The sequence below is a fragment of the Phalacrocorax aristotelis genome, unplaced genomic scaffold (genome assembly GCF_949628215.1).
Source record: "Phalacrocorax aristotelis unplaced genomic scaffold, bGulAri2.1 scaffold_88, whole genome shotgun sequence".
NCBI lineage: Eukaryota > Metazoa > Chordata > Aves > Suliformes > Phalacrocoracidae > Phalacrocorax > Phalacrocorax aristotelis.
The window spans coordinates 263,391-330,142 of record NW_027441295.1 but is presented as its reverse complement, the minus strand read 5'-3'; the positions used below and the strand labels follow the sequence as shown (position 1 = coordinate 330,142).

The 66,752-nt window shown below is 57.3% G+C and overlaps 4 protein-coding genes and 1 long non-coding RNA gene across 5 annotated transcripts; 1 reads left to right on the top strand and 4 right to left on the bottom strand.

Annotated features, from left to right (window-relative positions):
• Positions 1-2,897: 2,897 nt before the first annotated feature.
• On the bottom strand, positions 2,898-6,116 carry LOC142051298 (protein maestro-like). The gene is made up of 7 exons (XM_075080439.1): positions 5,974-6,116; positions 5,033-5,215; positions 4,304-4,456; positions 3,951-4,073; positions 3,575-3,677; positions 3,137-3,207; positions 2,898-2,997 (listed from the first exon to the last, which is right to left on the bottom strand). The coding sequence occupies exons 1-6, from the start codon at positions 6,100-6,102 to the stop codon at positions 3,152-3,154; spliced, it is 747 nt and encodes a 248-aa protein (XP_074936540.1). The 5' UTR covers positions 6,103-6,116; the 3' UTR covers positions 2,898-2,997; positions 3,137-3,151.
• Positions 6,117-6,252: 136 nt separating this feature from the next.
• Positions 6,253-8,829, bottom strand: LOC142051305 (maestro heat-like repeat-containing protein family member 2B). The gene is made up of 5 exons (XM_075080447.1): positions 8,521-8,829; positions 8,095-8,257; positions 7,651-7,844; positions 6,637-6,774; positions 6,253-6,439 (listed from the first exon to the last, which is right to left on the bottom strand). The coding sequence occupies exons 1-5, from the start codon at positions 8,748-8,750 to the stop codon at positions 6,253-6,255; spliced, it is 912 nt and encodes a 303-aa protein (XP_074936548.1). The 5' UTR covers positions 8,751-8,829.
• An 18,577-nt stretch (positions 8,830-27,406) lies between these two features.
• LOC142051309 (uncharacterized) lies at positions 27,407-28,585 on the bottom strand. Its single transcript, XR_012658407.1, has 4 exons — positions 28,463-28,585; positions 28,087-28,189; positions 27,649-27,719; positions 27,407-27,509 (listed from the first exon to the last, which is right to left on the bottom strand). It is a non-coding gene; the product is annotated as an uncharacterized LOC142051309 (long non-coding RNA).
• A 185-nt stretch (positions 28,586-28,770) lies between these two features.
• On the bottom strand, positions 28,771-33,519 carry LOC142051304 (maestro heat-like repeat-containing protein family member 2B). Its single transcript, XM_075080446.1, has 8 exons — positions 33,038-33,519; positions 32,612-32,774; positions 32,168-32,361; positions 31,150-31,287; positions 30,841-30,952; positions 30,486-30,632; positions 29,545-29,727; positions 28,771-29,043 (listed from the first exon to the last, which is right to left on the bottom strand). The coding sequence occupies exons 1-8, from the start codon at positions 33,265-33,267 to the stop codon at positions 28,771-28,773; spliced, it is 1,440 nt and encodes a 479-aa protein (XP_074936547.1). The 5' UTR covers positions 33,268-33,519.
• Positions 33,520-39,453: 5,934 nt separating this feature from the next.
• LOC142051303 (adenylate cyclase type 10-like) lies at positions 39,454-55,580 on the top strand. Its single transcript, XM_075080445.1, has 26 exons — positions 39,454-39,605; positions 39,813-39,970; positions 40,273-40,377; positions 41,534-41,572; positions 42,219-42,362; positions 43,124-43,329; positions 43,766-43,859; positions 44,183-44,271; positions 44,672-44,866; positions 44,983-45,104; positions 45,738-45,814; positions 46,122-46,311; positions 47,243-47,295; positions 47,869-48,022; positions 48,739-48,931; positions 49,142-49,228; positions 49,543-49,826; positions 50,444-50,580; positions 51,224-51,319; positions 51,966-52,220; positions 52,923-53,258; positions 53,497-53,551; positions 53,970-54,192; positions 54,591-54,698; positions 54,859-55,037; positions 55,364-55,580. Exons 1-26 carry the CDS (start codon positions 39,454-39,456, stop codon positions 55,557-55,559), a joined length of 3,927 nt encoding a protein of 1,308 aa, XP_074936546.1. The 3' UTR covers positions 55,560-55,580.
• The last annotated feature ends 11,172 nt before the right edge of the window (positions 55,581-66,752 follow it).

Genomic DNA, 66,752 nt, shown 5'->3' with positions numbered 1-66,752 from the left:
ACCTCCTGCCATGGCTTCTGCCTGAGCAATGGTGAGCCCCAGGGCAGCTATTCCCATCTCTCTGCTTTAGGGGCTTTCTGTTCTCTCTAGGCAAGGTTTCAAGGCTGACCATCCTGGTTCTTTCAACCCTTCGATCTCACTTATGATTTTTCGGTGTCTTATTTCCTGAGGTTTGGGGTCTTTGTCTCTCTCTAGACCTCGGAGTGTCGTAGGGTGCAGCCGGGTGTCCGTCACGTCCCTGGCTTCCCTAGGAGAGACGCTTGCAAGTGAGGGTATGGGCAGAGTGATGAGCTGCTACTGCTTCATTAACAGTAAGGCGATGAAAAGGGAAACCGCGGGCCTGCTGCCGAATCGAGCAGATGAAATAGGAAGAGGAGGTGCAGGTAGGTCAGAGCTGCATCCTCAGAAATCTTCCTTTCCTCAGTCTCCACGAGAAGGGTCTCCCAGGCCTGTGTGCATCAAGGCAGGGTGTGAGGAGAAGAAGCAGAAGCAGCAGTGGGCAAGGAGCAATTCAGGGGTGGTTTATTTAACGGAAGCTCTTAGAGTCTGGGGGACTAGAGGGGCTGCAGCCAAAGGGGCTAAGAGAGCAGGCCAAAGTCATAGTGGGGCTGCTCCGTATCATCTCTGAAAGGTCATGGAGAGGAAGTGAAAAGGCATCTTTGACTTTGACTTCAGCAAGCCTTTCAATAGCATCCCCAACAATAGCCGTGCATCCAGGTGAGCAAGTTCTGGTCACCATGCCTGGGTAACCAGTTGGGTCAAATGCCAGAGGGGCGGTTGGGCTCAGAGGCTTGTGACTAAGTGGTTCATACTCTAACTAGAAAGCAGTACCGACAGGAGCATTTCATGCATCCATCTGGAGACCTGTCCTGTATAACTTCTTTATCAGTGACCTTGAAGAGGTGATGGAAGGCACGCTCGTCAAGTTTGCAGATGATAGCCTTCTGGGGGAAAGCGGCCAGCCCCGGGGAGCTCAACCGGCGAGAGGCATGGGCTGGCATGAACCTTAGGAATTTCAGCAGGGAGAAAAGCAAAGCCCTGCCCCTGCAGCAGCCTAACAAATCACAGCCACAGAGGCTGGGCACTGCCTGGCTCTGGAGCTGCTCTGTGGAAGCAGCCCTGGGGACCTGGTGGACGGTGAATGGCACATGGGCCACCAGCACGCCCTGGAGTCAAAGGTGGCCAAGGCCATCCTGGGCTGTGTGAACGGAAGCAGAGCCAGGAGACCGAGGGAAAGGCTTAGCCCCTTTGAGGCAATCCTTGCTAGTGCAGTTCTAGAAGACTGCCTCCAGGCTGGGTTTGTAAAGCGTGGGTATTGCACCGCCTAGAGGGACCCCACGGCAGCCTACCCGTTCCTATGGGGGGTTCTTTAGACGATGGTCCCAGGCTCTTTGCTGTTGTGCGTCACACGAGGATGGGAGACAAGAAGGAGAATTTGATACAAAAGAGGCTCAGGTGGGAGATCCAAAGAAACTTTGCCCCTAATTTTGGTGTAGGTAAATGACTCGCTCCCTCTGTATGCAGAACTGTTTGTATTTGATTCGAGCAGTGTAAAACCTTTTCTTCTAAAGAGGCAATTACTTTGCCAGAACAAGTCGTTCACGGCCAGGGCTTCCCCAGCTCTGTTACGCCTGGCTGTTGTGGTGGCTGCTCCTTCGGCTCCTATGTGACTGACCAAAACAAACCCCACACTGGAGAAGCTAGGCAAGGATGATGGGCTCACGCAGCTCAGAAAATAATGTTAGGAGGTGACTATGGCTGTTGTAAAGCAAGCAGAACTTGCCTCAACACCAAGGGGACTGGATGGCGCCTTTTGTTGTCGATTCATGGACGTATCAATTGAGTGGGTAAAGTAATGGTCTTGCCTAAAATAATCATTAGAAAGTATTATTGCCCTGAGCCAGCTACACCAGCATGGGAGAAGTGTATATGTGGTGGTAGGTGGCCCAAGCCAGCATAGAGTGTAAAAGTCAAAAAGCCGGCAAAATATACTTGGAAGAGAGAAATGGGCTTCAGCTGCCTTAAACCCATGTACTCCTTCCTGGCGACTGGGGACACCCAGCATCCTGACAGTGAGCATATGGAGATAGGTAATGGGAATCCTATTTGCCATCTGATTCCGCTGTAGAGTGCAATTGCTCTCTTCTGCTTCTGTTGGGATTTCACTATCATGTGATTTCGGTATATTCAGTAGAGAGCGCTTCTCTTAGTAAAAATCCCCTACAACACCAAATATCCTCAAATAAGTAAACTTGATATTAAAACCTTAAACCCTCCTCATGTGGAGTCTCCCAACGACCCTAGTCAGGGGGTTTAGCACTGTGGCACCCTGTCACCTGCCAACTAGCTGAGAGCGTGCTCTGCCACGGTGTCTTCATCACTTGTGAGGAGTGGACGTTGCATCAGCACCGCTGCCCAAACTTGGCACACCGCTAGTGAGCGATCCTCTCACGGGGTTTTGTGCCACAAATTGCAGCCCTCTGGGCATCCACGGGAACGTTTTCAGTCTCCCTCCACAGCCTCTTATCGGACTCGACCTTTGCCACCTCCTCAGTGAGGGTGTTATGGGAGATGGTGTCACAACACTACCTAAACCCAAAGTGAACAAACCCCTGTGGTCCCCCATGTCCCAAAGGACTGAAGTGAGGCCAACCAGCTTGTGCCACCCTGGATCTTCTTTCTGGCCCTTCCTGAAGACAGGAGCCACATTTGCTTTCTCCCAGTCCTCAGGAACCTTCCCCAGTTGCTGCAACATTTCAAGGGTCACTGAGAGCAGCCTTGTGGTCACATCAGCCAGCTCCCTCAGCACCTGTGGGTGCATCCCCTCAGGCCTTGGCGCAGCCCTGGCACGGCCCCCCTGCCTCTAGGAAAGAAAGATCACTCTCCATCGGCGTGGCGGTCAAAGGAGGTTTATTGCCATAAGTACCCCCGGCTCGCAGTGGTCACTGTCACAGTCGCAGAAGATCTTGTCTGCCTCTGGCCGCGGGCAATAGGAAGCTGCAGTGACACGGGAGGGGCGATGAGGAGCTGCCCTTGCTGGGTGCTCCTCTCCTGCTCCGAGCCAGGCCTTTTGCTGCCAGGCCTCCAAGCTCCTCCCTGACCAGCAGAGCCAGAGCTCGGCTCTGCTCAAACCTACCTGAGAATAGGAGCCTCACTCCTGCTGCCGGCAAGAGCCGCTAAGGCCTCTTGCTTTTTCCAGGATGTCTCCTAAGGCATGGGACAAAGAGGTGAGTGTCAAGGCACTGCCCCACAGCCCTGGCTTGTGGCCCTCCCCTACACCTGGAACGTGCTTGGGGAGCTGGAGGGGAAGGCTAGAAAGATCAGAACTTTACAGTCGCGACATAGCAGCCGCCAGAGCTGAGCGTCGCCTCGTGCGGGGTCCAGCCTCCCCACCGGCACCCGCTCTGCAGCCCTTCTCCTACGCTCGCACTGAGCCCTCGGCAAACCCCTCTGTGGCAGCCCTCCTAAGGCCGGCCCCAGCCCTGGCCTCCCTGGGCAGATGGGGAAAGCGCAGGCCACCGTGGCCATCTTGGCAGGGAGGAGCACAGCATCGGGCCCCAGCCCTGACTCTCACCTAGGACTGCAATGGTGGCAGAGTGCAGCGCCTGCCCGTTCTCGAGGTGGCGGCTCCTGGCGATGCTGCGGAGCCTCTCCAGCACAGCAGGGGCATCTCTGACCTAGGGGCAAGCAGAGAGGCACAATTTCTTCTCTGGCCAAAAAGACCCCTCTGCTGACCCACGGCCGGTTGGCTGGGTGGGCCACAAGGGGAAAGGGAGAGAAAAGAGGGAGCGAGAGAGAGAGCGCAGGTGTCCAGAAGGGGTGGCCGTGCCTCTGCACCAGCTACCCGGCTCGCACCCTGCCCACCCGTGGCATGTCACCTCATGCTCCCCTCTCGGTTCTGGGGAAGGGCCCTGCGGCCGCAACCTCTCCCCAGGGCACAGCTCACTCACCAGGCAATGGCAAACCTCGTACTGCAGCTCGGCTGCGCTCAGACCGATGGAGGTGATGATGGTCTCCTGCACCCGCTCTGGCCCCAAAAACGGAGCGCAGAGATAGAGAGCGGTCCTGCACACCTGAAAAAGAGAGTCGAGCCACGTCGTTCCTCCCCTGTGGGAGCGGGTGGGGTCCTTGCCAGGAAGCTCGTCCAGCTGAGCTCTGCTCAGCTCACCCCCCCAGCAGAGGGGGCTGCCCCAGACGCAGTCTCCGGGCAGGGAGGGCACTGGCTGCAGCAGTTCGCCAGGCAGCTTTCTATGCCTTTCTACGGCTTGCTACGGCTTTGCAAATGAGATGTGGGGGCTCTTACATTGGAGACTTCAGGGTCAGGATCCCGGAGGTGCAAGAGAAGGCTGACCCAGGTTTCCGCCACTTCCCTGGCGAAGAATGATCTCTTCCCTGAGGCGGAGGAGGCCAGGGCGGCGTAGAGGCTGAAGGCCGAGGAGCGAAGGACCTCTGGCTCCTGCAACTCACAGACCCCATCTGTCAGCTGGGTAATGAGGGCACCTCCTACCAACGCCACTTCAACAATCGCGCGCTGCCCGTGGAGAAGAGCAGCCCAAGAAACAGCTCTCGTCCACTCATTTCCACCCTCAAGAAACCAGTACGTAAACAACCAGAACAAGAATCAGGGATCGGTAAATCAGTGTGCTTGAATACAGTGCTTTGGAAAACAATGGTTTGGAAAGAAGGTCACCTCATCCAGATTCCTTCCCTGCCACCTAGGTCGTGAGTCCCGGAGTGACTCCCAATACACAGGGAGCCTCCGGGCACCTAAGCAGCCTTTCTGGCAGGGGAGCCATGTAATGCCTGGGAAACCACAGGAGCGCACGAGAAACCCTGCCGTCCTGGGGCAGACACAGGCACTTGACAGCACAGCCCACCCTACCCGCAGAAGAGTGGGGGGAAAGGGTCCAAGCAGATGTTCAGCCAGCAGAGAGCCTCCACGCAGCACGGGGAGGCCCTGGGCACACACCGTCCCGCCTCCCTCCCCGCCCCCACCTCTCAGACAAGCAGAAGAAAGAGTTGGTTCACTCACAGCCTCAAAGAACATCTTGGTGGACCTGGCGACGTCTTTGAAGGCAGACCCCAAGCCCTCTGCCTTCAGCTTCCTCACCACCTCAGCCAGCGCCAGCATGCTCTCAGCAGCCACCTCGGGACAGGTGGTGTCCCTCAGGCCCCTCTGCAGCGCCTCCAGAATGGCCTCCTTGTGCCTTCGCACCTGCAAAGCCAAAGACCCCACAAGCTTCTCACGAGTCCTGGCCCAAACAGCGCCTCTTTACCATTGCTCATGTTTTGCACCAGGAGGCGCTGGCCTGTTCTGATCCCCTCAGGAAAGGGGCTCGAGACTCTCTAAGATCTCTTCTGACATGCTCTTTGTCAGAGCCAGCACTTCAGAGAAAGAGAGGCTAATAAAGGCAGTCCCTTCAGGTGCTGGGAGCCCTGACTCGTGCAGCCCTGCCTGCGCCTCTGATCCCCACGCAGGGTGCTGTGCAGACCCCACCCGTGGGAAGGGTTAGGCCGGTTTGGCCATTTGAGCTCTTACGGGATTGTCCTACAAGGCCTCAAGCCCTGGTACATGGGGGAGCTGCCTGCAGGCTCCTTGGTCGCAGTGAGCCGGCCAAGCTCCTCCTGAGGCCAAGGGAGATGCACAGGGCAGCACAGGCTTGGGCCCCCTCGGGGGAACTGTTAGGGGGCTCTAACTCCTTGACGGGCAAGAGTGTTTGGTCAGGAACCCTTCATCTGCCAGGGGCTGAAGTTGCTAGAAACCGGCTCAGAGGGGATCTCAGCCCAGGAAGCCTTGTTTGGCGCCAGGTCCCCCTTTGCCACCCTGCGGACATCAGAGAAAGGAGCGTGGCCTTAGGAAAGAGCCCCGTTTGCCTTTGCTAGCCTGGCCAAGCTCTCAAAGCCCCGTGCAGCTCTCCACCAGGTTCCTGCCAGTGAGTGGCTGCAGTCAGAGAAGGGAAAAGCTGGTCTCACCTCCTCGGGTGCTCTCCTGACTGCATTGCCCAGGCCTCTCGCTGCCATGTGCCGCACAGCGCTGATTCCGTGCTGTGATCTCTCCACCAAGACGCCTAGGACACTCTCCAGGAACTTCTTCTCCATCATCGGGGGGTCCTTCATCAGCTACAATAAAGCAACATGCCCGTGAGTGCCAGGGTGCCAGCCAAGCCCAGGCACAGCACGCGAATGGGCTTCAAAGAAATGAGGATCCATTGGATCCACTGGACGGTGACTCTCTCCTGGCACCTTCTTCCCTCAGAAGAGACATCCCAAGCAGCACTTTCCTAAGAGAAGCCCTCTGAAGCCTTCCTCCCCGCCCTGTTGCCTCACCTCAGCAAAGAAAGCCGTTGCCGTGAGCTGCAGGTTATCCGAGCGGGAGTTCAGCCACTGGGAAAGGGCCCATATCACTCCCCTTGAGACGAGCTGGTTGCGAAGCAGGACGCTGCACATAGAGCACAAGAAGGCGACACACAGTCATGCGGCAAGAGCACAGGCCACGACCCAAAACTTCCCCTGCTCCGACGCGGGCGCTGTTCAGCCCTGCAAGGCAGCTCCCTGGGCACACGGGAATGGTCCTGGCAGCCATTTCCCTGGGCACAGCCGCCCACAGGACGGTGAGGCGCAGCCCCGGGGTCTCACCTCGTCAGGAGGCACACACCATCGGCATGAGCCCGCGGGTTTTCGAGAAATGCCCACGCTCCCTGCCTCAGTAGCAGCAGCAGCCACCTCTTCTCCATGCATCTGCTCAGCACCAGCTCTAGAGCCTCACGGTAAGGGCTGGCAAAAAGAAAGCCCAAAGACATCGCAAATCGCAGCACTTCTGGGGAAGATTTGTTGTGGTGGAGCTAAAAAGCTCTGCCGCCGTGGGAGGTGTTGCTCCGCTCATCCCACACGGCCCCGTGCTGGAGGCCAGGTACCCCTGAAATGACGCTTGGTAGCATTCAAGTCCATAAAGCTCTCAGAAAATGGACATTTTCATCCTTTGCCATGCCTCAAGCCACTGGCAGCGCAGGGTCCCTGGGCTCACTCGATGCCAGATGCCCAAGGTGCTCCCTGAGGGCTCGTCTCGCCAGCATTTTATGCAGCAGGACTTGCAGGTCACAGATAGCTCCAATTTCCCCCAGCTCTTGAGGACCAGGAGCGGGGGCAGAGTCCAGTGCTGTGAGGAGGTGACCCAATGGGTCCGCCCACCGACAGATTTTACAGGCAGGATCTCTGCTGCTGCAGCCAAGCCCGCTGGTCATGCCCTGCCAGGCCGCAGATTAGACGAGCTGAGTCTCTAGGACACCAGACCACAGATGGCCATGGCCGGAGCTGGGCCGCCGCCCCCGGGCCAGGAGGGGTCTCCCCGTCTGTGGGCTGGGCCAACCCCACGCAGGGTCTCTGCCCGGTCAGCGGAGGGAGAAGAAGGACACGCTGCCGTCAAGGCTGCACAGGAGGCAGGATGAGAGCAGTTGGTGGTGCCAACCCCACAACCCCTTCCTCTCTGGGAACAGGTGGTTCTCCAGGAAAGAAGAGAAGCCAAGACAGCCCTGAACCGGCCGCCACGCCAAGGAAACAGGGCAGGCCAAAGTGCTCCCTCAGCACCACAGACGAACACGCCTGGGTGGGGAAGTAAAGCTCCCCAACTTCCCTGCCCCTCCTGCTCCTTACCTGCACGGCTTGTCCTCACTTCTCGGTACATTGAGGAAGAGTCCCCTCCGGCATCTCAAAGGGGGGAGCAGCATCTCCTCCCCCAGCACCTTGCTGACCTCACCCAGGAGGCCTGGAAGGAGGCGGGGAAGCAGGCGCCGGACCCTTTCCTCGGTTGGCAGCACGAACACCACCTCGGAGATGGCACGGGGGAGCTACAGGGAAATCCAGCCAAGAACCACCTGTTAAACAAGGGCTTTGCCCACCAGCGCAGTCTCTCTGCCTCCCCTGGGGGCTCTTGCTGCCTGCAGGTCTCATGCCAGGGACAGCAGCGAAGCACCCCGGCCCCTCTACAGCGGCACCGCTGAGACGCCCTGGCACGTCGCCCCTGTGCAGTCCCCCCAGGCACTTGCTAGTTAGACAGCGGATGCAAAGCTGCGGGGATGCCTCTGCCTTCGAACATACCGTGAGGGACTCCAGAGCAGCCTGGCTGTGGTCCGGTTGGTGAGCGGAGGAGTGGGGCCCAGGGTTGTTCTCTCCCGCTGCCTCTAACTTCTGTGTTAAGTACTTCAGGACCTGAACCCCCAGGACGCTTCTCCCCAAGGTCCTCCACAGCTCCATCGCGTCCCTGCAGGGGAAGAGACGTTCACCCCTGAGCTCACATCCCTGGTACCTGCGGTGCCCTCACTAGAGGCCAAACGCTCTCCTCATCAGCAGTGGGGCTTATGATGCCTGGTTCCTTCCCGAGACGGGAGCACACGGCCTTGCAGTGCTCAGACCTTTTGGGAGGCAAGCGACCTTCTTCTCCACTGGATTCCCCCTCACCCAGGACCCAGGCAAGCCACGGGGTCTGTCTTTAACCACAGTGGGGCGAGGTGGGAGTGCACAGACCTGTCCACGGGCAGCCGCTTCTGGAGGAGGCTGTCCACCACGGGCTCATGGTGAAAGCGGGCCAGGAGACGCACCGCCTGGAGCAGGAGGGGCCTGTGGGTGCTCTGTCGCATGGTCTGCATGCAGCTGTGGAGGATGTGCAGGACTTCTGGCACCTGAAAGGAAGAAGGTGGGAAAGAACGCCGCAATGCCCCTGCCGCCACCAACTTGAAATAGGAGGGCAGCAGCATTTACAAAATCTTTACATTCCTGCAGAATTTAAAAACCCTTTAACTGCAAGCCTTTGGGAAGACCCACAAGTCCCTGGTGCTCTGCTGCTGTACATTTGAACTCCCATCGCTCCCAGGGACTGCCCCTTGGAAAATCTGCAGAGCGAAGAGCCGGCGAGGACTGATGGGAACAGCCCCATGGGATGTCCTCTAGGAGATCACAGCTGCTGCAAGGCTGAACTATTGAAATGAAGGGTTGAAATATTCCCCTTTGGAGGGGAACAGAATGTGCCATCGCTCAAAGGGCTCAATTCTTCTCAGGCTGCTGCCTTCTCCAGCTCGCTGAACTGCTGCAGCCCTCAGGGGGAACTGGGAAGAACCAATACCTGCTGTTTTTCCCCACCAACTCCCCTGACCCTCTTACAGATTCCAGGCCCTGCTCTGTTCCCAGATTAGGATTGGATGCTTACAATAGTGGAGCTCCCAGGTACTCTGTGGCAACCCGAACTAACCTTGAAAGAGACAAGGGCGTAACACCAGGGCCGGCAGACTACTGCGCAGGAAGGGCAAGGCAGCCTGCCATCTGCTCCTTCGCTCCTTCTCCAGGGCCAGGGCCACCCTGAAAAAGTGCCGGGGTTCAACACTCCCGGTGAAAGGGCACTTGGAGCCTTGGAACCGGCCAGCCATGACCACGGGGCTACGGCTCATCATTTCTGTGCCAGAGCCACAGGGCAGATGAACCCGTCCTCCCTGCGAGGCCCCTTGGGGCAGCCGTACCGAGCACGGGTGGCTGGGTACGGCCTTTGCTCTATGGGGAGGTGCTTCCTGGGAGCAGGATCTCTCACAGGCACACTGGGAAAACCTCTTCAGGCCTGGATGCCGGAGAAACATCTCTGTGCTCCTCCAGATCTCACCAAAACCAGGGCTGGAGGAAGGCTGCTTTGGTGGGCCCAGGAAGAGCAGGTCACCAGGCGCCTTTGCCGTCAGGTGGGTCTCAGCGCTGCTCTGCAATCGGTAGGTCTCCACTGGGTGTCCCTGGGGACAAAGATTGAAAGGAGCAATTTGGTTTGTTTTGTCCCCAATCCCGGGGTGCCACGAGAGAGACCCGCCACCCCCAAGTCAGCTGTGTGACATGGACCCCATGTACAAGCTGCAGACATGGGTCAGGACAGCTGTGGGAAGCAGGCAAGGCATTCTGTGGTCAGAAAGCAGAGCTGGAGACAATGGGGAGGGAAGCCCAGGGCAGCCGGCAGCTGGCAGTGGGGCCCAGCAGAGTGCAGCGCCCCCAGAAATGCCCGGCTCCCTGAGCCTCGGCCCTGGGACTGCAGCACGGGGCCGGCACCAGCTGGGGCTTTGCTGGGAAAACCCAGGCAGGGTGACCCTGACACCCTGCACGTGTTCCTGGCCCCGGGATCTGACCACCTCTCTCCCTGCCCATCGCTGCCATGGGATGCAGAAAGCGGTGCTGCTGGCCCTGGTGTGGTCCTGAGCCACCTCTCGATGGAGGAGTCTTTAACCAGCAGGCCTAAAAAGAGGGGAAACTCTCCAGAATTAAGCTGTGCTTAACATTTTGCAGGCAGTATGGCTGTAGAGCTGCACCATGGTGCTGCTCCTAGGGACTGTGCTAGAAACAGGGCGGCTGCCTGTATCTGCAGGCAGGCAGTGGAGTGTTGCAGCAGGAATGATTGATGGTTTGTGCGGCTGTTGAATGGGGTCAGCCTTTAAATGTGTCTGACCTGGTACGCCTGGTTCCTTTTTCCTTGCAGGTTCTATTTAGAGCTAAAATAGTACTTTTTTTAAAAAAAAATAAAAGCAAAACCAACAAGGAAACAAACAAAAAAACCAGTCCTGGCCACTCTGCAAGGCGATGCTGGTCACCAATATTAGGACGCAGGATTGGGCCCAGGGCAGGGCTTTTACAGGCAGCACATTTCTTGAAGGCTCCCGGTAATGCAGTTCCTGGCCAGTGATTGAGAAATGGGGCAGCTGCCCAGAGTTGCTATTTTTGCTCTCTCCCCATCGCTCTCTGTCTGGCTCCCTGACCCCATTTTTCAGTTCCTCCCTCTCTATCTTTAGCCCATCACTGGTTATTTCTTTCTTTTCCTTCCTTCCTTCCTTCTTTCTTTCTCTTTCTCTTTCTTTCTCTCTGACTCCCAGCCTGTATTGTCTAACTCCGCCCTGTCTGTCCTGTAGCCTGTTACTCTGTTTTCCTTTCCCTACACCTCTCTCCCGCTCCCTGGCCTTCTCCTTTCTCTGTTGCCGTGTCCTCCCTCCTGGCTGCTGTTTTCCCCTGTGTCCTGCAGCCTGTGCCCTCTCTCCCGCCTGTATTCCCCACTCAGCTGGCCCTGCTGCTCTCGGGGCCTCCGTCCTGCTCCTGTCTGCTTTTCTTCTTCCTGCGTCTCCACCCTGGAGGCCGCGGCTGCTGTGCCCTTCTGCGCCTCCTTGTCCTGACCCACAGCCCTCTCTGCCTCAGTCTCTCGGGGTCGTTTCCCGCCCTCCCCTCGCCCTGTGTCCCGCTCTGCGCCCCGGCCTCCCCCTTTCTCTCTCCCCGCTGCCTTTTCCCTCCGCCCCTCTCCCCTCTGTCCCCCTGCCCCGCTCCCTCTGCCACGTCTCTGTCCCTGCGCTCTCCTGGTGCCTTTACCGTCTCTCTGACCCCCTGTCCCGCTCCCTCGCCCGGAGCCCCGCTGCCCCCTTGCCCTCCATCTGTTTCTCGCTCCGTCCCTCTGTCCCTCTGCCGGCTCCTTACCAGGATTTTTCCTTCCTCCACTCCCTGCCCAGCTGCGCCCTGTTCTCCTGCTCCCTCTGTGTGTCTGCCTGCTGCTGTCTCCCCCCTGCCCCCTCCCCGCCCAGCGGGTGTCCCGGAGCAGGGCCTGGGCAGCCCCGGGGAGGCGGCCGTGGGGCCTGCGGGGGGGCGGCTGGCTCGGGCTGGGGGGGCGGTGCCCGCGCAGGGTCGGGCGGCGGGAAGGCGCGCCCCGGGGCATGCTGGGAGCTGGAGCCCTGGGGCAGGGGCTGCCGGGCGGCCATGTTGCCCCGGCCCCAGCCCGTGGCCCGAGGCCTGTCCCGCGGCCCCAGGCCGCCCCCGGGCCTGTCCTGGCAGCAGCCAGCTGGGCCTGGGCCCCGCTCCGGCCTCCCTGAGCTGTGCCTCGGGGCGGCCTCCTGGGGTGCGAGCTGTGAGGCACCAATGGGCTCTCGGAGTTATACCTAAGCACGAAGGAAAGTGTGTATCTAATATAACATGCATGTTGTACTGTATCTCTCCCAGGCACTTAATCTGATGCCAAAGAGAAACTACATCTGGCAGGCAAGACAACTATCAAGCCATAACGGGGAAGTTTGGCTGTCAAAGCTTTGCACGTTTTCAAAATTGAGCTCATCTACATTTTAAAGGCAACAGCTTTGGGGACACTTCTAAAAATTTACATATACTCTTTTGAACCAATCATACCACACTTTACTGTATTTACATATTTTGCTGGCTTCAGGAGTAGATTTCGTGGGTAATGCAGCCAAAAAGTAGAAAGAGTTCTCTTTCTAGCTACTACGTTACAGGATCAACACTGAAGAGACCCTGTAGGTACACTTCATTCGAAGTCCTGCTGACAGAGCTCAAAAGAAAAACAAGAATATAAACCTGAAGATCAGAACAGAGTCAAGCTCTGTGACCGCCTTTTAAGAAAGGGAGGCAGACAGAAGCTTATGCAAGTGTGCAGTTTGGTTAAATAGAGCTATTCAAAGCCCCGTCTTCTCTCCCCACGTGCCATTGAGTTGGTGTTTAAATGAAGAACATGCTATTTGTAAAAGCTGCTTCCTCTTCAGGAAATGAATTTATACAGGCTTTTTGCAGACGAGTCTAGCTGGAACACACGACGCTGCGGTATGAAATTGTATGACTTGTTTTCAAAAAGAATGGACAAAGGCCGTGCCCAAGAAGACCCAGCAAAAGAGTCTTTTTGTTTGTTTAAGTCACCTCTGAATTTTCATGGTAAATATCACCCCTGCCAACTTCACCGATACTCGTTCAGAGAAAACGACTGTTTCCATCCTTTCACGTACGTGCACGTCTTACCTCATACATGACTTGTCCTGATGCCAAGTGTCTTCTCTCAGCGAATGCTCACTGCAACAGATGTAAACTCACAGCATCGCCTTCACTGGAAAAGGTATAAATTATGAGATTTGGTTACAAAGCTGCTTGATAGTCCTCGTTATCCCTTCCTTAGATCTAGGCTGAAGTTGCCTTAAGAGCATTGTCTCACTGAAGAGAAGAACATAAAAGGACAAGCTGAATAGAAATCACTCAAAGGTGGAGCCAGAATTAGCCCATCAGAAACAAGAAAGTAAATACAGGATAGTAAGTCTTAAACACCCAGCATTGTTTCCAATTAGATCAAGAAAAAAGAAAACAAGGAATAAAAAAAGCCCTGTACAAAAATGCGTTACTGCCTTGCGTTTACTACATTTTCTACAGTTTTTTAACTGAGTTCACTTCATCTGCAATGGTGCATTCTGTTATTACAGCTTAGCAATTGCCATTCCCTACTCTGAGAACATTAGCTCTAACAAACATAGCAAATCAGTTATGTACAAGAAACTTTATCCTATTTAAGGGCCTTAAGTAAGAGAGACAAATCTCAGCCTCGCCCTCCCACTGCTCACAGCCCGTCAGCACTGGGATACAGCCCGCGCCTTCTTTGCCAAACGGGTATTAGGGCAAATCATGGCTCTACCTCAGACGAGGCAGCGGCCGAGTTGCAGGGGAGACACACACCATTGCCACGGGAAAGGAGTATTTCTAGAAAGCGTGGAAGGGAGATAATAGCTTAGTACAGTTTGCACCAGCCCTCATTTAGAATCAAAATAGCAAGCAGGGAAAGCAAGAAAGTTTTGAATGCACACCAGCGCCTTCATGAATGAGAACACAAATTGACAAAGGCAGCCGGAAACAACAGCAAAAAGCACAGCAGCTTGTTCGGCAAAAAGCTGACTCCTGCCGAGGAGAAGCGCACGCTGCTCTGTAACACGCAAAGCCGCCTGCCAGCAGCTTTGTTACAAGGCCTTGATGAAGACAGACCTTTCAGCACCTGCAGCCCCTCCCAGCACAGCGCTGACTGCCAGAGCAGAGACACGAGCACGCCAAGACTCCTGCACTAAGCTCTGCAAGAACAGGACGCAGGCTGGCCTTTAGCCTCCTTGCAAAATGCAACACGATGACAACAGGGAGCTTTACATCAACAGCAAAGTGTTACACGACAACAAAACAGAGACGTGACCGTCACAACGTATCCTTTCCTTTATACGTTGTTTTTTCTTCTCCCAGAGGTGCGGGAAAATAAAAAAAACCCTAAGCCCCAAGGCTTCCTCCTCTCCCAGATCGAGGGCTTGCTGTGACTGCGCTGCCTGGCAAGCTGCTGCAGAATTTACCTTTCCTCTTGGCTACAAGAATTCTAATCTTAGCAGCGCCCACAGTAATCTAGACAACTGTATTTTCTTTCACGTTTCCTGGAAACCAAATTACATTTCCAACCTTCTCTGCTACTCAAAGCACTACCAAAAGCCTTTTGATTATGCGAATTCTTGCTGCTCCAAGTCTCGATGACTCTTAGGAGGAAGGTGATGAGGACCTCCCTCCTTAGGTTACGAGGACTCTTCATAACCTTTACCACACTACAACCAAATTTCCCCACCAAAGGTTCTTCATGTTCTTCACGTTCAAAAGTGAACCACTTCTTTGTGGTGTAGAAAAACTCCCTGAGGCAACGGAGAGTTACAACTACATTCGATTGCAAATCACTTTGGTAGACACAGATTCAAGGTGTGACGTGATCCTTCTGAACCTTTACTTTCCCTGTTCCCAGCTTACTTAGATTTAAGAAATAAGACTTACAAAACGATGTCATTTTTTCACAAACATAAGTAACTCACAGGCTATACGCTTACGTCAGCACACAGCTTGCCTTTCCACCTCAAACTCTGAGATTTATCAGGTTGATCGGCAAACTAACACAGTGGAGCACCAACCCAACTCGTCTCTTTAGGCATCACCACCACACAAACGCTCGCTGCCAGTAATCCCACTGCAGCACTACAGACAAGCAAATCCCCACCTGGATTCTAGCAAGTCAAACCAAATCACGTTCTGGAAAGCTGAGTAATAAGGAAGTATTTATTTGTTGCATATTCTAAGGTGATAAAAATAGAGTGAATCTTGACGTTCCATTAAGTTAAGGTGACTCTTGTCTACGCTCAGATAAGGAGCCGAGGGGACAGGACTTTGTTTGAGTTTTGGGTTAGAGACGACAGGAAAAATCAGTGACATTGCACAGTGTATCCCATCTGCACAGGCACCATATTCAATTAGCAGAGATTGAAGGACTTCAGGCTGAAAGTCAATCTGTTAACCACCTCCCAGACCACTCAGTGAAGGCTGTTTTTTCCTACCCAAAGTCCAGAGAAAAATGTGTTCTGCTCTAAAGTCACCTGCTTGCTAGTCCGAGACCGACGCCAGACTCTGCCTCCTCCCAGCGCTGCTCCACGCCAGCACAGCTCCGTCCTGCCGGCACTGGTGGCGGTTGGCTCCAACGGTCCGACCCCAACGGAAACTGGGCGGGGAGTCTCTCCAGTATGGCTCTGTGAGTCTTGCACTGGGGAGCCCAGAGCTGGACACAGCACAGGGGAAGGGTCACCTCCCTCCATCTCCTGTTGATGCCTTGCCTACTGCAGCCCAGGACTCAGTTAGCCGCCTGTGCCCCAGGAGCACTTTGCCGGCTCCAAACTGGTCAGCTGGGGGTCCACCATGTCCCCAGGAGTCTGCACAGCTGCTTTCCAGCTGGGTGTCCCCCAGCGTGTACTGGTGCAAGGGCTTGTTCCTTCCCAGGTGCGGGACTTTGCCCTTCCCCGGGGTGAGCTGCATGAGGGTCCTGTCAGCCCCTTTCTCCAGCCTCTCAGGGCCCCTCTGGTCGGCAGCACGACCCGCCGGCGCATGAGCCTCTCCTCCCACTTCTGTGCCACCTGCAAGCTGTCCGAGGGTACACTCTGCCCCATCAGCCAGATCACTGCATGTGAGCAGGGCTCACATAGTGCAGCGCAGGGCTTGCAGACGTGCACTTCGATATGGCATAACTTCTCACAGCAGGTTCAGAAATTTATTCAGTCTGTTTTTTTGTTCTATATACAGCGCTTCCCCTTTTGCTTCCTGCAGGCTACTAAAAGCTGTTCAAACTGTCCCATTTTTCATTTGAACGTCACATCTCTTCACAGCGCTGGTGTTATGTGTCACACCGGGTCAGGTTGTACTCTCACATAGATGGTTAGACAGGGGGTAGCCTAGATTTAAAACCACCCTCCTGGGCACTGTCTCGCACACACTGGGGACCCCGGCAGGCTCTCCGGGGTGCCGCCTTTCCCGCAGTGCCGACTCTTGTGGCCGCTGCCTGTCCTTCCCTGCAGTGCTGCCTGCACCCACCTGCTGCGGCTGTCCTTGGGAAGGGCGCTGGAGCTGAGAGAGGCCTTGGGAGAGGCGGAGGGGGAAGCTCTTCTCCAGAGACTTGCCAGCAACTCTGCAGAGCATCCCTTTTCCAGCCCATGAGACGCTCTGTGTGACAAGGGAAGGTGCCCGTTGGTCCAAGGGATGAGGCCCTGCAGGGCTCCCATCAGGGTCCTTTGACGTGCCCATCCTCCAGCCACCCCTCCAGGGGCTGGGGGCTCTCATCTACGTCCGCAGGCAATGTCTCAGCTGCCCAGGGATATTGAAAACAGGGAAAGACATCGGCTGTTTATGTGAATAGCATGTCCCTTCTCCCCAGGGAAGGCGGTCTGCACCTGGAGATTGTGTGTAAATATTCACGATGCTGTTAATGCTCTTTTAAATATACTCTTTTAATGCTCTTTTGAAACAGCAGTGTTGTGTTGCGCACCAGGTTTTCGAAAGCATGCCAGATTTCCCTATTTACAGTCGATGGGCATTCTCCTCAAGAGCACCAGCTCGGCTTTTGGCAGCCTGACCTCACGGTGCTCTTCAGTTTGCCAGCCAGGAACAAGTCAACCCGCTACTGAACGAGCAACGTTTTCAAGGAGTGCCATATTTCAAAGTCCTACATTCTACCTAGAAAGGCCCAAGGTTTGCACCCATGACTGGGTGAGGAGCTTGACAGCCAGCCACGGATATTGCAGGTACTTGATTTCCACGCTGTTATTGGAGGAATCTATGAACACGCTGCGCTTATGAATCTAGGGAGTGAAGGTGTGTTTATGTTTCACCAGCAAACATCCAGCCCTGCTCATCTGGAAAGGCAGAAAAGGACCGGGCTGTGTTCGTGTTTATCTAAGCAGTGGTTGCGTATACATGGGTGCTGGCAAAGGCATTGCTCCGACTGTGCCCATCTCTTTTGCCGGTCACATTAATTGTGTAAGTCTGCGCGTGTGTTGGTGTGTCTGGCCCTTTGGAAAGCAGCGCAAGTCTCTCGGACACACACACGGCAACAGCAGCGGCCACATCCATCAGGCTGGGATAGGACGAGCCTCCTGGGTGCGAGAGTCCACCTGATTGGGCTCTAGCGGACCTGGAAGGAGAAATCCCTTGTGTTCACAAGTCTGCTGCATCTGGCTGCTCCATCACAGAGTGGGGAAGGAAACGCAAAGAAACTCTGCAGCAGAGATCACAGGGGTGGACAGAGGGGCAGCGCTGGCCAGGCTGTGAAAGTCCCCCTCCCGAGGTGACAAGTGGGGTGGGGTGCTCCAGGGGAGCAGTGCTTAGGGGCGGGGTGGCACCCCATGGGCGTGGCTGGGTGGGTGGGGAGGGCGCACTGTGAGGTCACAGACCCCGCTGTGCCGTGCCATGATATATTGTGCTGTGCCGCGGGTACAGCTTGGCCAGTGCCGGCAGCAGCAGCAGTAGCAGCAGCAGCAGCGGTAGCAGCAGCAGCCGCAGCAGCAGCAGCACGGTGCAGGCACGGGGGACCATGGCCCCCACGTGCCTCCTTATTATTCTCCTATTGGTGGCCCTGCAAGCCCAGGACATCCAGGCTGCTCCATGGCAAGCATGGGGATTAGGTAGGTGGGCAGGCGAGGGCTGGCATGCAGCCCTGGGCAGCGTGGAGCAGCGCCCAGCGCACATTGGGGTGGTAGCGGGGCCGGGACCATGGTGGGGCAAGGCTGGGAGAGCAGCAGGGCTGGGCTGAGCCAGGGGAGCCATGGCCGGCTCCAGGGGCAAGTGGGAGGCAGTTGTGCTGCGGGGAGGCGCAGGGGGCCGCGGCCACTGCAGGGGGATTTTCCAGGTGAATGGTGGGGCCGGGAGCAGTGCCGTGGGGTGAGAAAGCATCCCTAGAGCTGGCCCTGTGCCACCCAGTCCCGCTGCAGCCTTCCCGCAGCCTGCACGTCGGCGCCAGCGCTGCACAGCAGAGCAAGGCAGTAGCCTTCGGGAGCGCTTCTATGCCGGGCTGGTGACAGCTGTGCCCGGGGCCGTGGCTCTGCCGCTCCCCAGCTGGGTCCAGCTTTCAGCCTCGGGGATGTCTGTCCTGGGGAGACGTCCGCTCAGGAAGACGGGAGCATTCCTGCTCTAGCCCTGCAGTGCTCTCCTTGGCAAACCCAGGTCCCCGACACACAGCCCCAGCCCTCAGCCCGGGGGAACAGATGGGGCAGCGGTGGGGCACTCCCACTGCCCAGCAGGGCCCTTCTCCACGAGATGTGCAAATGACCATTTTTTCCCTCCAGTGCTTCCATGTGGGCCTCTTTTGTGCACAGTAGAGATCTCCCAGTAAGAAATCCCTAAGGGGCCGTATGTCCATCCAGTGCTTGAGGCGTGTGGCACACGGCCTGGAAACAGTATTTTGAGAGCTTCCAGGTGCCAGCCAACAGGCCACTCAGGCCCCTCTGCGGCTTTGGAAATCTCCACCCGTGTCATTACCTGACCCCCCTCCAGTCACTGCAGGTCACTGGGAAAGAAGTCGATCACAACAGCTAATGGAAATGTGCTTGATTACAGCCGTGCCTCCAGGCCATGGTCTCCAGGCGCCTCAGGCAGATGTTCTCTGGGAGCCTCAGGATGATCCCACAGGTATGTCACTTCAAGGAATGTGCATTTAGGGTTGAAGATGCTGTTCATGTGAAATTTTACTCAACAATTTCTTGGCCAATGCTCAGACACGCAGAAGAGCAGAGAGGGCACGGCTCGGGCTCGGTGATGTGCCCTGGGATACTCTGCCTTGCGAAGGTGTCTTTGACAGCCCCTCCGAGCCTCTGCTGCTCCCAGTGGCTGCTGCAAAGCCCGTGGGCTCTCTGGGCTTGAGTTCAGAGCTGGTGTGAGCTCCAAGGAATCCTTTCTCCCGAAAGCTCCATGCATGGTGTGCATGAGGATGCGCAGGCACTTTGGGGTCGCTGAGACCGGCAGACCCTGCCGGGGCTGCAGGAATGCCTGGCAAGGATGGGAGCCTGCTCCAGCCGGCTCCGTTGTCCTCCTTGATGTCTGAGGTCTCTCGGTGACGCCTCACGGTCAGGGGCAGGTGAGAGCTGCACACCCAGCTTGAGGCCGGACAGCTAACTTGAAGGCAGCTAAAATGAGGGGCTGTGACTTCAGCCTTGGGTGGTTTAGCTGTCTGTTTCCAGCTGTGTTTTAGAAAACTTGGCTCTGGTTTTCCTCTTGTTTTGGGGGACCGTGGGCTCTTTGCTGCCACTTGTGAAAGTGCCCAGAACATGGTTGCAAGAGCTTGGGGTTCAGCCCGCTGTCTGTGTCTGTTGCCCTTACCGTGTGATGGAGTTGGCATGATGGGACGTACTTCTCCAAAGGGCTCTTTCCCCAGCGGAACTGGGTGCAGCATCTTCCTGTCCTCTCTGAACGAAGTCATTTACCATCATCTTGAAGTTTGCCAAAAACGAACTAAGTGCAAACAAGAAGATGCCATGCAATCTCCTAGGCTCTCAGTAGGTCAGCTTTTGCTGTCTACTGGTAAACTGGAAAGTGCCTAGTGCTTAAATTTTTCTCTGCGAATGACACATAGTTCGGACTAGAGACGAGGTGCACCCCCAAATGCCCAGGCTTTGTTTCTAAGTGTTATTAACGTATTTTGCCTCCTGAAAACACCACGCTCCTGATGAGGAACGGTTGCTTCTCATTAAAGTGACCCTCTTTCTAAAGAGATGGACCGTGAGACTGTGGGGAAGGAGGCGCTTCAGGAAGGAGGCGGTCACGCGGTGCCAGTCTCTGATGAAAAAACAGCAGCAATTCAATCAACAGGCATGCCAAGTACTTGCTGCCCCCCAGTCATCCAGGGTCACATATCAAAAGCGCTGGGCGTCTGCAGGCTCCTCCCCTGGTGCCGCTACTGCACATTGGGTCGGCAGCCAAACCCTTAGTACAGAGCTAGTGTTCTCAAAGAAGCCAGGAGCGGCTCTCTGAGGATGACGGTCGTCTCGGGGCTGCGGTGGTTATTGCCATCAGCGGGCCAGAGAGATGCTGGTAACCCTCTGCGGATGTGGTGAAATGCTCACCTCCCACCGCAGCCCATTCACAGGATTTTCAGACCTCTGCAATTTTGGGAGCAAGGCCACCTGAGCCACGTTCAGTAGATGATGGGAAAGACGACTCTTAATCAAATGTCCCTCCCTGAGTACCCCGAGCTTGCTGTGAGTCCCCAGAGGCCCTGGGCACAACAGAGGGGGATCCCTCCTGTGAACTGGGGTCCAAAGGGATTTGCTGCTGGGGCAGAGGGATCCTGCACCATCCTTCTGCATCCTGTGGGCCTGAGCCATGCTGAGGCTTTACCTTTCTCTCCTTCTTGGCAGTGCTGTCCAACCCCGGGGAAGCCCACCGCGCCAGGACGTATGAATTTTTTCAGAAGAGTGCAGGTACTGAGCAGTCTTGCAGGGGCCATAGGTGGGAGACAACTCCTGAGAACTGGAGGCGTGCAAGCGTGCCCACGCTGGAGAAAAGGCAAAGGGGGAGAACAAGGGTCAGGTGTCTCCTGAGAGGGCCTGACTCCATGCCCTCGGGGTGTGGGCACTGGGCTGGGGAGGGAGAGCTGGGAGTGGCGCTCCCCGATGCAGGGATGGGTTTTGTCCGTGCTGCTCAAAGGGGCGGTTGGTCAAAGAGCTGCGCTCCCCCATGTGCTCTCCATTGGCCTCATGAGTTCTGTTCCGTGGGACAGCTTGTCCCAACGGGTCAGAGAGAGTCTCCGTGCAGCGGCACCAGCAAGCCTCGGAGAGCGAGGGTGGGCGAGCGCCAAAGACATTGTGTGCAAATGGGAAGGGTAGCCAAGAAGGGGGAGCAAACCCATGGCACGGGGAAAACTGGGTTATGGCCATCCCGGAGTGTAGGCAGAGGTGAGAGGAGAAAGAGATGCTCCAGAGTGCATTGATTTGCAAGGGCTTTGGGACTTTCCTTGGTTTCTACTGAAACCAAGGAAACGTTGCAGCCCCAGGATGTTCACTGGTTCAGAGAAGCTAACAAAGTGAGGACAAACATCTCCTGGCAACGTCAGGCCTCCTGTGAGATTACCAGTAGCACGCAGGACACAGTAACGTGCAGAACTGTTCCTCCAGGTGTGGATGGCAAGAGAAGCTCGAGCGACACGGATCCTAAGGATTTCCAGAAGTTCTGCATAGAAGGTGCCGTGGCGGTCTTGGGGTCCATACTGCTTGGGATGTTTTTTTGTTGTCTGATCCACCTGTGGAGGAAGAGAAGACGGTGAGTCGTTGGGAGGTCTTTTGCCAAACTTCTGCATGAGATGGCTGCTATTTGCTGAGACTCATTTAGAGGCAGGGTATTCTGGAGAGCTGAGTTTTAACTGGCCTCTCAATTCGTGGGCATTCTTTTCTGTAACCCCTTCTTACTGAGACAAATGTGGGTTAAAAGGGACCCTGCTTGGACAAGAGCAGAGCCAGTGACCGACATAGGCAGAGGAAGGTCAGGAAGTAACAACAAGGCATGACGTTGCCGTAGAAAGAGAGAACTGCAATAGTGACATCTCCCCGCCAGTGAGCCTAGCGGCAGAAATCACCCTGCTAGGTGATGCTGTAAATCCCAGAGCTTGCCCTTGGCCAAGGTGTCCCAGCAGCTCAGGCTGTGGTGACAAACCTTCCCAGCTCTCAGCTTCTGGGAGCAGAGCCCCACCCGAGGGGTGCGGGGCGCCCCATTTTCTGCACAGAGCTCTCCGTGCCCACAGCTCCCACATGCAGCCGGGTTCCCAGACCCCGTGGGGCGCGCAGCTCTGCCCCACACCCTCCGGGCACCGCAGCCGTGGCAGGGCCTCAGCAGCCTCCTCTCTCCGCAGGCGCCTCGCCGCAGCTTCGAGAGCCCGGTCCGACACCAGCAGCTGCCCCTCACGCCCGGACAGCTGGACTGACCCCCCCAGCCCCTCCGAGAGCTGGACCCGATACCAGCAGCCATCACGTGTACCTGGGAAAGCGGCCCGCCAGCCATGGGGCACCAGGGGGGAACCAGCCCCCACTGGCCCGGACAGCCGCCCGGCCTGCCTGCCTCCGCCCCCGCCGCCTCCGCCCCTGCCCGCATGGCTGTCCAACTCGGCCAGCAAGGTGTTGCAGGAACGGCCCAGCACCCTCCAGGCCTCGCAGAAACGGAAACCACCCCGTCGCCCCCCAAGGCCATTGCTCCAGCCCTCCTGCCAGGGCCTGAGGCAGGCCCGCCAGGGTATGGATTTGGGGGGAGAGGATGAATTGGAGCGACAAATGGGGAACGACGACAAATCTGAGTTCCTTCGATGACGAGGTCACGCACCTAGCTGAACAAGGGAAGTCGGCCAATGTGATCTTTTTGGATTTCAGTAAAGCTTTCGCTACTGTCTCTCACAGTCTTCTCCTGGACAAACTGTCCAGCACAGAGCTGGATAAACACGTCATGCAGTGGGTGAGCAATGGGCTGATGGGTCGGGCTCAAAGGGTCATAGTCAATGGCTTACATCGGGCTGGCGGCCAGTCACTAGTGGGGTTGCACAGGGCTCCATCTTGGCTCTGGTACTCTTTAATCTCTTGGTAAATGCCTTGGGTGCAGGGCTTGAAGGAATACTAACTAAACTTGCTGACGACACAAAACTGGGAGGGGCTGTTGGCACTCGAGGGCAGAGAGGCCCTGTAGAGAGACCATAGAATCACAGAATCATTAGGGTTGGAAAAGACCTCTAAGATCACCAAGTCCAACCGTCAACCCGAGACTACCATATCTCCTAACACTACCATGTCTCCTGGACAGGCTGGAGAGCTGGGCAATCACCGACTGTATAAAGTTTAATGAGGGCAAGTGCCTGATTTTGCCCCTGGGGCATGGCAACCTGGGATATACAGACAGCCTGGGGAACGAGGGGCTGGGGAGCAGCTCTGCAGAGGGACCTGGGGGTTCTGGTCGACGGCAAGTTGAACACGAGCCAGCAGCGTGCCCTGGCAGCCCAGAGGCCCAGCCGTGCCCTGGGGGGCATCGAGCCCTGCATGGCAGCCAGTCGAGGGAGGGGATTGTCCCGCTCTGCTCCACGCTGGGGCGGCCTCACCTTAAGTGCTGTGGGCAATTTTGGGTGCCACAGTACATTACAGATACAAAGCTACTAGAGAATGCCCAGAGGAGGGCCACAAGTTGGTGAAGGGTTTAGAGGAGAAACCACACAAGGAGCAGCTAAAGTCACTTGGTTTCTTCAGCCTGGAGAAAAGGAGACGGTCACAATCCACTGTTGGGTTGAATAATTTGGCAGAGGTTAAACCCCCTTGCTTTCCAAGCGACCTCAGCTAATTCTGGGTGGCTGGGGGCGGCTGGGCTTAACTTCTGGTTAACTCAAACGGGTCCATACAGCTCCCAGCATGGCCTGGGGCCCCACACACACCCACAGCCACTAGAAGTGGTGCCCTGGCCTGCTGTGGGGCATGGCACTACAGCTCCCAGCATGGCCTGGGGCCCCACACACACCCACAGCCGCTGGGGTGGTGCCCTGGCCTGCTGTGGGGCATGGCACTACAGCTCCCAGCATGGCCTGGGGCCCCACACACACCCACAGCCACTAGAAGTGGTGCCCTGGCCTGGTGTGGGGCATGGCACTACAGCTCCCAGCATGGCCTGGGGCCCCACACACACCCACAGCCACTAGAAGTGGTGCCCTGGCCTGCTGTGGGGCATGGCACTACAGCTCCCAGCATGGCCTGGGGCCCCACACACACCCACAGCCACTAGAAGTGGTGCCCTGGCCTGCTGTGGGGCATGGCACTACAGCTCCCAGCATGGCCTGGGGCCCCACACACACCCACAGCCGCTGGGGTGGTGCCCTGGCCTGCTGTGGGGCATGGCACTACAGCTCCCAGCATGCCGTGTGGTGCCACACAAGCGCGCTGCCTTCGTCCGCCGCCATTTTCTCCCTTGTCGGAGCAGACCCCCAGAGGGGTGGTAGTGGCCTCCCCAGAGAACATTGTTAGTGCTTATGTTGTCCCTACATCAGGGTTCTTCCCTGGTGTGCAAAATCCAATCAACACACTGAGTCGAGAGATATTTGTCTCTCTCCCCAGTCTGCAGAGTGGGGTGCCGAGCATTTACCATCAGCCAGCAGACCGTTTAGAAACACGGGGGGGGTCTTTTATACAAAACAATAACAAGAGATGTTCCATTAAAATATCTGCTTGGTTACTTGTACAATAGTTCATAAGCACACATCTTCCTTTTAGCTGGGCTCATTATGTTAAGGTGGGCTCACATTTCCATCTCAGGTCTCCTCCTAGGGGTGTGCTTTTTAGCAGCATAATTGCCTAAGGTAACCGGAGGTCATCCCTTCATCCTGCCAGTTATCACTGAGTTAGGGTGTTACTTCACCTCCTGCCATGGCTTCTGCCTGAGCAATGGTGAGCCCCAGGGCAGCTATTCCCATCTCTCTGCTTTAGGGGCTTTCTGTTCTCTCTAGGCAAGGTTTCAAGGCTGACCATCCTGGTTCTTTCAACCCTTCGATCTCACTTATGATTTTTCGGTGTCTTATTTCCTGAGGTTTGGGGTCTTTGTCTCTCTCTAGACCTCGGAGTGTCGTAGGGTGCAGCCGGGTGTCCGTCACCCTAGGAGAGATGCTTGCAAGTGAGGGTATGGGCAGAGTGATGAGCTGCTACTGCTTCATTAACAGTAAGGCGATGAAAAGGGAAACCGCGGGCCTGCTGCCGAATCGAGCAGATGAAATAGGAAGAGGAGGTGCAGGTAGGTCAGAGCTGCATCCTCAGAAATCTTCCTTTCCTCAGTCTCCACGAGAAGGGTCTCCCAGGCCTGTGTGCATCAAGGCAGGGTGTGAGGAGAAGAAGCAGAAGCAGCAGTGGGCAAGGAGCAATTCAGGGGTGGTTTATTTAACGGAAGCTCTTAGAGTCTGGGGGACTAGAGGGGCTGCAGCCAAAGGGGCTAAGAGAGCAGGCCAAAGTCATAGTGGGGCTGCTCCGTATCATCTCTGAAAGGTCATGGAGAGGAAGTGAAAAGGCATCTTTGACTTTGACTTCAGCAAGCCTTTCAATAGCATCCCCAACAATAGCCGTGCATCCAGGTGAGCAAGTTCTGGTCACCATGCCTGGGTAACCAGTTGGGTCAAATGCCGGAGGGGCGGTTGGGCTCAGAGGCTTGTGACTAAGTGGTTCATACTCTAACTAGAAAGCAGTACCGACAGGAGCATTTCATGCGTCCATCTGGAGACCTGTCCTGTATAACTTCTTTATCAGTGACCTTGAAGAGGTGATGGAAGGCACGCTCGTCAAGTTTGCAGATGATGGCCTTCTGGGGGAAAGCGGCCAGCCCCGGGGAGCTCAACCGGCGAGAGGCATGGGCTGGCATGAACCTTAGGAATTTCAGCAGGGAGAAAAGCAAAGCCCTGCCCCTGCAGCAGCCTAACAAATCACAGCCACAGAGGCTGGGCACTGCCTGGCTCTGGAGCTGCTCTGTGGAAGCAGCCCTGGGGACCTGGTGGACAGTGAATGGCACATGGGCCACCAGCACGCCCTGGAGTCAAAGGTGGCCAAGGCCATCCTGGGCTGTGTGAACGGAAGCAGAGCCAGGAGACCGAGGGAAAGGCTTAGCCCCTTTGAGGCAATCCTTGCTAGTGCAGTTCTAGAAGACTGCCTCCAGGCTGGGTTTGTAAAGCGTGGGTATTGCACCGCCTAGAGGGACCCCACGGCAGCCTACCCGTTCCTATGGGGGGTTCTTTAGACGATGGTCCCAGGCTCTTTGCTGTTGTGCGTCACACGAGGATGGGAGACAAGAAGGAGAATTTGATACAAAAGAGGCTCAGGTGGGAGATCCAAAGAAACTTTGCCCCTAATTTTGGTGTAGGTAAATGACTCGCTCCCTCTGTATGCAGAACTGTTTGTATTTGATTCGAGCAGTGTAAAACCTTTTCTTCTAAAGAGGCAATTACTTTGCCAGAACAAGTCGTTCACGGCCAGGGCTTCCCCAGCTCTGTTACGCCTGGCTGTTGTGGTGGCTGCTCCTTCGGCTCCTATGTGACTGACCAAAACAAACCCCACACTGGAGAAGCTAGGCAAGGATGATGGGCTCACGGAGCTCAGAAAATAATGTTAGGAGGTGACTATGGCTGTTGTAAAGCAAGCAGAACTTGCCTCAACACCAAGGGGACTGGATGGCGCCTTTTGTTGTAGATTCATGGACGTATCAATTGAGTGGGTAAAGTAGTTACGTAATGGTCTTGCCTAAAATAATCATTAGAAAGTATTATTGCCCTGAGCCAGCTACACCAGCATGGGAGAAGTGTATATGTGGTGGTAGGTGGCCCAAGCCAGCATAGAGTGTAAAAGTCAAAAAGCCGGCAAAATATACTTGGAAGAGAGAAATGGGCTTCAGCTGCCTTAAACCCATGTACTGCTTCCTGGCGACTGGGGACACCCAGCATCCTGACAGTGAGCATATGGAGATAGGTAATGGGAATCCTATTTGCCATCTGATTCCGCTGTAGAGTGCAATTGCTCTCTTCTGCTTCTGTTGGGATTTCACTATCATGTGATTTCGGTATATTCAGTAGAGAGCGCTTCTCTTAGTAAAAATCCCCTACAACACCAAATATCCTCAAATAAGTAAACTTGATATTAAAACCTTAAACCCTCCTCATGTGGAGTCTCCCAACGACCCTAGTCAGGGGGTTTAGCACTGTGGCACCCTGTCACCTGCCAACTAGCTGAGAGCGTGCTCTGCCACGGTGTCTTCATCACTTGTGAGGAGTGGACGTTGCATCAGCACCGCTGCCCAAACTTGGCACACCGCTAGTGAGCGATCCTCTCACGGGGTTTTGTGCCACAAATTGCAGCCCTCTGGGCATCCACGGGAACGTTTTCAGTCTCCCTCCACAGCCTCTTATCGGACTCGACCTTTGCCACCTCCTCAGTGAGGGTGTTATGGGAGATGGTGTCACAACACTACCTAAACCCAAAGTGAACAAACCCCTGTGGTCCCCCATGTCCCAAAGGACTGAAGTGAGGCCAACCAGCTTGTGCCACCCTGGATCTTCTTTCTGGCCCTTCCTGAAGACAGGAGCCACATTTGCTTTCTCCCAGTCCTCAGGAACCTTCCCCAGTTGCTGCAACATTTCAAGGGTCACTGAGAGCAGCCTTGTGGTCACATCAGCCAGCTCCCTCAGCACCTGTGGGTGCATCCCCTCAGGCCTTGGCACGGCCCTGGCACGGCCCCCCGCCTCTAGGAAAGAAAGATCACTCTCCATCGGCGTGGCGGTCAAAGGAGGTTTATTGCCATAAGTACCCCCGGCTCGCAGTGGTCACTGTCACAGTCGCAGAAAATCTTGTCTGCCTCTGGCCGCGGGCAATAGGAAGCTGCAGTGACACGGGAGGGGCGATGAGGAGCTGCCCTTGCTGGGTGCTCCTCTCCTGCTCCGAGCCAGGCCTTTTGCTGCCAGGCCTCCAAGCTCCTCCCTGACCAGCAGAGCCAGAGCTCGGCTCTGCTCAAACCTACCTGAGAATAGGAGCCTCACTCCTGCTGCCGGCAAGAGCCGCTAAGGCCTCTTGCTTTTTCCAGGATGTCTCCTAAGGCATGGGACAAAGAGGTGAGTGTCAAGGCACTGCCCCACAGCCCTGGCTTGTGGCCCTCCCCTACACCTGGGACGTGCTTGGGGAGCTGGAGGGGAAGGCTAGAAAGATCAGAACTTTACAGTCGCGACATAGCAGCCGCCAGAGCTGAGCGTCGCCTCGTGCGGGGTCCAGCCTCCCCACCGGCACCCGCTCTGCAGCCCTTCTCCTACGCTCGCACTGAGCCCTCGGCAAACCCCTCTGTGGCAGCCCTCCTAAGGCCGGCCCCAGCCCTGGCCTCCCTGGGCAGATGGGGAAAGCGCAGGCCACCGTGGCCATCTTGGCAGGGAGGAGCACAGCATCGGGCCCCAGCCCTGACTCTCACCTAGGACTGCAATGGTGGCAGAGTGCAGCGCCTGCCCGTTCTCGAGGTGGCGGCTCCTGGCGATGCTGCGGAGCCTCTCCAGCACAGCAGGGGCATCTCTGACCTAGGGGCAAGCAGAGAGGCACAATTTCTTCTCTGGCCAAAAAGACCCCTCTGCTGACCCACGGCCGGTTGGCTGGGTGGGCCACAAGGGGAAAGGGAGAGAAAAGAGGGAGCGAGAGAGAGAGCGCAGGTGTCCAGAAGGGGTGGCCGTGCCTCTGCACCAGCTACCCGGCTCGCACCCTGCCCACCCGTGGCATGTCACCTCATGCTCCCCTCTCGGTTCTGGGGAAGGGCCCTGCGGCCGCAACCTCTCCCCAGGGCACAGCTCACTCACCAGGCAATGGCAAACCTCGTACTGCAGCTCGGCTGCGCTCAGACCGATGGAGGTGATGATGGTCTCCTGCACCCGCTCTGGCCCCAAAAACGGAGCGCAGAGATAGAGAGCAGTCCTGCACACCTGAAAAAGAGAGTCGAGCCACGTCGTTCCTCCCCTGTGGGAGCGGGTGGGGTCCTTGCCAGGAAGCTCGTCCAGCTGAGCTCTGCTCAGCTCACCCCCCCAGCAGAGGGGGCTGCCCCAGACGCAGTCTTCGGGCAGGGAGGGCACTGGCTGCAGCAGTTCGCCAGGCAGCTTTCTATGCCTTTCTACGGCTTGCTACGGCTTTGCAAATGAGATGTGGGGGCTCTTACATTGGAGACTTCAGGGTCAGGATCCCGGAGGTGCAAGAGAAGGCTGACCCAGGTTTCCGCCACTTCCCTGGCGAAGAATGATCTCTTCCCTGAGGCGGAGGAGGCCAGGGTGGCGTAGAGGCTGAAGGCCGAGGAGCGAAGGACCTCTGGCTCCTGCAACTCACAGACCCCATCTGTCAGCTGGGTAATGAGGGCACCTCCTACCAACGCCACTTCAACAATCGCGCGCTGCCCGTGGAGAAGAGCAGCCCAAGAAACAGCTCTCGTCCACTCATTTCCACCCTCAAGAAACCAGTACGTAAACAACCAGAACAAGAATCAGGGATCGCTAAATCAGTGTGCTTGAATACAGTGCTTTGGAAAACAATGGTTTGGAAAGAAGGTCACCTCATCCAGATTCCTTCCCTGCCACCTAGGTCGTGAGTCCCGGAGTGACTCCCAATACACAGGGAGCCTCCGGGCACCTAAGCAGCCTTTCTGGCAGGGGAGCCATGTAATGCCTGGGAAACCACAGGAGCGCACGAGAAACCCTGCCGTCCTGGGGCAGACACAGGCACTTGACAGCACAGCCCACCCTACCCGCAGAAGAGTGGGGGGAAAGGGTCCAAGCAGATGTTCAGCCAGCAGAGAGCCTCCACGCAGCACGGGGAGGCCCTGGGCACACACCGTCCCGCCTCCCTCCCCGCCCCCACCTCTCAGACAAGCAGAAGAAAGAGTTGGTTCACTCACAGCCTCAAAGAACATCTTGGTGGACCTGGCGACGTCTTTGAAGGCAGACCCCAAGCCCTCTGCCTTCAGCTTCCTCACCACCTCAGCCAGCACCAGCATGCTCTCAGCAGCCACCTCGGGACAGGTGGTGTCCCTCAGGCCCCTCTGCAGCGCCTCCAGAATGGCCTCCTTGTGCCTTCGCACCTGCAAAGCCAAAGACCCCACAAGCTTCTCACGAGTCCTGGCCCAAACAGCGCCTCTTTACCATTGCTTATGTTTTGCACCAGGAGGCGCTGGCCTGTTCTGATCCCCTCAGGAAAGGGGCTCGAGACTCTCTAAGATCTCTTCTGACATGCTCTTTGTCAGAGCCAGCACTTCAGAGAAAGAGAGGCTAATAAAGGCAGTCCCTTCAGGTGCTGGGAGCCCTGACTCGTGCAGCCCTGCCTGCGCCTCTGATCCCCACGCAGGGTGCTGTGCAGACCCCACCCGTGGGAAGGGTTAGGCCGGTTTGGCCATTTGAGCTCTTACGGGATTGTCCTACAAGGCCTCAAGCCCTGGTACATGGGGGAGCTGCCTGCAGGCTCCTTGGTCGCAGTGAGCCGGCCAAGCTCCTCCTGAGGCCAAGGGAGATGCACAGGGCAGCACAGGCTTGGGCCCCCTCGGGGGAACTGTTAGGGGGCTCTAACTCCTTGACGGGCAAGAGTGTTTGGTCAGGAACCCTTCATCTGCCAGGGGCTGAAGTTGCTAGAAACCGGCTCAGAGGGGATCTCAGCCCAGGAAGCCTTGTTTGGCGCCAGGTCCCCCTTTGCCACCCTGCTGACATCAGAGAAAGGAGCGTGGCCTTAGGAAAGAGCCCCGTTTGCCTTTGCTAGCCTGGCCAAGCTCTCAAAGCCCCGTGCAGCTCTCCACCAGGTTCCTGCCAGTGAGTGGCTGCAGTCAGAGAAGGGAAAAGCTGGTCTCACCTCCTCGGGTGCTCTCCTGACTGCATTGCCCAGGCCTCTCGCTGCCATCTGCCGCACAGCGCTGATTCTGTGCTGTGATCTCTCCACCAAGACGCCTAGGACACTCTCCAGGAACTTCTTCTCCATCATCGGGGGGTCCTTCATCAGCTACAATCAAGCAACATGCCCGTGAGTGCCAGGGTGCCAGCCAAGCCCAGGCACAGCACGCGAATGGGCTTCAAAGAAATGAGGATCCATTGGATCCACTGGACGGTGACTCTCTCCTGGCACCTTCTTCCCTCAGAAAGAGACATCCCAAGCAGCACTTTCCTAAGAGAAGCCCTCTGAAGCCTTCCTCCCCGCCCTGTTGCCTCACCTCAGCAAAGAAAGCCGTTGCCGTGAGCTGCAGGTTATCCGAGCGGGAGTTCAGCCACTGGGAAAGGGCCCATATCACTCCCCTTGAGACGAGCTGGTTGCGAAGCAGGACGCTGCACGTAGAGCACAAGAAGGCGACACACAGTCATGCGGCAAGGGCACAGGCCACGACCCCAAACCTCCCCTGCTCCGACGCGGGCGCTGTTCAGCCCTGCAAGGCAGCTCCCTGGGCACACGGGAATGGTCCTGGCAGCCATTTCCCTGGGCACAGCCGCCCACAGGACGGTGAGGCGCAGCCCCGGGGTCTCACCTCGTCAGGAGGCACACACCATCGGCATGAGCCCGCGGGTTTTCGAGAAACGCCCACGCTCCCTGCCTCCGTAGCAGCAGCAGCCACCTCTTCTCCATGCATCTGCTCAGCACCAGTTCTAGAGCCTCACGGTAAGGGCTGGCAAAAAGAAAGCCCAAAGACATCGCAAATCACAGCACTTCTGGGGAAGATTTGCTGTGGTGGAGCTAAAAAGCTCTGCCGCTGTGGGAGGTGTTGCTCCGGAGGCTCATCCCACACGGCCCCGTGCTGGAGGCCAGGTACCCCTGAAATGACGCTTGGTAGCATTCAAGTCCATAAAGCTCTCAGAAAATGGACATTTTCATCCTTTGCCATGCCTCAAGCCACTGGCAGCGCAGGGTCCCTGGGCTCACTCGATGCCAGATGCCCAAGGTGCTCCCTGAGGGCTCGTCTCGCCAGCATTTTATGCAGCAGGACTTGCAGGTCACAGATAGCTCCAATTTCCCCCAGCTCTTGAGGACCAGGAGCGGGGGCAGAGTCCAGTGCTGTGAGGAGGTGACCCAATGGGTCCACCCACCGACAGATTTTACAGGCAGGATCTCTGCTGCTACAGCCAAGCCCGCTGGTCATGCCCTGCCAGGCCGCAGATTAGACGAGCTGAGTCTCTAGGACACCAGACCACAGATGGCCATGGCCGGAGCTGGGCCACCGCCCCCGGGCCAGGAGGGGTCTCCCCGTCTGTGGGCTGGGCCAACCCCACGCAGGGTCTCTGCCCGGTCAGCGGAGGGAGAAGAAGGACACGCTGCCGTCAAGGCTGCACAGGAGGCAGGATGAGAGCAGTTGGTGGTGCCAACCCCACGACCCCTTCCTCTCTGGGAACAGATGGTTCTCCAGGAAAGAAGAGAAGCCAAGACAGCCCTGAACTGGCCGCCACGCCAAGGAAACAGGGCAGGCCAAAGTGCTCCCTCAGCACCACAGACGAACACGCCTGGGTGGGGAAGTAAAGCTCCCCAACTTCCCTGCCCCTCCTGCTCCTTACCTGCACGGCTTGTCCTCACTTCTCGGTACGTTGAGGAAGAGTCCCCTCCGGCATCTCAAAGGGGGGAGCAGCATCTCCTCCCCCAGCACCTTGCTGACCTCACCCAGGAGGCCTGGAAGGAGGCGGGGAAGCAGGCGCCGGACCCTTTCCTCGGTTGGCAGCACGAACACCACCTCGGAGATGGCACGGGGGAGCTACAGGGAAATCCAGCCAAGAACCACCTGTTAAACAAGGGCTTTGCCCACCAGCGCAGTCCCTCTGCCTCCCCTGGGGGCTCTTGCTGCCTGCAGGTCTCATGCCAGGGACAGCAGCGAAGCACCCCGGCCCCTCTACAGCGGCACCGCTGAGACGCCCTGGCACGTCGCCCCTGTGCAGTCCCCCCAGGCATTTGATAGTTAGACAGCGGATGCAAAGCTGCGGGGATGCCTCTGCCTTCGAACATACCGTGAGGGACTCCAGAGCAGCCTGGCTGTGGTCCGGTTGGTGAGCGGAGGAGTGGGGCCCAGGGTTGTTCTCTCCCGCTGCCTCTAATTTCTGTGTTAAGTACTTCAGGACCTGAACCCCCAGGACGCTTCTCCCCAAGGTCCTCCACAGCTCCATCGCGTCCCTGCAGGGGAAGAGACGTTCACCCCTGAGCTCACATCCCTGGTACCTGCGGTGCCCTCACTAGAGGCCAAACGCTCTCCTCATCAGCAGTGGGGCTTATGATGCCTGGTTCCTTCCCGAGACGGGAGCACACGGCCTTGCAGTGCTCAGACCTTTTGGGAGGCAAGCGACCTTCTTCTCCACTGGATTCCCCCTCACCCAGGACCCAGGCAAGCCACGGGGTCTGTCTTTAACCACAGTGGGGCGAGGTGGGAGTGCACAGACCTGTCCACGGGCAGCCGCTTCTGGAGGAGGCTGTCCACCACGGGCTCATGGTGAAAGCGGGCCAGGAGACGCACCGCCTGGAGCAGGAGGGGCCTGTGGGTGCTCTGTCGCATGGTCTGCATGCAGCTGTGGAGGATGTGCAGGACTTCTGGCACCTGAAAGGAAGAAGGTGGGAAAGAACGCCGCAATGCCCCTGCCGCCACCAACTTGAAATAGGAGGGCAGCAGCATTTACAAATCCTTTACATTCCTGCAGAATTTAAAAACCCTTTAACTGCAAGCCTTTGGGAAGACCCACAAGTCCCTGGTGCTCTGCTGCTGTACATTTGAACTCCCATCGCTCCCAGGGACTGCCCCTTGGAAAATCTGCAGAGCGAAGAGCCGGCGAGGACTGATGGGAACAGCCCCATGGGATGTCCTCTAGGAGATCACAGCTGCTGCAAGGCTGAACTATTGAAATGAAGGGTTGAAATCTTCCCCTTTGGAGGGGAACAGAATGTGCCATCGCTCAAAGGGCTCAATTCTTCTCAGGCTGCTGCCTTCTCCAGCTCGCTGAACTGCTGCAGCCCTCAGGGGGAACTGGGAAGAACCAATACCTGCCGTTTTTCCCCACCAACTCCCCTGACCCTCTTACAGATTCCAGGCCCTGCTCTGTTCCCAGATTAGGATTGGATGCTTACAATAGTGGAGCTCCCAGGTACTCTGTGGCAACCCGAACTAACCTTGAAAGAGACAAGAGCGTAACACCAGGGCCGGCAGACTACTGCGCAGGAAGGGCAAGGCAGCCTGCCATCTGCTCCTTCGCTGCTTCTCCAGGGCCAGGGCCACCCTGAAAAAGTGCCGGGGTTCAACACTCCCAGTGAAAGGGCACTTGGAGCCTTGGAACCGGCCAGCCATGACCACGGGGCTACGGCTCATCATTTCTGTGCCAGAGCCACAGGGCAGATGAACCCGTCCTCCCTGCGAGGCCCCTTGGGGCAGCCGTACCGAGCACGGGTGGCTGGGTACGGCCTTTGCTCTATGGGGAGGTGCTTCCTGGGAGCAGGATCTCTCACAGACACACTGGGAAAACCTCTTCAGGCCTGGATGCCGGAGAAACATCTCTGTGCTCCTCCAGATCTCACCAAAACCAGGGCTGGAGGAAGGCTGCTTTGGTGGGCCCAGGAAGAGCAGGTCACCAGGCGCCTTTGCCGTCAGGTGGGTCTCAGCGCTGCTCTGCAATTGGTAGGTCTCCACTGGGTGTCCCTGGGGACAAAGATTGAAAGGAGCAATTTGGTTTGTTTTGTCCCCAATCCTGGAATGCCACGAGAGAGACCCACCACCCCCAAGTCAGCTGTGTGACATGGACCCCATGTACAAGCTGCAGACATGGGTCAGGACGGCTGTGGGAAGCAGGCAAGGCATTCTGTGGTCAGAAAGCAGAGCTGGAGACAATGGGGAGGGAAGCCCAGGGCAGCCCGCAGCTGGCAGTGGGGCCCAGCAGAGTGCAGCGCCCCCAGAAATGCCCGGCTCCCTGAGCCTCGGCCCTGGGACTGCAGCACAGGGCCGGCACCAGCTGGGGCTTTGCTGGGAAAACCCAGGCAGGGGTGACCCTGACACCCTGCACGTGTTCCTGGCCCCGGGATCTGACAACCTCTCTCCCTGCCCATCGCTGCCATGGGATGCAGAAAGCCGCGCTGCTGGCCCTGGTGTGGTCCTGAGCCACCTCTCGATGGAGGAGTCTTTAACCAGCAGGCCTAAAAAGAGGGGAAACTCTCCAGAATTAAGCTGTGCTTAACATTTTGCAGGCAGTATGGCTGTAGAGCTGCACAACGGTGCTGCTCCTAGGGACTGTGCTAGAAACAGGGTGGCTGCCTGTATCTGCAGGCAGGCAGTGGAGTGTTGCAGCCGGAATGATTGATGGTTTGTGCGGCTGTTGAATGGGGTCAGCCTTTAAACGTGTCTGACCTGGTACGCCTGGTTCCTTTTTCCTTGCAGGTTCTATTTAGAGCTAAAATAGTACTTTTAAAAAAAAATAAAAGCAAAACCATCAAGGAAACAAACAAAAAAACCAGTCCTGGCCACTCTGCAAGGCGATGCTGGTCACCAATATTAGGACGCAGGATTGGGCCCAGGGCAGGGCTTTTACAGGCAGCACATTTCTTGAAGGCTCCCGGTAATGCAGTTCCTGGCCAGTGATCGAGAAATGGGGCAGCTGCCCAGAGTTGCTATTTTTGCTCTCTCCCCATCGCTCTCTGTCTGGCTCCCTGACCCCATTTTTCAGTTCCTCCCTCTCTATCTTTAGCCCATCACTGGTTATTTCTTTCTTTTCCTTCCTCCCTTCCTTCTTTCTCTTTCTTTCTCTCTGACTCCCAGCCTGTATTGTCTAACTCCGCCCTGTCTGTCCTGTAGCCTGTTACTCTGTTTTCCTTTCCCTACACCTCTCTCCCGCTCCCTGGCCTTCTCCTTTCTCTGTTGCCGTGTCCTCCCTCCTGGCTGCTGTTTTCCCCTGTGTCCTGCAGCCTGTGCCCTCTCTCCCGCCTGTATTCCCCACTCAGCTGGCCCTGCTGCTCTCGGGGCCTCCGTCCTGCTCCTGTCTGCTTTTCTTCTTCCTGCGTCTCCACCCTGGAGGCCGCGGCTGCTGTGCCCTTCTGCGCCTCCTTGTCCTGACCCACAGCCCTCTCTGCCTCAGTCTCTCGGGGTCGTTTCCCGCCCTCCCCTCGCCCTGTGTCCCGCTCTGCGCCCCGGCCTCCCCCTTTCTCTCTCCCCGCTGCCTTTTCCCTCCGCCCCTCTCCCCTCTGTCCCCCTGCCCCGCTCCCTCTGCCACGTCTCTGTCCCTGCGCTCTCCTGGTGCCTTTACCGTCTCTCTGACCCCCTGTCCCGCTCCCTCGCCCGGAGCCCCGCTGCCCCCTTGCCCTCCATCTGTTTCTCGCTCCGTCCCTCTGTCCCTCTGCCGGCTCCTTACCAGGATTTTTCCTTCCTCCACTCCCTGCCCAGCTGCGCCCTGTTCTCCTGCTCCCTCTGTGTGTCTGCCTGCTGCTGTCTCCCCCCTGCCCCCTCCCCGCCCAGCGGGTGTCCCGGAGCAGGGCCTGGGCAGCCCCGGGGAGGCGGCCGTGGGGCCTGCGGGGGGGCGGCTGGCTCGGGCTGGGGGGGCGGTGCCCGCGCAGGGTCGGGCGGCGGGAAGGCGCGCCCCGGGGCATGCTGGGAGCTGGAGCCCTGGGGCAGGGGCTGCCGGGCGGCCATGTTGCCCCGGCCCCAGCCCGTGGCCCGAGGCCTGTCCCGCAGCCCCAGGCCGCCCCCGGGCCTGTCCTGGCAGCAGCCAGCTGGGCCTGTGCCCCGCTCCGGCCTCCCTGAGCTGTGCCTCGGGGCGGCCTCCTGGGGTGCGAGCTGTGAGGCACCCGTGGGTTCCCTGAGGTGGAAGGCAGTCGGATGAGCGGGGCTGCAGCAGAGGGAGGGAGGGACAGACCGACAGACAGAGACAGAAGTGCCTGAGCTGTGCCATGTGCCTGGCAGTGCAGAGAGCAGGAACTGCGGTGAGTCCTGGGCCCCTGGGGTCATGTCACCCCTCCCCCGCATCCCAGTCCCTCCCTGACACCCCGTCCCCTTTCCCTCTGTGTATTCTGTGGGGGGATACATAGGCACCTATAGAGATGTATGTATTTATAGGTATGTCTGTTATATTGTACATAGACATATATGTAATACAAATTATATAAAAATATTTTCCTCTTTCTAAATATCAAAATATTTATTTCCAAATTAATCAACCTAGTATTTACCAAGATAAAATAATATTATCTTATAGAACAAAATATGTATGTAAGCCATCCCGATCCCAGCTCAGGCACCCGTGGGGTGGGCAGGGGCTGCATTAACCGCCCTGCCCTCCCTCCTGCTGAGCAAATGATGGCAGGCAGAGAGAGGTGCTGCAAAGGCAACACCCAACTCTTTTAATGAATTCAGCAAGATATGGGGATCTGGGGGAAGGCTGGGGCTGGAGCAGGTGGGTGCAGGTTTCTGCCTCCGGATCTCCTCTGCGCATGGGTGCTATGGGGGCCGGTGCTGGGCCGGTGGGTTATGGGTAGCTGTGCTCGTCGGCCATCTGCATGTCGATCTCCCTCGGCACAAAAACCTGCAGGTGGCCCAGTGACACCTGCAGGGCCGCCCACTCCTGCTGCTCCTGGGCCGGCGTCTTCACGCGCTCCTGCTGGGGCCGCTGCTCGGGTGTGATGGGCACCGGCTGCTCCTGCTCCTCCAGCAGGGTGGGTGCAGCCATGAGCCCCCCAAGGGCCCGAGGGATAGCAGGGAATCGACGGGAGGGTGCATCAGCCTGTCGTGGGGTAGCATGTCACGGGGATCCATGCTCTGTGCCTTCTTGATCAGCAGCAGTCGGAGTGGGCAGGAGGGCAGCGGGTGCAGGGCACTTTGTCCCCCAGCATCCCCAGAGCTGCTGCGTCACTCAAGCACCAAGGTGGGCACATTGGTGTCCTCAGATGCCCTGCGCTTGCTGCTGCCCACTTGTTGCCTGCTGCTGCCTGCCTGCTGCCCGTGTGGCGGGGGGCCGGGTGGAGCAGGGATGTGCAGCACGTAGGAGCCCGTGGGATATGGGCACTCCTGCTGGACTATGCCCTCATCGCAGCCCCATCAGGTGGTGGGGCACCAGCGTCCCTGTCAGCGCCTGCTGTCCGCATCCATAGGCAGGGGGACAGGGAGCAGCCATGGTGGGGAGCTGCACCCCGTGAGGGAGCTGCAACACAGGGGGAAGCAGCACCCCACTGTGGAGCTGCACCAGCTGCGCCTGGCCCGATGGGCCCTGGCACCCCCTCCCAGACGGTGGGCTGTCCCAGCTGGTGGGTGATGGTGTGGAGCTGGGCAGGCTCACTGGACACTGCCAGCGCTGGGCAGCGTCAACCAGATGTACCTCTGTCTGCCTCAATTTCATGCCCTCCAGAGGAACTGGTGCAATAGTTAGGGCATGAGATTTTCCAAGCAGTCCATCCTTTTCAGTTGACTGTCAGGGTCACACAATGCTTTTCATTATTTAAGTTGTAAGTCGAGTTCGTAAGGTACTGCAACACTGTAAAAACACATCTGTCCTTAAAAAGCAACACAAGAGAGTGAATCCAACAGCCCAGATCCTTTTAGTTCACAGTCCTCTGCCTAAGCGTGGGAGCCAAGAGGTTAGCCACTCCGATTACATTGCCTTCTTCAATGTAATAAATTTTAAATGAGTCTTTATCTAGTTTCTAGCAGTTTAATTTCTTCTGCTCTTGATATACATAAAAACCCTATAAAACATAAAAATCCAGCAGCTGTTATTCAATAATGTACATACAGTGCACAGTATCCTGTGCTGCTAAAAGTTGGTCTAGGCGTGATTGATCCTGTATTACCACTTGTGATAATAATTTGAATTCCTCTGTAGGTCTGTGGCGTGTGGAGGTTCCCTGCGCTTCACGCTGAGGCCCCTCTCAGTTTGTGGCAGACTCCAGAATTGTGGGCACGGCTACAGGTGTGCTCACTGAGATGGGCCGGAGTTTGCTGGCGGATTGCAGCTCGCTTAGGGAACTGCAGAATGGCAGGGGCTTCAGTCACCTGCAGGAGCTCTGCATATGCAGCTTTGCCCTGGCACATCCTGAGCACAGAATTCCCGTGGCCACCACAGGAACATCAGGCATGCTGAGCTCACAGCCGTGCCACGCCCTTTGGTCCAAAAGCTTCTGTTTCTTCGCACAGGCGTTAGGCAGGACTGGGGTCCCTCTGGTTGTACGTAATGGCCTCCCTGCTGGCAGCTGGGAGCGTCAGTATGTGTGGCATCTCCTTCAGCGGCCAGTCGTGCCTTCAGCTAGGAGGCTGTGGCTGTGCCACAAACAATTGCCTATGTATATGTATATACACGCATGTAGCTTAGCTCGTGGCAGGAGCTAAGGAGGCAGGACACGCGGGTGGTGCCGAGTGTCCCAGGAGGCACAGCATCTCCTGCTGACTCGCTGTGAATGGCCCCTGCCCCCCTCCTCTGGCATCATCCGGGGAGAGTGGTGGCACCTGGGCACAGCGCCTTGGCACAGCCGAGAATGCGGTCGTGCAGCTGCGGGAGGCTTGCTTGCTGCTCCGCCACGGTCTCTCTGATGGCCTCCCCTCTGCCGTCTGGCAGCTGTGGGGCCGCCTGCGCGTATGCCCCGGCCTCCCTTTCCGCTGGGAAACCCTGGCTGCCGTCAGGGGTGAGGGGCCTGGCTTCACGTGCCGGAGCTCTCACCCAGCCCAGGGAACGTGGCAGCTCAGGAGCTGCTGGCTCTGCCAGAGGCAGGCTGCTGTCCGTCGCAGGCGCTGTGCGGATGGAGGGAAGGGAGAGCTGGAGGGCTCCCGTGTCCGAGGTGGGACACCTCGGGGCTTGAGGAGGGAGTAAGGGAGCAAGAAAGGAGCCAGCCTACTGGGAAGATGGCGACAGGCTGCGTAGCTGCAGGGGAAAGGACCAGTGCTAGCAACGAGCTGTGCGTGCGGAGGCAGCTGGTCCTGGGGAAGGGGGGAAGCAGCTGCAAATTCAGCAACAGGTCGCTGAAGCGCCTCCCTTCGGCACTGTCCTCAGAGAAGTGGGGTGGCGCTGGCTGCCTGGGAGGCAGCGTGTGTCACTGTGGCTCAGCAGGCGATGACATAGGGAGGATGTCACTGTCAGGCGATTGTGACCACCGCTGTGGGTGCAGAGGGTCAGTCGTCCCGCGCAGAGGCTCCAGGCTCAGTGTGCAACTCGCACTGAGCGGCGAGGTCCTCATCCTCCTGAGGTACCCCGTGTGCCACAGGGTGCTGATGATGGCTTCTGCCTGGGAGAGGAAATACCACCACTCAGACCTGGAGAAAGCAGCAGCTTTCCTCCCCGGTCTCCTTGCTGAGGACTCCCTTCAGAGCAACTGTTACTCTCAGCCTATCGACGGAGTGCTGCTCTTTGCGGATATATCAGGTGGGGCGAGCAGGGAGGAGCAACCACGGCCGCGAGCCCTTTTGGGACACAGCAGGCCCTTTGGAGCCCTGCCCTGCCCCTCATACAGAGGGGCCATCTTGTCACTGCTGCACTCTTCTGCTGAGATGCCCAAAGAGAGCGGGATGCCTTATCTTGGGTGGTCAACCACTGCTGCCAGCAGCACTGAGCTGGGGCATGGGAAGGTGTGACCTACAGGCTCTCAGGCCGGGCAGCGTGGAACTGGCTGGCAGGTCCTTTGGCCCACAAGGGTGTTTCCTGATTTCTGGGTGTTCCTGTTGCAGCTTTCACTACGTTGACAGAGAAATTCATACAGAGGAGCGGCACGGAGAGGGGCACTGATGAGCTGGTGCAAACCCTCAACTGCTACCTGTGTGACATTTTGGAGGGTAAGAGCCATGCTGCAGGACTGCCTGGCATCAGGTCATGAGGCCGCTGCCGGAGGGTGGAGGCAGGCAGGCTGGGCAGCCTGGTCCTGCCTCCTTGGAAGGCGCGGGGCTGTCTGTGGCCCAGAGGATCAGTGAGAGCAGCCAGGGTCTTGTGGAGGGTCAGGAGCAGCTCAGGTCCTCTGTGCTCCCCGCTGTGGCCGAGGAGGCACCTGCTTTCTCAGCAGCCCCCTCTGCGCCTGTGGCGTGAACGCCTGGCTCAGTGACGTGTTAGGGCCCAGAGCAGGCTGAGGGCATCCAGCAAGTGCCAGCGTGCGAGCGACTGGAGGATGCTGGCACTGGCGTCCGCGTTTGTGCGCGTGTCCGTGTGCGCGCACGAGCGTGTGGGGGTGTGTGAGAGACCCTCACAAGCCCCTTTCCGCAGGGGACATCTTGACCCTTCTGAGCTGACTGTGAGCACATTGCGGCCACCCCTTTGGCAGCACTTGTAGAGTAAAAGCAAGAGTGTGGTCAAAGATGCTGAAGGCTCTGGAGCATCTCTCCTACAAGGAAGGGCTGAGAGAGCTGGGACAGTTTAGCCTAGAGAAGAGAAGGCTCGGGGGGGATCTTGGGAATGTGTCTAAAACCTGAGGGAGGGTGCAAAGAGGACAGAGCCAGGCTCTTTCCAGTGGTGCCCAGTGTCAGGACCAGAGGGCACGCCACGGGCACGCCCTGAAACACAGGAGGTTTCCCTCTGTACATCAGGAAACACTTTTTGACTGTGAGGATGAGTGGGCGCTGGCACAGGTTGCCCAGGGAGGTTGTGGAGTCTCCCTGCTCAGAGCTATTCAGAAGCGATCTAGCCGCTGTCCTGGGCAGCTGGCTCTGTGCAGCCCTGCTTGAGCAGCAGGGTTGGACCAGGTGGACCGCAGAGGCTCCTTCTGGCCTCCAGCCTTCCCAGCTTTGGAGGCGTCCCGAGGCCCTGCCTCCCTGCGTGCTGCGCGGGTACCAGGGCTGTGGCCACTGTGAGGCGGGGAGGCAGGCCGGAGTGGTGCTTTCCTGAGCTGTGCCCCACGGGGCGCCCGCGCCCAGGTGCTCCTGTCCCGGCAGAGGGGCTTGCTCTGTGCCTTCTGCAAGAAGGTGGCCACATGACTCCTCCTTTCCTTCCCTCTGTCCACAGAGGTGCTGACTTTTGGCGGAGACATCTTGAAGTTTGCCGGTATGTACTTTGGACAACGATGCCCACGTGTACGGGTCTGCAGCATTTAGCTGTTGTGGCGGCCGTTTGCCGTGCTCTCCTTCGCAAGAGGCTCTGTGCAGCACCTTGAGCCAGCTTTCTGGCCATGCACGCACACCCCCCGCAGTGCCCTTTCTCCAGGCTCCTCTTTCTTTCCCCCCGGGGCTGCCTGCGGTTTGGCTTTGGCCAAGGGCTGTGGCTCCCCTCACTCGGTCCCCTCTTGCGGGGCCCTGTGCTGCGGGCGGGGGCAAGGAAGCACGCACATATAAAGCACATATATAAAGCTATAAAGCAGAGCCAAAGGTGTGTGTCGGGGTGCTGGTGAGGGGCAGGGAGGCCCTGGTGATGGCAGAGCTTGGGCTGCCGGGCTGCGAGGGGAGGAGGAGTCCCTGACGTGCTGCAGCTGCAGAGGAGCGCTCGGGGCAGGGGGTGCTGCTGCTGCCGTCTGGCTGCTGCTGTGGCTGGCCCGGGAGAGGAGAGGTGTCCCGGTGCCCAGGGTGTGGTCCTCCCGGGCAACGCCCTGCCACGAGCCCATCTTCCTCAGCACGTCGGCCCGCTTATGCCACCGAGTGGAGTGTGGGGAGAGGCAGGTCTCAGCAGAGCCTTCACTTCCCCTCGCTTTCCCCAGGGGATGCTGTGCTGGTGCTGTGGAGAACATCGCACCGGGAGCTGGCTAAGACCATCAGCCTGGTGCTGCAATGTAGCCGGCAGATCCAGAAGAAGTATGGGAGTCGTGACACGCCCGTGGGTCAGAAGGTCCGACTGAAGATAGGTACGGGCGCTGTGCCAGGCGCAGATGCGTGGCACTCTCACGCGCCACAGGGTGCTTCTCCCGGGCAGGGAATGCGGGGATCCCTGCTGGGGCCAGTGCCAAAGGAAAGCATCTCCTGTGAGCATTCAAGGGGCCAGCGGTAGTCGGAGCAGGGACGGGAGACCAGGACTGCTGGTCTTGCATGCGTTTCCAGACGCAGAGGAAGCTTAAGCCTAAGGCAGAGCGGGTGTCAGATCAAGTATTAGGGTCTTTGCATGTCTGCTTTAGCGCGGGTGTCTGCGGGAGGTAGTTACCCTTTCCTTTTTTCAGGCGGGGGCAGCTTTGCATCCTTTCCCCTGCTGGATTCTCCCCTGCCTTTCACAAAGAGCAAAAGGGAACTGCTTTGCTCACGGCTGGGAGAAGGGCTTTTGCAGGCTGTTAGGTTTTCTCCAGCAGACAGCTACAACCTACCTGCGTGTAAACGCAGCAGGTGGTGATCAAGCCCGCTGGTTTGCTGGGCTTCTGGGGCAGGCAGGCAGCTGGGTAAGATGCCCGGCACTCTCAACGCCTTGCCAATGCCAAATTTGTTTGTCTATTTCTGGACACCTGTTTCATGGAGCCGTGTCAGTATCCCCCGAGGAGGACGGAGGATGTCCTCCCCCTCCATAATGGCCGCCTCCCCGCTGGGCTTCAGATTAGGTTCTGAACAGCTGAGATGCTGGGGAGCGCAGAGCTCAAAATGTTCTCCGTGTCAGTTTGCTTCTCCCGCTCTCTCTCCCCAGGGATCTCTGCAGCGCCCATGAGCCTTGTGGTTTTTGGAGACAGGGATTGGCGGTACTTCTGTATCTGTGGCCAGGCCCTGCATGAAGTTTGTGAGGCCCATGAGCTTGCAAACCCGGGTGATGTTGTCCTCTCGGCCACCTCCTGGGAGCTCTGTGAGCAGCACCGGCTCAGGACCAAGCATCTTGCAGGCAAAAGAGCTGTGAAGGTAGGTGGATGGGACGGCGTCTCGAGCCATTGTGAGGACCTGGGGCCTGGACATGAAGGAGGGAGGTGTCAGAAGGCTGAGGCGCCGAGCATGGGGAGAATTGTAGCAGTGAACATGGGCAGGCAGCTGAAGGTGTTGTCCCTCCATCTCAGGGGTAACTGTGTGCTGGGCTTGCTTGGTTTGAGGGGTCGGGAGGCACTGGCAGGCTTTTGGCCCCACCAGCAATGTCCTGTGTGGGTCACGGAGCTGTTGCTGACAGCTGGGGGATGCTTGCGTGATGCCTGCCCAGCTCCGGTGCTTCTGAGGAAGCACTGCTGTCCCATCCAGCCAGGTGGGCTTGTTCTCCCCTTTTCTGGGCAGTGACGGTGAGGGCAGGCTCTGTCCCCTGGAGTCCTGGGGCGGCCAGTGGCAGTTCTCTGATTCTGTGTGTCTTCAGGTTACGGGCATGGATCAGATGTCTCGGTCAGAACGCCAAGAAGCGTTGCGCAAGCTTGTACGACACCCATTGAGCCACCGCTTGGAAGGGGAAGGTGCGTGCCAACTTCACCTTGTTCTGTGATTGCCTGCAAAGGTGGGGCCTGGCTGCTTCAGGGGCCAGAGGGGAACCACCCCAGCCCTCTTCCCCCTTTCAGTTAGCGCCCCTGCTTTTGTCCCTCCTGTGCATCAGCTGGGGCAGTCACTGCTGCCGCTGCCGCCTCCTCCTTCCAGGGGACAGCTCTGCCCTGAGTGTCAGCAGGTGGCAACATGAGCAAAGGCAGAAGACTCTTTCTCCCCCGTTTCCAGTGCCAGCCCCTGCTTTCCAACACCTCCTAGTGCCATCCTTCGAGCGACCACCTGCGTTTTCTCTCCTCAGGGGCCATGAGGCCTACTCGTGTCTTGTCCAACCGTCCTAAATTGGTGGAGATGTTTCGGAAGTACATACCAGAAGCTGCTCTCAGGAAGGTACGTCCAGGCCACCACTGCTGGGGCTGCATTTTTGGCGGGCAGAAAAGAGGTGCATTGCACAGATGGAGTTCTCAGGAGAAGAGAAAACCAAAGAAAATGCACCCTGAGACAAGAACATGGGCAAACTGAGCCAAGGGGCACCCAGGCTGCACCAGTGCGTGCCTTGTCCTCCTTTGTGTGCCTTGTCCTCCTTTGTAATTTGTGTTATGGTTCGGTACCTGCCTGCCGCAGGCTGGTGAAGCCTGCCCGCCATGTGCACGGAGAGGAGGATTTCCCCCCTTCCTCCAGTAGTACCTGCAGGCTATTGCCGGTACGCCTGCTCTCCCTCGGCATCTGGTGTGGGCAGTAAGCCCGTGGGAGAGCAGGCTGGTGAAGCCCGTGTGCTCTTGTCTTCCAGCTTGACGACAGACTGCCGCTGGACCTCTTCTCTGAGCTACGGCCAGTCACCAGCCTCTTTGTCCACCTGCAGTTGTCTGCAGATATCATCAGCACAGCAGAAGTCTTTGAGTTCCTCCACAGTGCCAGCAGGATGTTGCTAGAAATCCTCTCTCCTCACAAGGGCGAAGTCAACAAAGTCCTCCTGTGCGATAAAGTGAGTGTGTGCGTGAGCAATCGCCTCCCCGCAGCCCGAGAGGGTGGTCGGTGAGCAAGAGGGGGTGATTCCCTCTGAGGCATTGTAGCAAGATGTGCCGCTTCTGTCCTTGGCAGGGCTGCACGTTCCTCTGTGTGTTTGGACTCATTGGAGAAAAGCTGCCCTACAAGAGCCTGCACGCCTTGCAGAGCGCTGTTCAGATCTTCAACTCCTTCTCGACGATGTTTGGGGGAAAAAAGTGAGCATGTGGCAGGGGGCGTGGGTGTGCCGGGTGCCTAGGACAGTGCAAGGGGGCTTACCCGAAAGAGACGTGCCTTCTAGCTTGCCCTCCCTCGTCCCTGGCAGGAAGGAAGCAGTGCCCTGAGAGGTGGCAGGCGAGCCATGGCTGAGGCCCATGGCAGCCAGGCAGAGCCCCTCCAAGCACACCGTGCTAGCCCTCGCACCGGAACGAGCCCTCACGAGGGCGAGAGGCTCTTCAGTGCCAGAGACAGGCCCTTCCGAGCAACTGGCCCATGAACAGGGCTGGGGCCCAACCACCTGATCTCAAGTTTCTGTCACCGCAGGTGGTGACGCTGTGGGCGCCTTCTTCCCTCCCTCTTTGCTCACGAGAGGGCCGTGGCCTTCTGCCGGTCGCATCTCAGGGAAAGAGGCCTCAGGGGAAGTGTCCAAAACTCTGCCCATGTCCCTTGTCCCTTGCAACGCACGTATATTGCGTCCCTGAGCTCTCCAGGCCCCCAAGGCCCGCGCTGGCAGGGCAGGATGGCAGGTGGCCCAGGCTAGGGCCGAGGGGAGGTGCGGGAGGGGATGAAGCTGGGCGGGCAGGACTGTGCGTGGGGCGCTGCTGAAGCTGCGCTGTTTCCCTGTGTGCCAGGGCAGTGTCCGTTGCCGTTACCAGCGGGATGGTGTTCTGCGGCATCACCGGCCACCCTCTGAGGAATGAATACACAGGTAGGAGGCGTGTGCCTGAGGCGCGGAAGGTTGGCCTGGGCCTGCTTAAGCACAGCAGTCTGGAAGAGGAAGGCGGGCTGGGAGAGGGCTTGCCCAGCAGCCACTCAGGAACGGCCCAGGCGGTGCTGGTCCTGGCCTGGGGTGGGAGAACGGGCTCCATGGCCGATTGTTCCCCTGGGTTCTGCTGACCCCGCTGTGGCGTTGGCCTGTGCCAGAGGGGAGGCAGCCCTTGGCGTGGCAGGGCGCCGCGGGGCTGGTGGCACAGGTACATCAACGCGTGCTCTCTCTCTGTCTCTCTCCCTGGCAGTCCTTGGCCAGAAGGTGAATTTGGCAGCCCGGATGATGGTGCGCTACCCTGGGCTGGTGTCCTGTGATGCAGCGACTTATGCCGCCTCTCGGCTGCCCCCTTACTACTTCAAGGAGCTGCCAGAGAGAAAAATGAAAGGCATTATCCGTCCTGGCACTATCTATCAATATGTGGGAGTCACCAAGGCGAGGTAAGTGTCCTCTGAGAGGGCTGGATGAAGGGACGGTGGCACCAAGGGTGCAGCCTCGGCGAGCAAAGAGGAGTTGTGCAGCGAGAGACCAAGCTGGTCTGCCTTCCCAGTTGCTGAGATGGTCAGAAGCCCTGGCGTGGGAGGCTTTTTGCCCCTCTCCCGTGCTGCCTCCTGCTGCTGAGAGAGCGGGAGTGAAGCCACAGGGATTGGGAAGATTCTGCTGTCTGGGTAGATGCAAGGTGGCCTTGCAGGCTCCGCCCAAATGGCTTTCGACTGTGCTTTCCATGCTGTGCTTGCTCCACCATGTGCCCTGGTAATGACCCAAGGAGTTTTTTGTCCCAGCTGCTTCCGAGCAGGAAGCTTTGGGCCAGTCTGGTTCCCATGGGGAAAGGTGGACCATTGGGACACTCTTCCTCATGTCTTCCTGCTGAAATCTCAGCTCTTCCTCTGGGCCAGGATTTGCCCTTCTCTTTGGGTGACGGTTTGAATGTTAACATTGCCATCTCTTTGAACTACAGGAAGACTTGAGGCAAAGGTGCCAGGTACTTGGCATCCCAACCCGTTCAGGGACACAAGTCCTCCTTTCCAAGACACTTGTTTTTCTTGGCCAACGTGGTAAAGCTGTCTGCTAGGCAACAGCACACCCTGGCTTCTTTCACGTGTCTCCGAGTTCTCTGGGTTTGGCCCATGGTGATGAACTCTCGATACGTTCTCCCACCCTGCTGCGGTCGTTGGGCTTCTTTATGCTTGAAGCTGTCCTAGCGTGCAGCTTGAACTTTGGCTGGGGGAGCGTGCAGGGGGTGACACGCTGCTCAAAAGAAAAGCCGGTACCCGAGGAACACGTCCTGCCCCTCCACGCCAGGCTGCTTCTCTATGTCCCCTGGCTTCTCCCCACCTCATTGACTTGTGTTTTCTTTTCCCCTGCTTCTAGCATACTTGACATGAGTCTCACCAAGGAGAGGTCAGAGTACGCTCCCTTGCTGGGTAGGTGGAGAACGCCGTGCTCTTCTGAACGCCACTTTCTTCCCCTTGGTAGCGCTTAGTGCCACGCTGGGTAGGGAGAAGCTTTTGCCAGGGATGGTGCTGCCTGCAGCGACCCTAAGGCAGTGCTGCCTGGTTCGTCCCTATTTGTTTGATATCTCTGGGGTGGAAAGCAGGGTGAGGTGCCTGGTGCTCCCCGCCGTGCTCCAGACCTGGTAGGAAGGTTCCTTTCTACTATGGAGCTGCTCAAGCCCGGGGGCTAAGCTGATCCTTGTCTTTGGGTTCAGGAGAGAGGTTTCCTTCTGCCAGACTGACGGAGAGTGTTTGTGGGTTCTAGCCCTTGTACTCCTCAGAGTTCCTTTCCTGGCAGCATCTGGGTGTAGATACGGAAACATCAGGACGCTCGGGATGCCTTTAATCGCTTGGTGCCTTGATGGAAGGAGGCCTGGGTGTAGGCAGGCTGTCATGTTATATGTGGTGGTGGGGAGGGAAACTGCGGTGGAGGGTGGCAGCAAAAGGGATGTCTCTTTGCTTTTCAGCACCCCCAGCAGCTCGTTTCCTTGTGTGTCTTCACAGGTCGGGAGAAGGAGATTGACCTTTTTGTCAGCTGCTTGAAAGCCTATAAGGATTTTGGGCAAAGCCACATCCTGGCATTTGAGGGCACGATGGGCTCCGGAAAGAGCCACTTACTTGCTGAACTGGCCTCTTTAGGCCAGGCTGCTGGCCACAGGTACAGGTTTTTGACCTGTAGCTTTGGGACACTGCCCCTGCCCATCCCCTGACAACCGTGGAACACTCCAGCCCCTCTGCCAGTGCGTTTGGCTCTTGGACTGCAGAGGCCTGAAAAAGCCTCCTGGAGACACTCCTTAGGAGCTCCTGCGTGCCCTGCTCCCACCTCTGCCTCTTTGGGGAGTTGGAGGCGGCTTCTTGAGCCACAGCCTTTCCTCCTTCACCTCTGGGCCAGGCACGGATAGTCGGGAAGAGCCCAGGCTCAGTGCTTTGCATCTGGCTCCAGACGCAACAGACAGCAGGGTGGCCAGCTCAGAAGCTCTGCTTGCCCTCTACCTGTTTCCCAGAAGGAGCACTGGGGCAGAAAAGCCTTCCTGTGCTCTGGGAGGCAGAGTGCTAAGGTCTGGAGCCCAAAGGCAAACTCACCACTTGCTCCATCCTTGCCTCTGAGCCCTGTGAGTTCCTGTGCAGGGGGGAAGTAGTGAGACCTGGGCTGGCGCTGCCGAGACACAGGGTCCGGACCTGGCTCTGCCAGTGGCTTGGCACCAGCTGCCCCTGTGTGCCCTTTCTCGTACGAGGAGTGAAAAGCGCGGGCTTCTCTGGGAAGCACTTTGAGATGGGTGGCTGAAGAGCCCCCTGCAAGGGCATCTCCACCCCTTTGGTCTTAGAAGGCTCGGGCTGTTGGGGATCTCAGTCCCTTTTGCTTTTGCACGGCAGGGTAGTTGCGATGGAACTGCTAGAGGTCAACGTGAGGCAGTCCTTCTCTGCCCTCCATAAGCTGATGGCCAAAGCCCTGGGCCTCCAGGACTGTGAACTGCGCAGTGACAAGGAGCGCGTGTTGCAGGCAAAGCTCGAAGGGATAATCGAAGAGAGCAGCTATTGCCTCCTCAACGGCATTTTCTTTGTCGAGGTGAGAGCGAGAGGCCTGCCAGAGACCCTGGGCAGAGGGCCTCTGCTTTAGGCTCCAGGTGAAGTCCCCACTGTGGCTTCTTGGCCCTGTGCTGGGGAGAGGGAGGGTGCTGAGGCCAGCAGAGGTGGTTTGCTCTGCGGTCTTGCTTGGTGGGGAGGTGTGCCTAGCCCCGGAGTGACCTTTCTCCCTGACTCTGCTTTTCCTGGCCAGTTTCCCGTTTCGGACAAGGTTCGCAAGATGTGTGAACCTCAAAGGCTAATGGAATTGCACTCGACGTGGGCAAAAGTGCTAGAGAAGGTGAGCATTTCTCCTTCCGACCTCCTGGTCAGAGAAGGAAAACAACCCCGCCCTCCCATAAAGCAATGTTCCCTGGAGGAAGAACGACGTCTTCCGCATTCCCTTGCCCAAGCTCCCTCCTTCTGCGGAGCAAGCGACATTAGGCGTGACCTTAAAGTCTCAAAGGAATTACGAGCCAGTCAGCATCTGAGCAGGGAACGGGTTGGGGAGAGACTTCCGAGAATCCTCTCAAGAGACAGAGGGTAAATCTCCTCCCCTGGAAGGCACTTGAAAATGCACCGGATTCCCCTCAGAACAACCTGGCTTTTTTTCAGGTCATGGGAGGAGAATTTGGCATATTTGTCATCGACAATGCCCATTTCATCGACCCTGCCTCCTGGAGTATCATGTCACCCGTGCTCCAAAACGTCTCCAGCTTCATGGTCATGAGCTTAGCCCCGGGCTATGTGAGAACAGAGGCCTTCTGCAAAGCCGCAGGAGACAGCGCAATGTCCCAGAACATCACCTATTGTCATCTGGACAAGCTGAAATCTTCAGCTGTGGTGCAGAAAGTCTGCCAGGACCTCGGAGTGGTCAGCATCTCCAGGGATCTAGCGAGGTAAGTGGGAGGCAGGGGAGCTCTTCCTGAGGGCTTGAACCGATGCAGAGCATGGGAGGGCATCAACGCCCCAGGAAAGGCAGCGCAGGGCGGCTAGAAGCATCACTGGCTCCCGTGAGTACTGGGCCCACGGGGGTTGCATATTATGCCTCGCCCTGGCAGGTGTGAGCTGAGAGCGGGCAACCCCCCAGACACAGAGCGTGGGAGGTGTCATCCCTTCGCTGTTGCGCAGGGAGGAAGGGAGGAAGAGTGCCGAGGCCAAGCGTGTCTGGGGTGCGAAACGGCCTTGGTCTAGGTGGCCGGGCTGTGGGGGAGATTCCCTGGGGCAGAGGTCCGTCCTGCTGCCAGGGAGGATCTAGGCTCCCGAGGAGAGGAAAGGCAGGGCTCGCTGCTCCGTGCTTTGGGCATTGTCCGCCTCTCTTTTGGCGTGGACTTCAGCCAAGGCTGGAGGTTCAGGGGGGCCCAAAAGGCCAAGCCAGCGCCCCTTTCAAAAGTGAGGTGTGGCTGTGACGGAGATGCTGGCTACTCTGTTATGCCCGAGGGAGTCGCGGCCCCCCTGAACGGTGTTCCACCTTACTTTCCTTGTGCTGCTCATTGCTGGGTCTGCCCCTGTCCAGGTTCCTGATCCAAAGAAGCTTGGGGATCCCGTATTACTGCGAGGAGCTGCTGCGCTGCCTTCGTCGCAACGACATGCTCTTGTTCCACACCCGGAGGCGGGGTGAAAAAGCAGAGGGCAGCTGGGAGAGCCTGATCGGTAAGCACCTTTGCTGCCGACTAGCGCGTTGCTGTGGCGCATTCTCTGCGGCACGGTCTTGCCCCGTCATTCCCCCGTGGATCTGGGCAGAGTCACATCTTGCAGCAGTGCAGAACTTGGCCTGGCAGAGGCGTGGGCTCCTGCGTGCCTTACCGTTGTGAGCCAAAGCAGGGGCTAGCGACTTCTGGTGGCTTGGAGGGGCCTAAATTCCTGGGGCAGGAGTTGGGTGCTAAAACGCGGGGGAAATCGTTCCGGAGCACATTTGATCCTGGTGTTTCTTAGGCATTCTAATGGGCCTGTAATTTACCTTGGCCATAGGGCAGCTCCCTTGAGAACAAATCCCAGCTTGAGGTGAGGGACAGGCCCAGGAATCTTGAATCCAAAACCATAAAATCCCCACAAGGGTGCCGGTCACAGAAGAAAAGGATGGTAATAGAAGTTTCCCAATTTCCCTGGCTGTGGAGACTGTTTGGGAAAGCTGGTGTGAAGGCAGAACATCTTTGGGAGGGCTCTATAATCACAGAATCATTATAGAATCAGTAAGGTTGAAAAACACCTCTAAGATCGTCAAGTCCAACTGTCAGCCCAACACCTCCTAAACCATGTCCCGAAAGACGCGCTTGCAGCGGAAACTGTCTTGCAGCAACGTCGAGCTCCAGCGCAGGGAGTGATGGCAGGGTCTGCACCATCAGACCGGACGTGAACCTGGAGAACACCGTGCTGCCCGTCACCTTGAAAGGTGAGGGTCCGAGCGCCGCTCTGGCGGCTCGCAGCTGTGCTGGGGCCCCTTCGCGGGGCATCAGCTAGAGGGAGGCTAGGCATCTGTGTGCTGCAGAGTCACCCTCTCAGCTTGGGAACTGTCGATGAGTGTCCCTCCTCTCTAGCCACCCCCATTTGTATGATCCTGGAAGAAATGTCACGCTAAAGCATTCCTGCTGTAAAGCGGTTTTGTCCAAAAAGAACAGGAAGAAATGGAAAAGAAAGGAGTAGTATCGTCTGGCCACGTTCAGACAATCGTTGTGTGGAGCTCCGAGTCCACCTCTGGGCTGGGGAAAGTTCTCTGTTCTCTGTGCGCACTGTAGGGCAAAAACCTACTCCAGACCTGGTAGGGCGCATCATGGGCTGCATGGACCTGCTGGGTCCTGCCCTCCTCACCCTTGGTGGGGGAGCGTGCGTTTGAGCGTCTCGCTTTTCCCCAGGCCTTGTGGCCGGTGGCTGCAGCAGGAGCGGAGCCATTTTGAAGACGCCTGCCCTGGGTTGCGATTGCCCAGCAGGTGCAGTCCCGAGGAGAGGAGGCCAACATCTACCCCGTTTCCTGTGTTGAAACTCTCCAGCCTGAGCATGGGGAAGAGGCGAGAGAGAGATGTGTTGCTTCTTTCTGGCAGAGATTGCGCTGTCTCAGCTGGACCAGCTAAAGCCGCTGAAGCAGACCGTTTTGAAGTATGCGGCTGTCATCGGGCCCGTGTTTACCACCCAGCTGCTCTTGCACGTCCTTCCGGCTGACATGAGGCACAAGGTGAATTGTGTGTTGACCATGCTGGTGAAGGACAACATCCTTAAGTGGCTGAAAAACACAGAGGTGCCAGAAGATGTCCAAGATCCTACCAAGAGGCCAGGCACCTCTGTGCAGGCGGAGAGCGGTAAGTGGTAGCAGTGAGGTGGACAAGGGAGCTCCCAGCTGTGTCCTGATGGGCTCCCCCGGGCATGGTGCGCTCCCCCCCTGCCCCCGCCCCCGGTGATGGCTGGGTGGAGCTCAGGCAGGCATGGCTGTTCTGGAGGGGTTGTGCAAAGATCTTACGAGCCGATCTCAAAGCACACGAGCTTTGTGGTGGAGGGGAGTTCCCACCAGCCGTCCCAAGTGCCTCTGCTCCGCGGCCTCCAGGCGCTGCTTATAGCGCAGGCATAGGAGGGCTTGTGGAACCCCTGACATCCTCTGCGGGCCGCCTGCAGCGTCCAGACCAAAGATGGCCTCCAGAGAGCCCCGGGCCCTTTGACAGGCTTTCACTCAGCTTTGATTCCCCTGTGGAGCAGGGCGGGAAGCTCAGGAGGCTGGGGACTGCCTTGCCAAGAGCAGGGAGAAAGCGCGGGCCAGGGCTCGCTTTGGCTGGCAGCAACATCCCCAGCTGCTGCCTGGAGCGCAGCTGAGCACTGTGTCCCCAGGGCCGTGCTAGCGTCAAGCAAGGCAAGCTGGGCCCTTCCACCCCGTGCTGCAAGGCTCGGTGTGCAGCAGTGCAGGTTTGCTGCCGAGGGTGCGCCCCAAGGCGTGACTTTGGTGTCCCGGCTGGGATGGCCCTGAGCCTTGGCCCCAGCTGGGGCTGATGCAAAGGCCCTTTGCCTTGCAGATGTGGAGACGCCCGCTCTGAGGATGACCGTGGTGCAGCAGTCTGGCGCTCTGGCCTTCCGTGTCGTGCTGCTGCAGGAGGCTGCCTACCAGCTGTGGCCCAAGAGACAGCGGGTCGCCTTGCACCGCACGTGTGCCGCCTTCCTGGAGCGGCACGCGCACAAATGCAAGAGCTGCGGCCAAGGAGAGTTTGTTGCCTTCCACCGCTTCGCCGTCACCAGCACCCAGGATGGAGGGAGGTGCCAGGGCTCTGCTGACCAGGGCGACTCACGCAGCTGGGAGACCTTGGTGCTTGCAGGAGAGCAGCTGAAGAGGGATAGGACCCACGCCACTGAGGGTATGCTGTGCGCCGTGCTCCACAGCCCGGGCCCTCCAGGAGCCCAGGGGTGTGTGCTGGGGATCGGGTGGGAGTAGATCTGCTAGGGACAAGCCCAGGAGGTGAGGATGACCACTGCAGGCTTTCCTCAGTGTGTTGGGACCCTTGCAAGGATCCTTGCAAGCCCCGCTGGGAGAGGGAGAGCAGCTCTTACCCCGGCGTACGCGAGGAGGTGTCTAACCCCCTGTGTTCTCGCCAGATGCTGAAGATGCACTGCGGCGGCAGCAGCAGGCTTTCATGGGGGAGGATTTTGGGTGAGCAGACCAGGTTTTGGTTATTTTTGAAGCCAGTGAGCACAGGGTCTCCACAGGAGGCAAAGGAAACTCGGGAATCTGGCTGCCGGTTGTGACTGTAGCTTAGGGAAGAGGCTGTCTGTGGGGTGGGAGCTGGGAGGAGATGGCCATGGAGATGAGAGAGTGCTTGAGGAAGCCCATGGGCTCAGGGCAATGGTCACACGTCACCGGAGCAGCCCTTGCTTTCCAGTTCCTACCGAGCAGCGCTGGCAAAATCTGCAGGGGAGGAGCACCTGCATGAGTCACGCCTGCCCGTGGCCTCACGCTCTGCTTTGAACAAAGGGCTTTTTCTGTCGTCTGTGTGGGGAGAAAGACCACTCTAAGTGATGCCTGTGTATTCTTTGCTCTCTTCTTCCCCTGGGAACCGTCCTCTGACTAGTGTGGCAGGGCGGCCTGTGGCAAAGAGCGAACAGACAACTGAGGTGCCCAGCAAGGCCGATGGGAAGGACAGCGGCGCATGCTCCTGTGAGTGCAAAGCCATCGTGGAATCGGTGCTGGTGCCTTTGGCTCGCCACTACATGGCAATGGGCGATGCTGCCAGAGCCTTCTACTACCTTCTGGAGTGTGCGGCTGCCTACCTGCATGTCTCCAACAGCGACATGGTGAGTTGCCCTGCTTGCCAGCACCCTCTGTGCACGGAGTCCTCTCAGTCGCCTGGCTCTGGGCAGGACAACTTCCCCGTTGCAACAGGGCATGCCTCTGTGGGGCCTCAGAAGGGAAACGCTGGGCTCAGACCCTGACTTCTTCCCCTGCTTTGCCTCTTCTGCGGCAAGAGGCACAGGGCACTGTGCCCTTAGGACAAGGGGCGTTAGCAGGGAGGCGGTCTGAAGGATCAGTGGTGCCTGCGCTCTGAGCCAGTGTGACTGTGTTTGAGCGGGCATCACCGAGGGGGAGGAACAGGCCCTCTTAAGACAGACGCCAGAGGCAAGGGGGAAGGGCAAGGCTGGCTGTGGGCTCTGCACCCACGCTCACCTGCTGCTCTCTGTGTGCTTGCACAAAGGCCCTCGTGAAGCTGAATGAAGCGGAGGTCCTGAGGAACTCCGTAGACAAGAAAGCGAATGTGATAGCCCGCTTTGAAGAGGCCACCTTCTTCAGCCTCAAAGGGGAGGTAAAGAGACGGAGAGGTCCGGCGGGATCTCCGGGGGGACAGAGCTGGACGCCTTCCCCAGTTGCAGGGGATGTCCCTGGGGCATCTGCAGCCACTGGCAGATTCCTGCAGTCTCTTGGGCCACTGGTCCCCATCGGGACGTTTCCCTTTTCCCTTGCAGGTCTGCTATCGTATGGGACGCATGGAGCTGGCAAAGAAAATGATCCTGGAGGCTTTGAGCCTGCTCAAAAGGAAGTTCCCCCGGACCACCGTTGGAGCCTTGGTCAAGTCTCAGGTGGAAAAGTTGCAGTGTGCCGCTTACGTTGCCAGAAGAGCAGCCTCCCTTCCGCAGGAGGCCCGGTAAGAAGCAGAAGTGAGAAGCCAGGGGAGGAAGAGCCATTTCCCACCTGGTCCCAAGCATCCAGGCCCAGAGCTGCTTGAGCCCAGTCTTGAGGCCACACCTAACCTGAGGCCGTAGTGCCAACACGCCCTCTCAAGCGGTCAGCTTCCCCCGGCGGCACATCTTTGTTTGCTGCCTTCTGCTCCAGCAGCCCTCCTTCCATCAGCCCCCTTTCCTCCGAGGAGGTGTAACCGGCTTGTCCACCGCCCTGCTTTCCCCCCGCCCTGGTTGCTTTAGCACTGTACAGCTAGAGCCTCTGGGCCCATCACTTTCTCTTGTGTGGCAGGAGGAAGAGGCTAGCCTGGCTGCTGCAGCAGAGCTGCTGCCTTTCCTTACTGGAGCAGCTCTTCAGCCTGGAGGGCACTTCCAGCAGGCAGACGTTCTCCCGCCTGGCAGCGCGCATGAAGGCCAACACGGACAGGGCAGCGGACTCCTGTCGGGCAGCAGATGCCCACCGCAGGGGTGGAGATGAACTAATCTAATTAAATACCTCTTTTATCATGACCTTTGCTGTCGGGCCTTTCTTTCCTAGGCACTGGGGAAAAATGTGGGGACATAGCACGCAGGTAGGTCATATGTCCCCTCCGCCGTCCCTTCCAGCTGGCAGCACTCCTTCTAGTGGCAGAATTCCTTTGGCTTGTCCCCTCCGGCTGCCTGCCAATGGCTTTGGCGTGAGAAGGGTTTGCATCTGGAGGTTCCCTGCGCTTCACGCTGAGGCCCCTCTCGGTTTGTGGCAGACTTCAGAATTGTGGGCACGGCTACAGGTGTGCTCACTGAGATGGGCCGGAGTTTGCTGGCGGATTGCAGCTCGCTTAGGGAACTGCAGAATGGCAGGGGCTTCAGTCACCTGCAGGAGCTCTGCATATGCAGCTTTGCCCTGGCACATCCTGAGCACAGAATTCCCGTGGCCACCGCAGGAACGAGGACTCTTCATAACCTTTACCACACAACAACCAAATTTCCCCACCAAAGGTTCTTCATGTTCTTCACGTTCAAAAGTGAACCACTTCTTTGTGGTGTAGAAAAACTCCCTGAGGCAACGGAGAGTTACAACTACATTCGATTGCAAATCACTTTGGTAGACACAGATTCAAGGTGTGACGTGATCCTTCTGAACCTTTACTTTCCCTGTTCCCAGCTTACTTAGATTTAAGAAATAAGACTTACAAAACGATGTCATTTTTTCACAAACATAAGTAACTCACAGGCTATACGCTTACGTCAGCACACAGCTTGCCTTTCCACCTCAAACTCTGAGATTTATCAGGTTGATCGGCAAACTAACACAGTGGAGCACCAACCCAACTCGTCTCTTTAGGCATCACCACCACACAAACGCTCGCTGCCAGTAATCCCACTGCAGCACTACAGACAAGCAAATCCCCACCTGGATTCTAGCAAGTCAAACCAAATCACGTTCTGGAAAGCTGAGTAATAAGGAAGTATTTATTTGTTGCATATTCTAAGGTGATAAAAATAGAGTGAATCTTGACGTTCCATTAAGTTAAGGTGACTCTTGTCTACGCTCAGATAAGGAGCCGAGGGGACAGGACTTTGTTTGAGTTTTGGGTTAGAGACGACAGGAAAAATTAGTGACATTGCACAGTGTATCCCATCTGCACAGGCACCATATTCAATTAGCAGAGATTGAAGGACTTCAGGCTGAAAGTCAATCTGTTAACCACCTCCCAGACCACTCAGTGAAGGCTGTTTTTTCCTACCCAAAGTCCAGAGAAAAGTGTGTTCTGCTCTAAAGTCACCGGCTTGCTAGTCCGAGACCGACGCCAGACTCTGCCTCCTCCCAGCGCTGCTCCACGCCAGCACAGCTCCGTCCTGCCGGCACTGGTGGCGGTTGGCTCCAACGGTCCGACCCCAACGGAAACTGGGCGGGGAGTCTCTCCAGTATGGCTCTGTGAGTCTTGCACTGGGGAGCCCAGAGCTGGACACAGCACAGGGGAAGGGTCACCTCCCTCCATCTCCTGTTGATGCCTTGCCTACTGCAGCCCAGGACTCAGTTAGCCGCCTGTGCCCCAGGAGCACTTTGCCGGCTCCAAACTGGTCAGCTGGGGGTCCACCATGTCCCCAGGAGTCTGCACAGCTGCTTTCCAGCTGGGTGTCCCCCAGCGTGTACTGGTGCAAGGGCTTGTTCCTTCCCAGGTGCGGGACTTTGCCCTTCCCCGGGGTGAGCTGCATGAGGGTCCTGTCAGCCCCTTTCTCCAGCCTCTCAGGGCCCCTCTGGTCGGCAGCACGACCCGCCGGCGCATGGGCCTCTCCTCCCACTTCTGTGCCACCTGCAAGCTGTCCGAGGGTACACTCTGCCCCATCAGCCAGATCACTGCATGTGAGCAGGGCTCACATAGTGCAGCGCAGGGCTTGCAGACGTGCACTTCGATATGGCATAACTTCTCACAGCAGGTTCAGAAATTTATTCAGTCTATTTTTTTGTTCTATATACAGCGCTTCCCCTTTTGCTTCCTGCAGGCTACTAAAAGCTGTTCAAACTGTCCCATTTTTCATTTGAACGTCACATCTCTTCACAGCGCTGGTGTTATGTGTCACACCGGGTCAGGTTGTACTCTCACATAGATGGTTAGACAGGGGGTAGCCTAGATTTAAAACCACCCTCCTGGGCACTGTCTCGCACACACTGGGGACCCCGGCAGGCTCTCCGGGGTGCCGCCTTTCCCGCAGTGCCGACTCTTGTGGCCGCTGCCTGTCCTTCCCTGCAGTGCTGCCTGCACCCACCTGCTGCGGCTGTCCTTGGGAAGGGCGCTGGAGCTGAGAGAGGCCTTGGGAGAGGCGGAGGGGGAAGCTCTTCTCCAGAGACTTGCCAGCAACTCTGCAGAGCGTCCCTTTTCCAGCCCATGAGACGCTCTGTGTGACAAGGGAAGGTGCCCGTTGGTCCAAGGGATGAGGCCCTGCAGGGCTCCCATCAGGGTCCTTTGACGTGCCCATCCTCCAGCCGCCCCTCCAGGGGCTGGGGGCTCTCATCTACGTCCGCAGGCAATGTCTCAGCTGCCCAGGGATGTTGAAAACAGGGAAAGACATCGGCTGTTTATGTGAATAGCATGTCCCTTCTCCCCAGGGAAGGCGGTCTGCACCTGGAGATTGTGTGTAAATATTCACGATGCTGTTAATGCTCTTTTAAATATACTCTTTTAATGCTCTTTTGAAACAGCAGTGTTGTGTTGCGCACCAGGTTTTCGAAAGCATGCCAGATTTCCCTATTTACAGTCGATGGGCATTCTCCTCAAGAGCACCAGCTCGGCTTTTGGCAGCCTGACCTCACGGTGCTCTTCAGTTTGCCAGCCAGGAACAAGTCAACCCGCTACTGAACGAGCAACGTTTTCAAGGAGTGCCATATTTCAAAGTCCTACATTCTACCTAGAAAGGCCCAAGGTTTGCACCCATGACTGGGTGAGGAGCTTGACAGCCAGCCACGGATATTGCAGGGACTTGATTTCCACGCTGTTATTGGAGGAATCTATGAACACGCTGCGCTTATGAATCTAGGGAGTGAAGGTGTGTTTATGTTTCACCAGTAAACATCCAGCCCTGCTCATCTGGAAAGGCAGAAAAGGACCGGGCTGTGTTCGTGTTTATCTAAGCAGTGGTTGCGTATACATGGGTGCTGGCAAAGGCATTGCTCCGACTGTGCCCATCTCTTTTGCCGGTCACATTAATTGTGTAAGTCTGCGCGTGTGTTGGTGTGTCTGGCCCTTTGGAAAGCAGCGCAAGTCTCTCGGACACACACATGGCAACAGCAGCGGCCACATCCATCAGGCTGGGATAGGACGAGCCTCCTGGGTGCGAGAGTCCACCTGATTGGGCTCTAGCGGACCTGGAAGGAGAAATCCCTTGTGTTCACAAGTCTGCTGCATCTGGCTGCTCCATCACAGAGTGGGGAAGGAAACGCAAAGAAACTCTGCAGCAGAGATCACAGGGGTGGACAGAGGGGCAGCACTGGCCAGGCTGTGAAAGTCCCCCTCCCGAGGTGACAAGTGGGGTGGGGTGTTCCAGGGGAGCAGTGCTTAGGGGCGGGGTGGCACCCCATGGGCGTGGCTGGGTGGGTGGGGAGGGCGCACTGTGAGGTCACAGACCCCGCTGTGCCGTGCCATGATATATTGTGCTGTGCCGCGGGTACAGCTTGGCCGGTGCCAGCAGCAGCAGCAGTAGCAGCAGCAGCAGCAGTAGCAGCAGCAGCCGCAGCAGCAGCAGCACGGTGCAGGCACGGGGGACCATGGCCCCCACGTGCCTCCTTATTATCCTCCTATTGGTGGCCCTGCAAGCCCGGGACGCCCAGGCTGCTCCATGGCAAGCATGGGGATTAGGTAGGTGGGCAGGCGAGGGCTGGCATGCAGCCCTGGGCAGCGTGGAGCAGCGCCCAGCGCACATTGGGGTGGTAGCGGGGCCGGGACCATGGTGGGGCAAGGCTGGGAGAGCAGCAGGGCTGGGCTGAGCCAGGGGAGCCATGGCCGGCTCCAGGGGCAAGTGGGAGGCAGTTGTGCTGCGGGGAGGCGCCGGGGGCCGCGGCCACTGCAGGGGGATTTTCCAGGTGAATGGTGGGGCCGGGAGCAGTGCCGTGGGGTGAGAAAGCATCCCTAGAGCTGGCCCTGTGCCACCCAGTCCCGCTGCAGCCTTCCCGCAGCCTGCACGTCGGCGCCAGCGCTGCACAGCAGAGCAAGGCAGTAGCCTTCGGGAGCGCTTCTATGCCGGGCTGGTGACAGCTGCGCCCGGGGCCGTGGCTCTGCCGCTCCCCAGCTGGGTCCAGCTTTCAGCCTCGGGGATGTCTGTCCTGGGGAGACGTCCGCTCAGGAAGACGGGAGCATTCCTGCTCTAGCCCTGCAGTGCTCTCCTTGGCAAACCCAGGTCCCCGACACACAGCCCCAGCCCTCAGCCCGGGGGAACAGATGGGGCAGCGGTGGGGCACTCCCACTGCCCAGCAGGCCCTTCTCCACGAGATGTGCAAATGACCATGTTTTCCCTCCAGTGCTTCCACGTTGGCCTCTTTTGTGCACAGTAGAGATCTCCCAGTAAGAAATCCCCAAGGGGCCGTATGTCCATCCGGTGCTTGAGGCGTGTGGCACACGGCCTGGAAACAGTATTTTGAGAGCTTCCAGGTGCCAGCCAACAGGCCACTCAGGCCCCTCTGCGGCTTTGGAAATCTCCACCCGTGTCATTACCTGACCCCCCTCCAGTCACTGCAGGTCACTGGGAAAGAAGTCGATCACAACAGCTAATGGAAATGTGCTTGATTACAGCCGTGCCTCCAGGCCATGGTCTCCAGGCGCCTCAGGCAGATGTTCTCTGGGAGCCTCAGGATGATCCCACAGGTATGTCACTTCAAGGAATGTGCATTTAGGGTTGAAGATGCTGTTCATGTGAAATTTTACTCAACAATTTCTTGGCCAATGCTCAGACATGCAGAAGAGCAGAGAGGGCACGGCTCGGGCTCGGTGATGTGCCCTGGGATACTCTGCCCTGCGAAGGTGTCTTTGACAGCCCCTCCGAGCCTCTGCTGCTCCCAGTGGCTGCTGCAAAGCCCGCGGGCTCTCTGGGCTTGAGTTCAGAGCTGGTGTGAGCTCCAAGGAATCCTTTCTCCCGAAAGCTCCATGCATGGTGTGCATGAGGATGCGCAGGCGCTTTGGGGTCACTGAGACCGGCAGACCCTGCCGGGGCTGCAGGAATGCCTGGCAAGGATGGGAGCCTGCTCCAGCCGGCTCCGTTGTCCTCCTTGATGTCTGAGGTCTCTCGGTGACACCTCACGGTCAGGGGCAGGTGAGAGCTGCACACCCAGCTTGAGGCCCGACAGCTAACTTGAAGGCAGCTAAAATGAGGGGCTGTGACTTCAGCCTTGGGTGGTTTAGCTGTCTGTTTCCAGCTGTGTTTTAGAAAACTTGGCTCTGGTTTTCCTCTTGTTTTGGGGGACCGTGGGCTCTTTGCTGCCACTTGTGAAAGTGCCCAGAACATGGTTGCAAGAGCTTGGGGTTCAGCCCGCCGTCTGTGTCTGTTGCCCTTACCGTGTGATGGAGTTGGCATGATGGGACGTGCTTCTCCAAAGGGCTCTTTCCCCAGCGGAACTGGGTGCAGCATCTTCCTGTCCTCTCTGAACAAAGTCATTTACCATCATCTTGAAGTCTGCCAAAAATGAACTAAGTGCAAACAAGAAGATGCCATGCAATCTCCTAGGCTCTCAGTAGGTCAGCTTTTGCTGTCTACTGGTAAACTGGAAAGTGCCTAGTGCTTAAATTTTTCTCTGCGAATGACACATAGTTCGGACTAGAGACGAGGTGCACCCCCAAATGCCCAGGCTTTGTTTCTAAGTGTTATTAACGTATTTTGCCTCCTGAAAACACCACGCTCCTGATGAGGAACGGTTGCTTCTCATTAAAGTGACCCTCTTTCTAAAGAGATGGACCGTGAGACTGTGGGGAAGGAGGCGCTTCAGGAAGGAGGCGGTCACGCGGTGCCAGTCTCTGATGAAAAAACAGCAGCAATTCAATCAACAGGCATGCCAAGTACTTGCTGCCCCCCAGTCATCCAGGGTCACATATCAAAAGCGCTGGGCGTCTGCAGGCTCCTCCCCTGGTGCCGCTACTGCACATTGGGTCGGCAGCCAAACCCTTAGTACAGAGCTAGTGTTCTCAAAGAAGCCAGGAGCGGCTCTCTGAGGATGACGGTCGTCTCGGGGCTGCGGTGGTTATTGCCATCAGCGGGCCAGAGAGATGCTGGTAACCCTCTGCGGATGTGGTGGAATGCTCACCTCCCACCGCAGCCCATTCACAGGATTTTCAGACCTCTGCAATTTTGGGAGCAAGGCCACCTGAGCCACGTTCAGTAGATGATGGGAAAGACGACTCTTAATCAAATGTCCCTCCCTGAGTACCCCGAGCTTGCTGTGAGTCCCCAGAGGCCCTGGGCACAACAGAGGGGGATCCCTCCTGTGAACTGGGGTCCAAAGGGATTCGCTGCTGGGGCAGAGGGATCCTGCACCATCCTTCTGCATCCTGTGGGCCTGAGCCATGCTGAGGCTTTACCTTTCTCTCCTTCTTGGCAGTGCTGTCCAACCCCGGGGAAGCCCACCGCGCCAGGACGTATGAATTTTTTCAGAAGAGTGCAGGTACTGAGCAGTCTTGCAGGGGCCATAGGTGGGAGACAACTCCTGAGAACTGGAGGCGTGCAAGCGTGCCCACGCTGGAGAAAAGGCAAAGGGGGAGAACAAGGGTCAGGTGTCTCCTGAGAGGGCCTGACTCCATGCCCTCGGGGTGTGGGCACTGGGCTGGGGAGGGAGAGCTGGGGGTGGCGCTCCCCGATGCAGGGATGGGTTTTGTCCGTGCTGCTCAAAGGGGCGGTTGGTCAAAGAGCTGCGCTCCCCCATGTGCTCTCCATTGGCCTCATGAGTTCTGTTCCGTGGGACAGCTTGTCCCAATGGGTCAGAGAGAGTCTCCGTGCAGCGGCACCAGCAAGCCTCGGAGAGCGAGGGTGGGCGAGCGCCAAAGAAATTGTGTGCAAATGGGAAGGGTAGCCAAGAAGGGGGAGCAAACCCATGGCACAGGGAAAACTGGGTTATGGCCATCCCGGAGTGTAGGCAGAGGTGAGAGGAGAAAGAGATGCTCCAGAGTGCATTGATTTGCAAGGGCTTTGGGACTTTCCTTGGTTTCTACTGAAACCAAGGAAACGTTGCAGCCCCAGGATGTTCACTGGTTCAGAGAAGCTAACAAAGTGAGGACAAACATCTCCTGGCAACGTCAGGCCTCCTGTGAGATTACCAGTAGCACGCAGGACACAGTAACGTGCAGAACTGTTCCTCCAGGTGTGGATGGCAAGAGAAGCTCAAGCGACACGGATCCTAAGGATTTCCAGAAGTTCTGCATAGAAGGTGCCGTGGCGGTCTTGGGGTCCATACTGCTTGGGATGTTTTTTTGTTGTCTGATCCACCTGTGGAGGAAGAGAAGACGGTGAGTCGTTGGGAGGTCTTTTGCCAAACTTCTGCATGAGATGGCTGCTATTTGCTGAGACTCATTTAGAGGCAGGGTATTCTGGAGAGCTGAGTTTTAACTGGCCTCTCAATTCGTGGGCATTCTTTTCTGTAACCCCTTCTTACTGAGACAAATGTGGGTTAAAAGGGACCCTGCTTGGACAAGAGCAGAGCCAGTGACCGACATAGGCAGAGGAAGGTCAGGAAGTAACAACAAGGCATGACGTTGCCGTAGAAAGAGAGAATTGCAATAGTGACATCTCCCCGCCAGTGAGCCTAGCGGCAGAAATCACCCTGCTAGGTGATGCTGTAAATCCCAGAGCTTGCCCTTGGCCAAGGTGTCCCAGCAGCTCAGGCTGTGGTGACAAACCTTCCCAGCTCTCAGCTTCTGGGAGCAGAGCCCCACCCGAGGGGTGCGGGGCGCCCCATTTTCTGCACAGAGCTCTCCGTGCCCACAGCTCCCACATGCAGCCGGGTTCCCAGACCCCGTGGGGCGCGCAGCTCTGCCCCACACCCTCCGGGCACCGCAGGCGTGGCAGGGCCTCAGCAGCCTCCTCTCTCCGCAGGCGCCTCGCCGCAGCTTCGAGAGCCCGGCCCGACACCAGCAGCTGCCCCTCACGCCCGGACAGCTGGACTGACCCCCCCAGCCCCTCCGAGAGCTGGACCCGATACCAGCAGCCATCACGTGTGCCTGGGAAAGCGGCCCGCCAGCCATGGGGCACCAGGGGGGAACCAGCCCCCACTGGCCCGGACAGCCGCCCGGCCTGCCTGCCTCCGCCCCCGCCGCCTCCGCCCCTGCCCGCGTGGCTGTCCAACTCGGCCAGCAAGGTGTTGCAGGAACGGCCCAGCACCCTCCAGGCCTCGCAGAAACGGAAACCACCCCGTCGCCCCCCAAGGCCATTGCTCCAGCCCTCCTGCCAGGGCCTGAGGCAGGCCCGCCAGGGTATGGATTTGGGGGGAGAGGATGAATTGGAGCGACAAATGGGGAACGACGACAAATCTGAGTTCCTTCGATGACGAGGTCACGCACCTAGCTGAACAAGGGAAGTCGGCCAATGTGATCTTTTTGGATTTCAGTAAAGCTTTTGCTACTGTCTCTCACAGTCTTCTCCTGGACAAACTGTCCAGCACAGAGCTGGATAAACACGTCATGCAGTGGGTGAGCAATGGGCTGATGGGTCGGGCTCAAAGGGTCATAGTCAATGGCTTACATCGGGCTGGCGGCCAGTCACTAGTGGGGTTGCACAGGGCTCCATCTTGGCTCTGGTACTGTTTAATCTCTTGGTAAATGCCTTGGGTGCAGGGCTTGAAGGAATACTAATTAAACTTGCTGATGACACAAAACTGGGAGGAGCTGTTGGCACTCGAGGGCAGAGAGGCCCTGTAGAGAGACCATAGAATCACAGAATCGTTAGGGTTGGAAAAGACCTCTAAGATCACCAAGTCCAACCGTCAACCCGAGACTACCATATCTCCTAACACTACCATGTCTCCTGGACAGGCTGGAGAGCTGGGCAGTCACCGACTGTATAAAGTTTAATGAGGGCAAGTGCCTGATTTTGCCCCTGGGGCATGGCAACCTGGGATATACAGACAGCCTGGGGAACGAGGGGCTGGGGAGCAGCTCTGCAGAGGGACCTGGGGGTTCTGGTCGACGGCAAGTTGAACACGAGCCAGCAGCGTGCCCTGGCAGCCCAGAGGCCCAGCCGTGCCCTGGGGGGCATCGAGCCCTGCATGGCAGCCAGTCGAGGGAGGGGATTGTCCCGCTCTGCTCCACGCTGGGGCGGCCTCACCTTAAGTGCTGTGGGCAGTTTTGGGTGCCACAGTACATCACAGATATAAAGCTACTAGAGAATGCCCAGAGGAGGGCCACAAGTTGGTGAAGGGTTTAGAGGAGAAACCACACAAGGAGCAGCTAAAGTCACTTGGTTTCTTCAGCCTGGAGAAAAGGAGACGGTCACAATCCACTGTTGGGTTGAATAATTTGGCAGAGGTTAAACCCCCTTGCTTTCCAAGCGACCTCAGCTAATTCTGGGTGGCTGGGGGCGGCTGGGCTTAACTTCTGGTTAACTCAAACATTTTATCGTGACTAGGTTCCTTTTGTGTTCTCGGAAGCAGAATTAAGACTCAAACCGGAGTCAAGTGCCAAGTCACTTTATTTGGCCAACAACAAGTATGCAAGGGAAAAGGAGAGAAAAAGAGAAAAAAGTGAGAAAGGGAAAGAGAGAGCATTGCGATAGCTCCCACCGCGGCTCTGCAGCGTCCCGTTAGTCCGATGTATCTTCGAATCTGGTGGAAAGCATAGAAACAAAGGCAGAAAGATTATACCAATAACAAGGATGCCAGCTATAAAAGCCAAAACATTATAACGATATCAGCTCTAAACAGGGCCAATGCCTGACAACAATGACAATTCAATTTCCAATGAAAACAGGTTGGGGAGACAAAGAGTTTGTGCAGTTTGGACTGTGGGTGACACAAATTGTCGTACAGCTCGGATTTGTTTCACTCCGTCAGGTGACACAGTGGGTGCAAACTGCATATTTGAGACAACACGTTGGATTAACTGAATGAACCATGGGGTGACACATGGCAAAAGCAGTAACGTAGCTAGACCTCCCAATAGGTAAAATCAGGTTCATTTAATCCAAGGACATCCTGGAAGCCAGGAGAAGAGATCAACATTCCAGCCTTCCCAGGTTTGGATGGGAACATGGGCTAATTTCTGTATTCTGGCAGTAATTTGTTTAACAACCTTGCCGTTGTCGTTGACTTTTAAACAGCAATCAGAATCATATTTCCCACAGACCCCGCCTTCTTCGGCTGGTAGGTAGTCGAGAACCATGCGCTATTGATAACTTGCGGTTTGCATTTGGGTTGCCTGACCTGCCAATGGGTGAAGGGCCTCAGCTGTTTGACTGGTGACAATTTCTAATACAGCTTGCAGCCAGATAATGCGATTTAGGCTGCAAATGGCTTCTCGAGCACCACTAACCCATTCATTGGGGTTCCGCGTTACGGGTCCATAACGTTGTACCATACATTGGCGGGTCCACTCATCTTTACCCCAGGACTGGCTGCTCCCATCAGTGAGGGAGGTATCAATAATTCTGGATCATTTTTCCTGCTTCAAATCATATATTTGAACACCTAAATCGTCTCCACCTATTTCTGGGAGTAAGAAAAACAAGGGACAGCTCACCCCAACATAACCTGTTCCTGACCAGTTTGCTGGCAGCGCTTTATATGCATGGTTTCCACGTATCCATGCTCACACCGGCTGGAAGTCGCTTCAAGCTTGGCTTATTCGGTCTGATGGACATGTTTTTCCCTACACAGTCCCAGGAACGCTACCTGACCAAATCCCTTTGTTAGGCTATGTAGCAGTAGCAACCCTTTGAAACCGGATGAGAAGTGTGAGTTAAGTAATTTGCTGGGCCACAGGAGTCCCTTGAACCTCCTGCCATAGGTTCTGAAGGGACAGCAGGCACCAGAAGTCCAAACTGTACCTACAGCCATTACAAATCCAAACTCAAAGCCCATCTCCTGCTCAGCACAAGAATTTTTTCCCCAAAATGAGTGACGCTAGTCACCATCTGGGATTTAGTATACTACAGTGTAGGTGCTGAAGAGATCTACACACATAGCCGTAGGCAGAAAGGTCTTACAGAGGCTGTGAAGCAAGTGACCTCTTCTC

Excerpts from the sequence above, each read along its gene's own strand:
- LOC142051298 (XM_075080439.1), bottom strand. The coding sequence starts at position 6,102 with ATGATGGAGAAGAAGTTCCTGGAGAGTGTCCTAGGCGTCTTGGTGGAG. Across the intron at positions 5,216-5,973 it reads TCAGGAGAGCACCCGAGGAG|GTGCGAAGGCACAAGGAGGC; the intron begins GTGAGACCAGCT and ends TTGGCTTTGCAG. Across the intron at positions 3,678-3,950 it reads ACGAGGTTTGCCATTGCCTG|GTCAGAGATGCCCCTGCTGT; the intron begins GTGAGTGAGCTG and ends GCTTGCCCCTAG.
- LOC142051305 (XM_075080447.1), bottom strand. The coding sequence starts at position 8,750 with ATGCTGCTGCCCTCCTATTTCAAGTTGGTGGCGGCAGGGGCATTGCGG. Across the intron at positions 7,845-8,094 it reads CTGCTCTGGAGTCCCTCACG|CTCCCCCGTGCCATCTCCGA; the intron begins GTATGTTCGAAG and ends ATTTCCCTGTAG. Across the intron at positions 6,775-7,650 it reads AGTGAGGACAAGCCGTGCAG|CCCTTACCGTGAGGCTCTAG; the intron begins GTAAGGAGCAGG and ends TCTTTTTGCCAG.
- LOC142051304 (XM_075080446.1), bottom strand. The coding sequence starts at position 33,267 with ATGCTGCTGCCCTCCTATTTCAAGTTGGTGGCGGCAGGGGCATTGCGG. Across the intron at positions 32,775-33,037 it reads AAGCGGCTGCCCGTGGACAG|GGACGCGATGGAGCTGTGGA; the intron begins GTCTGTGCACTC and ends CTTCCCCTGCAG. Across the intron at positions 32,362-32,611 it reads CTGCTCTGGAGTCCCTCACG|CTCCCCCGTGCCATCTCCGA; the intron begins GTATGTTCGAAG and ends ATTTCCCTGTAG.
- LOC142051303 (XM_075080445.1), top strand. The coding sequence starts at position 39,454 with ATGGCGACAGGCTGCGTAGCTGCAGGGGAAAGGACCAGTGCTAGCAAC. Across the intron at positions 53,259-53,496 it reads TAGGACCCACGCCACTGAGG|ATGCTGAAGATGCACTGCGG; the intron begins GTATGCTGTGCG and ends TGTTCTCGCCAG. Across the intron at positions 53,552-53,969 it reads TTCATGGGGGAGGATTTTGG|TGTGGCAGGGCGGCCTGTGG; the intron begins GTGAGCAGACCA and ends TCCTCTGACTAG.